Genomic DNA, 71,228 nt, shown 5'->3' on the forward strand with positions numbered 1-71,228 from the left:
TCCTGTTAAGTACAGTTATAATATTATTTGCTAGTGTAACTCCAACTTCAGCTTCATTTCTTTGAATATTTTCTCAAGTAATTCAATCAGAACTAGTCCATTAGTCATTGACAATAACTGTCCCATTTCCTGCTAAATACTTCAGGCTAACCAAGTAAAAAGCATTGCTTTTTCATTCCCTTTAGGAAATAAATTGTAAAAGACTCATTTCAAATGCAGAGTTCACAGTGGTTAGTTTTATCGATGAAGTAATGAAAATAGTCTTGCTGACCTAGTACTGAAACTATGCAGCTCTGGTGTGCTGTTGTGTAATTACAAGAACTAGTTTGGGGTGTCAGCATAGTGAGCTCTCTGTCCCAGGTTTTACATAGCCTTAACACAAAATGAATTTCTTTCCATATTTAGCTCTTACTCAGAAGTAATGAACTGACCTTTGCTGGTTTTCACAGTTTCCTCTTATCCAGATAACTATTATGAACTTGTATATTAATTTAAAGAACAGAAATCAAAGCTGTAATGCCATGTATGGCCGTAGAAGTATAGAACGGAGTAGGTTGGAAGGGACCTTAAAGATCACCTAGTTCCAGCCCCTTTGCCATGGGCAGGGACGTCACCCACTAGATCAGGTTGCTCAGTGCCTCGTCCAACCTGATCTTGAACAGCTCCAGGGATGGGGTAAGTCAGTGGATGACTTACCAGAGCTATTCTGGTTAAACTGCAAGTAGATTAAATTGCCACAAATAATACATCAATGAAATTAAGCTGAGTGCTCATACAGATGCAACTTTAAAGAAGAGAGCCTTTAGGAATGATGTGTCCCACTGTACAGTGAATTATATAACCCCACATAATTTAGAAATTCTGAGGGAAAATGAATATGAGAAGCTCAAAAAAAAAAAAATTACATGTAAGGATTCGTTGCATCAGTTTTCCATGGGACAGCTGTTCATTAACACTTGCCTATTTATTTTTGTCAATTCTTAGGGTTTTATTTTAGTTGTAAAATAAACACACACAGAGATGTAAACTCATTTTGTTCTGTTGCTTCATGTTCTGCGCTTGGATAGAGGCAGATGCATTGACTGTTCATTTTGTAGCAACAGAGAAAATGTCACTTATATCATCTATCTGGGACCCTGGATTCCAAAATAAATATTTAAAGAGACAAAAAAAAAAAAAAAAAAAAAAAAAAAAAAAAGTAACAGGCTTCATAATTGTCAGTCTCATCTAGCTAGCCAGTAAGACAAAAAGCAAAGTGCTATGGAAATTCTCCAGACATTTTTGGAATTGAAATAACTATAACAATTATGCTCTTATTCTATAATTTGGGAGATCAGAAAAACTACATTAAAACAAAGCAATCCCACTTGTAAATTAACCACGATGTAATGTGTGTGTGTTCTAATTCTGTCCTTTAACCTTTGCCACTGTGTAACTGAAGGCAGCTTTTCTCCTTAGCAGATTGGGATCTAGACCAACAAGCTGTGTTCACCTTACCAACTAAACAGACATTCATGTATTACATTGGAACACTTTTACAAAAATCAGTCCTTTATTGTGGCCTTTGTGGATCCTGTTCCAGGTGCAGCGAATCTCCTTAACACAGGCCTTAAAAGCATCCACAGACCTACAATGTGCTTGAAAATATCTTTTAGTAGTACAACAAAATACATTTGATATCACCAATGATCCCTGAATATTAAAACCAAAGTTAGGATCAACAAGCATGGTAAACATAAATGAATCTTTCCTACACTGTTTAATGCAGTGGAAATCTGTCCAGCACTTTGTCTTTGAATTTTAGTTGCATTTCTTTCCCACCCCGTGTGCCAAACTTTTATTGCTGAAATGATTTGGCTTTCTAAGGCAGAAAACTATTTTCTCTTTTATATAGCAGCACTTTTCTCCATAACAAACAAGATGTGACTACTTCCAATAGAAATGTATTTAATGTAATGTATTGAGCTCATTGAGTATTTTTAGTGCATTCCTATCAAAAGGAAGATGAAGTACATTTCGTAAATCTATCCATTTCTTCAGAAGCCAACTTTTCATTTTCCTTCTTCCAGTTCTGGCTTGGCTTTTTTTTTTCTGGCTGCTTTCATGCAGGTCATGAGTCAGGATTCTTTTTCCCTGGAGAAATCAGAACTTCTCCTGTTTTCAGAAAAAAAAAAAAAAAAAAAAAAAAAAAAAAGTGGATGAATTAGATGGGAAATGTCCTGGAGCAACTAAAAGTCCTGATCCAGACGCCACTGAATGGAAACATAAATGGAAACATTTCTTAAGAGAAAACTGGCTAACGAGGTAATTCTCAGAGGTCCAGTAAAAAGGAGGAAGCTAGGGGAAAGTGGAGGATTTGGGTGTTTTTTCAGTCCTTTGTAATCCTCTTGTTTTGGGTTGCTGTGAGAACTGAGGAAGTTCCTATTTTACACAGTTTGGTGGCAGAAACCCCAAGTGTCTGCTGCAACAGCATCAGAAAACACAGCTCTTTTCCCTGTGAACCCCTCACCTGATCCAGCCTCCCAGCCCCTGGTTGCAGCACAGACCTGCGTGGTGTCACTGCTTGTGGACACCTCACAGGCCAGAGAAAAAGAAAGGAGCCAGAGCAGTAATGAAGATTTCTTCCCCAGTTTCATAAAATCATCTATAGACAAGCAGTTACTGCAAAAACTTTGCACAGAATATTCTGCTTAGCTGTCATGCTACTGTTTTTTTTCCTCCTTATAACACTGTTCGGTCTGCAATTAGGGCCAATTCCTGCCTCTCATCTCACATTTGGTGAGGGGAAGAGCCAATCCCCATATATTGAAAAGGCTGAAATTCTGTAACAAGCATTTGTAAGATTACAAGATTTTGGGGGCACCCTAACACAGTTTTGTCTGTCCTTAGTGTAGAGCATTTGTCTTGTTATAGTCTCCCTGTTGAAATCATTGGATTATTCACATCAGCAAATGTATTGGGAATAGGCATTTTACAGACAAGCCTGCCCTTTCACTCATTATCTTATTACATGAATACACATCATGGAAAAAAAGTATCCAAATTAAAGGGAGGCAGGTAGGCAGGTAGGGACTTCTGAGAACTAACCAGGTAATTATTTCCAATTTTAACACTAGTCATATAGGACTAAAAAGTCTAAGGACTTTTTGAAACATTAAATTTAGCTAGTTTTAGGTGTTTTTAAAATCCAAAATAAAATTCTGGACTTTAATGACATGTTCTAAGGCAAATTATGTGGCTTTTTATTTTCTGTTCATGTACCATGTTCATTGGATGAATACATTTGAAGAAAATGCAAGGAGCAGATAGGCTCTCTGCATGTTGGCAACCAAATATCCAAAAGGTTTCAAGCTGTCTATGCTTGTTTGGTTCTCATGTTACCCTTTAATTATCTCTGTTATGGAGATAATATTTATATTATAAATAAATATAAACATTTATAAATATTTGGACTTCTTTAATGTGTTATCTTGGAGAAGTTATTTGTACCTAGAATATGGAAGGTGTATATTCTATCTAGATATGTAATAGTATAATCCTTACAGCAAACCCGTGCTAACATAAAATTGTTTTACTAGATTGCAAAACTGCTGCAACTTGCACCAGCATTCCTTTGTGACAGTCTCCAGTAATTAAATGTGCAAGGAAATCAGTCGCTACAACTTTGAGTAAGTAGCTCTTACTCAGTTTGGAAACACTTACCATTAAGATACGCATTTCTGTGTTTCTATAAAGCAGCTGTAACATTTTGTCATTATGCTGTTTAAGTGTTACAATCACCAAAATATCACTGCTGTTTTTTACTGATTAGCTGGGGCCTGTTTTGCTTTAGCAACTATTGTCATGAAGTAGATGTTCACTTAATAGGCCTGTTTTTTTCTTTTCCTTGCAACCATCTTCAGGACAGTAGATTTGTCTGATGAATCTCTGCCATTATATCAGAGACCTGCAGAAGCCTTGGTTAGATCAGCCAAAGATGCAAAATTTTCTGAAACATAAGTGATTTTATCCAATTCAATTCTGCTATATTTTTCCATGCTTTAAAACATAGATTCTCCAGAAGGGCTGAATGAGGATACTACAGTGTCCTTCTCTTCTCTTGTAGAAAGTAAAAAAAAAAAAAAAAAAAAAAAAAAAAGCATAATGTAAACACAATTTTCTGGAACTAACAAGACCACACAACTACTAAATTAATGAAATATTGTTGGTTTTGAGTGAGTAGATAGAAAACTACACAAAAAATATTTATTCAGTCTGGTATGTTGGTTTATGAAAGTGCATTGGTCTCTCACTTCTGAAAACATTGATACATCTGCAAGCACTTTTTTTGCTGAACTAACTTGTCTAACTCTATGTGAAAGTTCACAAATAACAGAAACAATCATTTTAATCAGTGAAGTCACAAAGCCTACAAATCATCAAAATATTATCCCTTCCAGGAACTACATATGAATAGCTCAAAGAAATCACAGTATCTCACTGCGTTGTGGGTTTTGGTTGCTTGGTTTGGTTTGGTTTTTTGATCTGCAGCAAGGAAAAATTAACAGCAAAGTTAACTTAGCTGGAAATCATAAACATACTTCAGTGTTCAGTGAGTAAAAGCTATTCTGCCCTATTGCAAATGTTGCAGCATGAGAACGGGTTTTGGCAGTGCAGCAGGGCAGCTGAAGGGGTGCCAGAATAGTGAGTGCGGAGGATGACAGGCTTATTTGGCAAAATCTTTAAAAAGCAGGTATAGAAAACGGTATTAACTCACTTCAAGTTCATGCCAAGCCCACTCTTTAGTGGCAATAACTACTTAAGAGATTAAAATCAGTAAAGATGGATATAAATTTGTATTACTTGCACATTGCAAGGATTGTTCTTTTAGTGCAGTGTTTCTTAGGCTATATCTGTGTGTGTGTTGTTGTGTTATTATTATTTTTTTAATATGCTTGAGTCCTCCACTGCAGTGGGGTCAGTTTGTTTGCTTGAAGAAAAATATGTTCTCTTCCCTCCTATCATCTTAATTTTTTTAAATAGGGGGGTGAGTGTCTTCTCTTCTGGGACACTAATCATTTTGCATATTAAGACTATTCCCACGTCTCTGAATCTCTCCCTTCTCTCTCCCTGTGAAACATTGTTTTTAAATGACAACAAATTCCTCAGCAAGCCCTGAAGAAGATTTGACAGTACGTTGATCTTGCGTGTTTTCTGAAAATGTTATACTTTGAGTAGCTTCTCCTGAACGACAATAAAGATTATACGGAACCTAAGTTGGTAGCTAGAGGAAAGCAATGTGGCATTGCTTCAAAACACCTTCCAGTTCTGTGCCTACAGCATCACAGCCAGTGATCCCCAAACTTACCTCACTGCTGCTCTCCCAGAGATGCTGTGCTGACCCCAGTGTCTGGAGCCAGGGCTGCCAGGAAATCCATTTCCCTGGGGGTGGGGGTGGGGGGAGTGAATGGACTCTGCAATATTTACAATATTGATTTGATAAATAATTCCTTTTTTGTCTCACTGTAGAAGATTTATTTCACCATTTAACATCTTTCTGCAGGTGGTGCAAGCTAGTAAAACATCTGAACAGACTGAAAAAAACATGTTTTTCTTTTCATGAAACTGCAGTGTGAAGCAGTAGGCATAAATTAACGAGATATTATTGTGAATTCACAATTTTTATGACTCTGGTTTTTCTGTTTTTACACAGTAAGACTCTGACTAAACAGAGGAGTTATGAGATCAGTGCCAGTACTGTGCCACAGTGTTAAACCTACGTGTAGGTATGCAGTGGGAGCTGGGAGAAAATGTTAGGAATGAGTCTTCTACCCCAGACAGTCTCCCTCAAAAGAGAAGTACCAAGTGACCAAGGGCAGTATAGTTCGTATTGGCACCACAATAAATCCTTGAGTTTTATTTGAAATAGGAGGAAAAATACCCCAGGGAATACTATAATATGCTTTTACTGTGTGGATCCCCTGCAGATTATCTGCTGCTCCTAAAGGAGTGAGTGCTTTGCAGGGGATTTGCTGTAACTTGACAAAGGCAGCTCTCAGCTGGAATGGCCATAAAGAAATGCGGTCACACTTAGGAACCTCTGAGAAGAGTTAGTGATTTGACACTAGCCAAGTAACTCAATGGAAAGGAACAGGGATAGAGGTGGGCAGGGAAGGTTGAAAAACAAGGCAAACCCTTCACAGAACTGTTATATCAAATTCTGTGCAAAGGAACTTTTCTGTGCAAAAGAACTTTTCAGTCCAAGTCTGTTCATCTAAAGCCCTTACTGTAAGATGCTTTGTGCCCTGTTTATTGAGGAAAAATGGCATAAATATAGTGCATCTGAGCAGGATGTGACTAGAAGGGTGCAATGGGCTTCTGGTAAAGAACCACCAAGGCGTTGGCTGCCATCCTGCTGGTGTGAGGCCAGTGTGGAAAGGCTATGTCAGGTGAAGGAGGCACTTCCAGGATCCCCTCACCTGGGAGCCATTGAGAACCAATGCGACCTTTATGGATAAATTCTAGACTGGCTATTGCTGGGCAAGAGTTATCTTCTTATGCCCCTCTGGCTTTTAATTTTTATGTTTATTTTTAGGCCAGCATGTTTATATTCAGTAAAATGTGTTTGCAGTACTGAAAACTAGGCTCAGGGAGGGATCTCTAGCACAGCTGTGTCTCAAATCCCTTTTAGGGAACTGGCTCACTCAATGGCTGCACTTGAGGATTTTCACATACCACCGTATTGTTGAACAAAGGAGGCATACAAAGCAAAGAAGCTCTGACTGACATCTCCCTGTGTCGATGTCTGGATACTTCTGCAGCAATTGAAGATTTTGGGCTGTAGCTGAGGAGCGTGCCTGATCCTGAGTGGACACTTGTGCTGTTTGAAGAGGTGAGGTAGGTGCTTTCTGGCATCAGCTGCACAGTAGCAGTGCTGTCTGCCTCCTGATTTATTCAGGTCCTAGTACAGGCTTTGGTGATTACTCTGAAATTGCTGCTTGAGCAGTAGCCGGTATCATCTTGTTTCTCCCAGTGTTCAGGCATGGTATAGCTGAGTGGTCATTCCTGGAGCTAGTACAGCTGGCCACATTTCCCCAGAAATATCATCCAGAGAGCTCCCAAATGAAAAAAAAGCCCTAACCTAATAGTGTGTTGTGGGGACTTCTTCCCTGCTTCAACAAGGAGGGGTAAATTCCTACTCGAGAGCTATGCAGTAAGTAAAAAGGCAAAGCAGCCTCCTGAGACCATGGAAAACAGACACAAGTATGATGTGAGAATGAAATAGGAACAACTCTTTCAAAAATTTGTCAGTCTAGTAAACAGAAGCAAAACTCGATGTCTTCTTGCCACCATCACCATCCAGAAATCACATAGTAGTGGGTAGAAATCAATTTTGGAACTACTGGCCAGTAGAAAGATGGTCTGGGACATAGAGCAATATGACTAAGCTTTCTAATCAGAAATGATGAATGTGGGTACTATAACTAATAACAAATGCTGCACTGAGTTTCCTCAGACAGAAAATCCAGCTGGGGCAAGGCCAGTTCTGCACTATAGCTAATAGGCAAACCCATTCTCTACAATAGCTTTTTCCAGGCTTTCTTGTTTCCCTGACTCTGCTGTCCTGTGCACCTGTGGACCAGCTTGAACCTTTCCTGTTGAGCAGTACACAAAGTGACAGAAAACCTTCATAGAAAACCTGAGGCTGTGCAATATTTCAAGTCTTTCAAGCTCTGTAGTTAACACGGGATTTCTCACATCTCGGGCTGCAGCTTAAGGATGGGACAGATGAAATTTTCCATTACTCCCAGGTGTAGGGTTATAGAGTTAGTTGTCACAGTTGTCCACATTCTTCTCTGACTACAGTTTATAGAGTTGGACAATATGCGCTATCTCTTAAAAGTAATTTTTGGCTTAGATTTCCTTGCTTTTACTTTGGAACAGATGTTACCTAAAGTTGTGATTCACTTCATGATGGTATTAAAAACAAACGGGCAAAACCTAGTAAAACACTTTTCTAACTCCAGAGCGACACTGAGCTTAAGGGCCCGGATTCCCTTTAAGTGGTGTGGTTAAAACATTCTTCTCACTGGGTTTGTAAAATCATTTTTTATGTTTGTGTCCTTATCCTCAAAGTCAGATTAACAGCATATTGTCTAATTAAAGAAAATACTAGTTGGGTATTTTGCTGCAGTTCCATTTATTTATTTATTCACTTTAAAGTAAAATGACTTGTTCTTGACCCCAAGCAATTATTTCTTTATGCTCCTCATTTGAGTCTCCTTCAGTTACAATTCTGTCTAGAAGCTTTCTTCTTTTCCATGTTACCCACGTGCTTGGGAAATACATTGTTGTAATATTCTCAACTTTTTTACTTTTTTCGCTGAATACTTTTTCTTTCTAAACACACCCACAGATGAAAGACGGCTGTTTATTTCTAAAAACTTCAAGGACTGACATAGCCCAAAACGATTCTCGATCTTTCCCAGGATCTTGTTACCTGAAACAGATGGTAGAGGAGAAGAGGTGTCCTGCAGGACACTTTCCCTGAGGAAAGCAATTGCCTTTAGTAACAGTTGAGCAAATGTCAATTTTTGACTCCTAAAGACACTTCTATATTTCAGGGAAAAAAAAAAAAATCTTATTTGGAGCAACTACAACTTCTCAGACTTTCCCACAGAATAATAACAGCTGAAATTTATGCTCAGAATTCTTAAATCAGCCTCAGATTTTTAAAATTCCACTCAAAATCTTCACAGATACTTTTGTTTCTATATTCTACAAAATATCTAAATATCTCATATAGGAGAAGAAAATTACAGAAAACAAGTGAAAACTTCTCACTCATGGTAGGAATTAAAAAACAACAACAAATGCTTCTCTGATAGGTAACAGTCAGAAATATCCATAATTTCATGCTGAATATGGAAAATACGCTTGAATTAACACAATCCCCACTCTCCACTACAAAGGTTGCAGACATTCTTAGTCAAAATCTCTTTGTCCACTTTTAAATATTGCAGAAGGAACTGAAATCAGAATGTTTCAAAATAATTTGAAACATTTTTTACAAAAACTTTCTGATCCTGGGATATAGCATATATTTTACTGTTAGAAAACTGTTACGCTTTTCTAAAAATGAGGCCAAAATATACCTTGACTCGATATATCCTGGTGTATAAATCCATCTAAAATGGCTTAAGCTTATTTCGGTGTGCACAGCTCAGCGTGTCGATCCAGGTCTTATTTATTTTGTAACCTCTACTTACAAGCTCGAGTGTTTGCAGCAATCTCTGCATGCTTTGAACAAGACTCTGGCACAAATTTCTCACTGCTAAAATTAATTCAATGATGTAAATCCAGACTAAGTCATTTTGGCTTAAAGAGACACTTGAAAAAGTGGGGACATAAGGTAACCTAAATGTGATTTGCTGCTGAGGTGTTTTGATAGTGAGCATTGTCTCCTCTGCAATGCCCAGATGTCTGAAAACCCAGCTTCTGAAAAATACACCCTGTGCTTCCTCTGCAACCCGGCAGGCAGTGCCATCTCTGTGTCCATAGGAAACATCTTGTTTTATATGTTATTATAAGCTTATTATTATCTTACTATGTTAATATATCACATAATTAGCACATTTATATTAATATATTGCTATAGTGCGTAAAAATAATTAATGAATTTGTTATTGTTGATATATAAAAATATCATCATAATATTTGATCGTGTTCCACTGAGGCAAGAGCTTTGTTACCAATATCAGGAGAAGTAGAATCACACACTTGGAAGAGCTGCAGTGGTGGAGGGAAATAACAAGAACTAAAAATCATAAATGTTCTTGGTTCTTTACACAAGGCAAGGTTTTATATCATTTTAAGCAGAAGTGATGACCAAAATCAGTTTGTAAAAATTAAGTCCAGATGTCTCTGAATGTCATCGTCTTACTGACTTCAGAAAGGAAAGAAATCCCAAGAAGCTAGAAGAGCTTCCAAATAAGCATAAAATTAACTACTCTATTGGAACAATGACTAGCCATTTATCAACAGAAACCAAGCCTTGAGTGTAGGCAGTCTCCATTTAGATTAGAGAAAGGCTCAACTGCTAAAGCCTAGAGAATTTAAGGAAGAAAAGATGGACAAAGACCAGACAGCTCCTGAAACAAATGGTTATCAGACATTTGTTCTATTAGCAATATAGGGCAAGATCTTTACCTGGTATAATTACCATAGAAGCAATGCAACTAATTGTGCTGCATGGCAGCAGTAGCTGTAGTCCATGTGAATTTACTCAAACTTATATTCACATTCAAAGTGTAATGTATTTTTTCCATGGCATAGTTGCTGTGCAAAGGCAACAAATGGTCTTCGTGAAGTACTTTCTTCCCAGGCAATCCAGTAAATTAACACCTTATGGACATGTGTTTTTCACAACAAAGAGAATTTCTAAGCATTATAACTTCTCTGATCCAGCTTCATCTTGGATGGTTTATTTTTATGATAACAAAGAGGAAAGAAATGAGTTATACTTAACTTTTCGCCATTCATGGGTCTTTATTACAACAAAATTCTCTAGGATACAAGCTGCATCCAATATTCAGAGCTACTAAAAGTTTTCTGGGGCCAAGAGGCAAAGGAATGGGTTGGTTTGAGCAACTTTGCTCTTTCCTCACTAGCAGCTCAAAAATCTTGCACTACATTTTACCCTCCTCTTTCTGATATCTAGCACTTCAGTTCTTTTCCCCGTGACCAAATTATTTAGATTGTCATCTTGTTTCTCTGAGCTAGCTAGGACTAGGGGGTTGTACAGGAATTAACTTTGCAACCCTCCAGTGTCTTGGTGACCATTAGCAGTGCTCAAGAAACCTGTTTCTTCCCATAGCTCTTTCAAATCAAAGCTAATGTGACAAAACAATAAATTGCCATAGTAAAGGATAAGTGACCTTACAGAACAAATTCTGGCTTTTCTGCAAGCTTCAGAGCCTCATGCATCCCTGCAGCTGATAGTTTCCGGTTGATATTTCTATATCTGCATTGCAGGAGGTTGCGATAAGTTGTCCTCAGGTCCCGATTGAAGAAGGCATATATAAAAGGGTTAATGAGGGAGTTTGCATAACCCAACCATAGAAATGTTCTCTCAACCCACAGTGGGATACAGCTGCACGCTGTACCACAGATAAAGGGCCTGGCAGTTGAGAGGAGAAAAAAGGGCAGCCAGCACACGGTGAAAGCCCCAACAATAATTCCAAGTGTAGTGGCAGCTTTCTGTTCTCTCTTAAAGATGGAAATGTTTTTCTTGTCGTTCTTCAGGAGTCGTGAAAAGTTAGTACATTCTTCAGATTCCTTGTGCAGTTTTACAGCTCCATTCATAGAAATCCCTTCCATTTCTTCTGCCCGGGGAAAACCAGCAAACTTGTGTTTGGCAGCACTCCTCTTAGCAGCTTTGTAAATCTGATAGTACATGAAAAGCATCACTGACATTGGGATATAAAACGCAACTGCTGTGGAGTAAATTGTGTAGCCAAAGTCTTGACTGATCAAACAAACCTTTTCATCGTTTACATTTTTGGCCCAGCCAAAGAGCGGGGGTATGGTGATGGAGGCAGATAAGAGCCATACACACAGGATCATTTTAGCCATACACTTCCCGTTCTGCCTTACAGGATACGTGAGAGGCCTTGTTATTCCCAGGTACCTAGAACAACAATGTAGAGTTATTATATAATGCAGTGGTTAAACAATAAAAATAATTTCTCATAGTCTGCTATTAAATATTATAACTTTAGCTAAGGATTCTGTTTTTACATTTTTCAATGCACGTGTTTCAAACTCGTTAATCCATGTGTAGGTTTTTCACTTTAAGATTTATGGTGCTGGTATTCTGTATAAAAGCTCTTTCCTAGAGGGAAATCTCTAGCCACAGAGGACTGGGATTTTAATGCAGTTGTGCAATCTTCATGCAGATAATTAATTTTTTGGTTATTAAGGAAATTCTGAAACCAAGTTTTATTTGGCTAACTTATGCAATGGTGTGTAGACAAGTGTGTGCTCCACAAACATATAGTATATTTTTGAGTGGATGTTTAAGTACAAAGAAGCATGCATTCATCTTCATTCCTCTTACATATTCAACACTTTTGAAGATCCCTGCCACTAATCTGAGATGATGAGTTGTCTTTCTTAGTTTCACGCTTCAGACAGGCACTACAAACTGTAAACTTCTGTCAAGAGTAGATTATTCCAATACTACAATAATTCTTTTTATCATCTAATTAGAAATGACATTTATTCAATATCCTAACTTCTACCGAACAAAATAACAATCTATCACAGTGTCAGTTCAGGAAGACCTGTGAAAAAACATGGTTTTACCAGAAGCTAAGTTTAGAATGGTAAATAATCGCAAACAGACAAGAAACACGTTTACGTGTCAAGTTTTCGTAGAAAAAAATTAAGTCTGCTGACAAATTTCACATTTCCAAAGCTATGAGAGCTTAAACCACTTTTTGTTTGTTTGTTTGTTTTTTACATTTATCACTATTGTCTCATATAGCTGGACAGCAAGATCCTAAGCTTGTCTGCTCTCAACTACAGATGATCTCTTTATCTCCTCTCTAATGACGGGAGCTTTCTCTTAGATGGAATTAGATGTTTGGTGGCTTTTCTTGTTTGTTTGTTTCCACCTAACATTTATACTTGAAATTTGGTCTCTGCTCAGCTGGAACTGAACTTCCTGTTAACTTCTCAAATTGTTCCTTTGTACCCACCCACCCCCCCAAAGGAAGAATTTTCATAAAAAGCAATGTGATTCACATCACTACGTACTCATAAAAGACACGGTTTCACAACAGGTTTCAGAACATGGTTTGGGTTTCAAGAGGTACCAGCATACAGTGAAGGTTTTGGAAGGTTATAAACAAGAAATATAGTAATATGAGTATACTCTTTTTTTATCTGAGCATTTTTTCCTCTCCCTATTCACCCAGCAAGTCAAAATACAAGTATTTTCCTAGCTCTGCAGAATGCTGCATTGTTGATTTTACTGCAATGCAGTAAATTATGGCCAGCGCTGCTGCTTTAAACAAGAACCCAGGTATGCTACAGTATTAGAAAAAAAGGGATGCATCATTTCATGATCTGTTCTGATGAGTAACAACAACCACTGTCAACAACGTCACTGACATTTATATTACTGATATGGCAAGTTTTATACCACGGACAAACCGGTTTATTGTGTCCTTTTCTTGACAGCAAACACAAGCAAATGACAGCAGTCCTCTACTGTGCCAAAGAAGTCGTGCCTGGTGGTGCTGTGAGCTAGGAGTATTAAAATTGGCTGGAATTAAGGCACTAGGATGTATGAACATGGATCACAGTGTTAGAAAAGGTTGTTTCTTGTCCATCTCATCATCATCTTTAGAACATAACCATCACCCCAGTGCCAGAGGCCTTGGGCATACTGTAGATGCCACGGAGATTTCTATTTTACACAGCAGTAGCCAAAACTGGTTGCACTGCTAAGGAGGGAGACTTCTCCAAAGTGAGGAAGGAGGAAAGTTGCTCAAACCAACCCATTCTTTCTGGGACAGCAGTGGCACACCCTTAAAATTTGTCTGAGCATAGCCTGACTCAGCTACAAAAGAGCTAAAGGCACCCTTTGTGCAGAAAACTTATATGTCACTCACAGTATATTGCTTAAAAAAAAAAATCTTTAAAAAGTTGGTCCACCTTCCCGAGGTATGTATTTTTCTAGCTATTACTCAATTGCTCATTAAAAATAATATGATTATGAGGTGAGCTTCATTATGGAGCCAAAACAGTTAAATTAGATTTATGTGAAAATCAGATCTGTGGGCTACACAGGCTGAATGCCTAGTGAGGTATCAGAATATAACAAAAAGAATTCATGAAAGCAAAAGTATACTGAAAATAATTAAAATTCATTGGTTTTGCCCTGGCACCACTTTTTTTTGGGAAGCTATCTGAGCTTTAAAAATGCTATTTGAAATTAAAATACATTAATTAACATAAAAATACACCAGCATCCTTTCTGCCTTATCCATCTCGGTAAATGTAGTATGATAGGAAAAAAAGTCAGCAGGCATAAATGAAGGAACTTTATCTTTTTATCTCTATATGAAATCTATTACCCTTGAAAACTTACTTGCAACTTCAAAATAATGTAAATCATCACTGTTGTCTAATACACTAGAGAGCGTCCAAGACTTAATACATTCATGCGTTTCAAAAATGTTGTGTCAAATTCATTGCAAAAATATACTTTGTAATGCTTAATCTTTAATTACTACCTTCCAAAATGACTAGAGGTAAATCAGCTGAACTTACTGTATCGTTCCAAAAATATGTAACATCTTGAGACATTAATGCTGGGAAAGATTGAAGTCAAATTCCCCAAAAAGCCCACTTCATGTATCTCAGACATCCACACAAGAAAGAAGTGTCTTGGACTTGCTATTCTGAGATTTGTTCCTTTTCCATGCCACAGATGTTCGTTTTGATCTTGGCATGAAAGAAATCATGCCTTAGTTCTCAGTGGTAAGAAAAGGGCAATGCAATTTGCTATTCTTCTTCCTCTGTTGACTTTCCTGAATACACAGTTGTGTCAGACAGGGCTTCTTTACCACCTGTTCGTATTACACAGTAGGGACTAAATCTAGGTTTCTCCCCAGAAGCTCACTATTGCAGGCACCTGGCCATTACTTCTCATTCTGCATTGCCTGATACTGTGTGCAGCACACCCAAGTGCAGGATCCTGCCCCAAACCACTATGGGATCACTGCTACAAGCATGACCCATGGTCTGGTCACAGCCCTGCTGCCACTCCAGAAAGAAAGGCTGCTGAGTGAATGGAGGGAAAAGAGCAGAGACGACCTGTTGCAAGTATCTAGTGCATATAATGACAGAAAGATTATGGGAACTTTTCTTGTACTACGTCACTGAAATCTCTAAGACAATCCCTTGCTCAAATAGCTCAAAGTAAGAGCAGAGAATGTAGACCAAACAGAGGGAAATAGTGAGGGGGCAGAGTAAAATTGTTTTTAAATTTATGTGTAAACCCATGAGCACATCCCCAGTTCTGGGCTAATTTCTTTTGCTTTCTTCTCTTTCCTGTTGGAGGATTATAAACTGCCCCCTGTGCTGCAGTCTTATTCAGGTGTGAGGCACAAGGGGTGCCCATCCCTAGGGAGGAATAATCATCACTTGCCATCCCATTTCTGTAGTTCTGCTCATACATAGGTGCGAAGAGCTTCTTCCTTCCTGGGGTGCTATCATCAACTATTGTGAACAGCCACCATTTGCCACGTTTGCAATAAGAACAATGCAAAAGGTAAATGAATTAGTCATTTTTTCCCTTTCTCTTAATAAAAATCTGTCTCCCCATCATTTTGAATTTTTTCCCAGAACCTCTAAATTGTTATAGACAATAGTAAAACCAGTACAACTGTATAGGAGAACATTCAGGGCTTTTTGTTTAGTTTTGTTTTCGTTCTGTCTTTTTGATGTTGATGTATTACAATGATCCATTAGGACAGTTTTTGTCCCACAGGGCTAACACAGTCTCCATTGTCACTTGAACTGCAGATCACACAGGCATTTGTTATGAGTGTGCTCAGTGTACTAAATACTACAGAAAGCGTTGGGCTGTAGCTTACATGGATGGTAGGCAGTGTGTCACAGACAGAACAGGAATCCACAGACCCTGGTTTCCATTTCTGGCACATCATTTTATCTTACTGTGACTCTTTGTATTCCTTCCTCCCATCTGTGCTTTTCTTAGCTATTTGCTTGTTGTGATGGCTGTCATATTCTACCGCTGGCACAATGATTAGCAGGCCGAAAACTGGACTGCTACTGTGTGCCACTTGATGTTACTATATATTGAAAAAAAAAAACAAAAAGGAAAAAAAAAATCCGAACACCCTACAGGCTCAATACAATTTCTTTTATTGTAAATATGTTTACTTTATTGTCTAACCTAGAAAACTGTAAAAAATAGTTTGCTTTTTCTCCACTACTGTGAAGTGAGTTCACACAGGCATCTCCTCATCATCAAAAAAAAAAAAATCATGAAAATATTTCTCATTATCCGCATGTGAATAACTCTCCATTTGTGACTGAAACAATTCCATAGATACGGAAGAAGATACCAATTCTTTCTCCAAAAATAAAAAAGCAGCAGTGCCAGGCATGGTAGCATTTCAGGTTAACCTGAAATAGTGGCTTGAATCTTTTTTTTTTTTTTTTTTTTTTCTTTTCCCAGCAGAAAATTAATTCCCTTTTCTTTGTTCCCACCTGAGAAAGCTAAATATTTGCTATATTTAGGCTGTAAAATGGTAAATTGTTCATAGCTAGATTGGAAATTTTGTGATAGGTCTATTCCCTCAACCTTCTGAATTACGAATAAAGCAAACTGAGACAAACTGAAACTTAACAGCTACATCAACTTCAACAATAGAAAGAAAATAGTATTAGGATGGTCCAATTCATCTCTGTTATTTGTCTGTGATGATAGTCAGAGTAACAGAAAAATAAACAGCTAAGAGCATCAAAACTGTTTGAAAGCCTCCTGCATAACCCAATAGTAAATTGAATGCACCGTGACATGGGGATTGCTTATGCTTTCTTTTGAAGCACACACACATAATTCCTTTGCCTCTGGTCTCCATGTACTTTATAAGTAGATGGAATTCTATTTTAATTAGTGCACATTTGTTTCTAAGACTTTATCTGGCTGGTTACTCCCTATCACTGACCTTATCTATCAGTTGGTTATTCCTGAATCAGTTTAGCATCTGCCACGCTCTGACCTTGCTTTTATGAAGCAGATCAGAATACTGTGGAAAAGAACTGGAAAAGCTGTAGTGAAAATTACACAGATGTGTATTACAGCTATTTCTATCAGGAATCTGATACTCTTCTATTTCTGTCACTTTACTATTTGAGTTGGAGTTGAGCTTAAGCTGAGGTTTTCTGTTCTTCCTATTTTTGATTTTTATAGAAGTGTTTTCCTTAAAAAGTACAAAAATGCTTACTAGTTTGCTTTTGTGCTCTTTTTCTAGTACAGCAGCTTTTCAGCTTCAATACATAGTTCCTTGTATTTGCTTATTTGCCAACCCACAGCTATACAATCCTGTCTAATGATTCACCTGCCATAATAACTTATCCTGAATAATGATGCAAATCTTTTGCTCTTCCGTTGGTGGCCGTGGTTCTCTCATGATCTTCCACATTTTTCTGTTCAATTCAGTGCAACATTAAGAGATACTTAGCAAGAATAGAAGGACGATGCTATTCCTAAAGCTATCCAGCATTCAGAACCATCCCTAGTATGCCAATCTATCTAGAATTATTGTTTTTGCTTTGATTTGTTTTGATATATTAAAAGGGAAATTAAATATAACATGCTGAAACAATGGTCAAATCTATTATTTCTGTTATGGCTACATTGAACACCCTAACTGAAATTGTCTTCTTTTCAGAGGTACTGTGTACACACTAAATAGGAGATGCTTTGTCCCACAGAACTGCATTTAGACAAATAAGCTATATAAACTGATCAGGGAAGTATTATTCTTATCACGTACTTAAGCAATTGAGCAAAGGGTTAAAAATACAAAAAGACTTAAGTGGTGAGATATAGGTATTAAAGTGCATGACTATGGTGTTATAATGTGAAAACTGACCTTGTTAATTATTGTATGATGGCCTTGATACCTGTCTTTCTGCAATAGAGACTGGCCTCATAATCACTTCATGATAACTCACAGTTTATTGTCACAGAAGAGGAATATATTTCAGAGGCAGTAACAGAAATACTCTTCTTCACAGAAGTGAACTGTTACTGATTTTATTGCATATGTGACAGCTTTCAGAGTATGTATTAGATCACTTCAAAATGTAAACACTAAGTATTGTGCAATTTCAGAGTGAGACAACAGAACTAAGAAAATCAAACCATTAGTGAGGGAAAAAAAAAAAAGACTGTTCAACTTCTTCTGTGCTCCATCTGGCTAAACATCGCATCTTTTCTATGCAGTGAATTAGCACACACTCTAAAAAAAAGTCTCAGCACAGTTGCCAGATTCCACTTCTTAATTGCATTTGCTAGAAGTGGTTGAGGCCCTAATTTCTCCTTTGTCGTCAATCTTGAATGCTGTAACATGAAAGACCTTAAATGGTATGGTATGGTAAGACCTTAAATGTAGTGGTATCTATTATGTTAGATGCTTACTCTTCATGTTTCAAGTAAGTTCAACATTACTGATATTATTGAAATAGTGATACTTAAATTGTGATGCTTGGAAGAATTGTCATGAAATATTTGCTATGCCTTCAGCAAGGTTAACGTTTTCTATTATTTGTCCTCTTGCTCTCAATTAAATATATTTCCTATAAATAACTTATCTTTACAAAAGGAAGACATTCCTACTGTTAGAGTGGGTATATGTTAAGTACAGTATTGTACTTTTATTGTTCATAGTAAATGTTCTGACATGATCTTTCTTTTCCTCAAAAATCATTATTTTTGATGGAACTCAAGAAGCATATGTTTTTCTGGCAGTGGGAGAAGATTAAGTCAATCAAAATTAAATATCTCTTCATTCTAAAGGAATATAACTTCCCTGGTAGAAGACTGCGTTCTCCTCTTTTAACTTTCTCTCCCTTTTCCTGTACTTTCATGGACTCCCTCCTGTATCATGCATTTTAATATTTATTTTAGTTCATTCTTTTATTCCACTGATTCTATTTTTATTTCACTTTCTTGCCCAGCTTTATTTCTATTTCTCTCTTAGTTCTGTATATTTCCTTCTTAATTTTTGCCTACTCATCTCAGACTTCTGTTCCACAGATGGGGGGGATGTAGTCTGCTGTCATTCTAACAAATATGTAACAGCCATATTTCCAGAAAGATATTTGCGATGTCTTTCCATTCAATCTTTCTCATCTTAGTCATAATTTCTGTAACCATATTCCTCTTTCATTTCAGACCTCAGAAAATTTCTTTTAGCTGTCCTAACCCTTTGCCTCTAATTTTCCCACTGCATGATTGTCAAAGTATTTGTCACCAGCTACTGCCTTGTTCTTAGCTACCTGACAAAACATTTTGGTACCTTTTGGTTTTCCTCTGCAAATGATATGCTGGATGAAAGAAAAGGTCCCAACAAACAGTTGCTGATGTATATATATATATATATATATATATATATATAAATATTTCTTTGTGCAACACAGCCTAAATGTTAGATAACACATACTTCCTGGCCAATATTACATAATTACACAGATAAATAAATTATAGACTAAACCTTAAGGGATAACCTGTTTTCAGCAAATATTCTTGTTTAACATAGCATGTGCGTATTTTCCTTTCTTGTATTTTCACCAATGATGTAAAGATAGGAGACATAAGAAGGGAAATGGATTTCAGCTTATTTCATCCCTCACCAGCCTCCTAGAATCTAGATGTATTTAAAAACTGAAGAGGATTGGCAAAGAAATTCTTTGAATGAAGTTACACAATGTAATGGAAGATTTCCTATTTTAAAATGTTTACAAAGTGTCTAAACTCTATCTTTGTGGGTTTCTTCATCTCTGGTCTTCTGCATTATGTGTGGCTTGCTTACCGATCGCAATAGGATTAATTGTAATTATATAGCTCAAAAGTGCTTCCCAACCCACTCCTTGATAGATAATCTGTAACACTTCAAAAGTACTCTAAATATGGGCACATTACACATGGGTAGAATCAATTTTTCCTTATATTGTTCAACTATTTGCAAAGTTGAGGGAAAATAAATATTTTCATGCTTTTCTAGAAGAAGCAGCATAACTGTGTCATGGGTGACACTTTGCCCGCTTCTGCCCTTTCTTCCCTGCCAGAGATTCAAAGTTCCCTTAGTTTATTTATTTTTTACATTCACTATTTTCCTCCAGTAACAACAAGCAAGTAATAGTGGAAGAAGAAGTGAGAAGCGGGTCAAAAGGCTCTTCCTAATTTTTAATTCCTTACCAAAAGTGAAAAATTGTATAATCAAAATACACAGTGAAGTACAATTTACAACATACTAAGATTTCAACATACAACATTCCTAAGATTTCAGAAATATTCCCTGCTTCTCAGGTTTTTTAAGCAACGATGTGGTATCTTGTTTTATTAATTTATCACAAGATGCCAGGCCCCTTTTTGAGAGGGCAAAGAAGATATATTTTAGCTCTCCAATACTATCTGAGAAGACTAGACCAGGGAAGCTTTGTCCTAGGAAAGAATTAAACGGAAAATACACTCTCATTTTTTCCTGTCTGGTTGTGTTGCAATGTTAGTGTCAGATTGGGTGTACAGTAAAATATAAGTTCAGGCTGGAATAAAACTGGGGAAAGGGATTGTATCTCATATAGCCTTATGTATGAAAAGAGCTAGCTAAATCTGGAAATGTAAAATAGGTCTGAGGATGACAAGTAACTGATTTTCTGTGACTGGAGAGGGTAGCTCTGACAGTGAGCTTGAGGAGTAGCAGAAGAAACCTTGAGCACAAATACATATGATTCTAAAGCTGAGGCTTGATTTGAAATGTTGCTTAATAGTGTTACACGGGACTCAAGAAGGGGGAAAAGCCAGAGATGTGCTGGGATTTACTTATGTTTGTTCTCGTATCAGTTTAGAAAATCTGAATTAGCAAGTGAATGGATGGGATGAAGGACTGGACCACTGGTTACTGGTAAGATACTGGCAGAGAAATGATATGGCTCTATTCTTTTTTCATTGCAATAAAGAAATTGAGGAGGAATGCTTTAGGACGGGAAGTTATCTTTATAATGGCCTTTAGTTTCTGAGAAGTTAATTTCATATCCTGATCCTTATTACCAACCATTTCTATCTCCTGCACAATAAACTTCACTGTGTTCTTGCAGTTAGACACAGTCTGTCAGAAGATGGGCATTAGCCATAATCTTTTGCTGAATGCTTACATGATTTGAGGATCTAAATCTTTACATGATCTATCTGCTCATTGGCCTAAGCCACTTATATAACTGAAGGTAAGGTTCAAGTTCCTGAACTTCATTTGATCCTATAGGCTAGCCAGTATAGGAAAAACATGAAATTTGGATGTCATCAGGATAACCCAAGTTGCCCAGCTGATAGGCAGAAACACTCCAGACAGTTGATACTGGCATAGCTGTTGTTAGCAAAAGTTTTATTTGCTGCTTTGCCCTTGCTGTGTGGGAGAATTACTTTAAGCAAAGATGTGGTTTCTTGAGGCACCAGTTGAGACGTAATGCGTACTCTGCTAAACAGAGACAGTTCCTGAGCAAAAGAAAATAGAGGAATGGAAAAGAATAAATTCTACAGATAGAAACTGAAAAAAGATACCAAATCCATACTTTCCTCTTCTGGGTTACTGCCGTCCTACCTCTCCCATCCCTCACGCCTAGGGCCTTCATCAAAGCTAATGAAGATTACAGGTTCTTGCCAGAGTTTATCCTACTTCTAACATAATTTCCCTCCTCCCCCTTACTGACTTCAGAGGATTTGGTTCTCTAACTCACAACATATTAACAGAGCACACATCTCTTTCCCTTTCATATGCTGGCTGTTGTTGTCCTGTGGCAGACAAGCGCTCATGATTCCAGGCCAGCCTGCTGGCTTCAGCCAGGCCATAGGAGATGTGCCAGGAGACAACCACCAAACCTGCCTCAGTCTTGGGACTACCCTGTTCTGTGCAAACATTCAAGTAGACTGTAATAAAAATACCAATGTGTTTTCTCTCAGTTCTGTACTCTGACAGTCAGACACCAACACAAACATGCCCTAGGTGAGCAATGAAGCAGTCTGAGGCCTAGTGTCTGCAACATGTTTTGGCCAACATGTCAGTCTAACCTAATCTCCTCCCACAGCTATGCAGGAACATACACAAACACACACACCAGATGAACCCTTTGCGTATGGCAGCAAGTGGGTCTCAAAACGTATGTGCTACACAAAAAGTTGAAAGCCTAGTAAGCTCTAGGAGGGCCTTCAGAGAAGGTACTGAAGTGCCTCTGGTCAGCACATGGCATGCTGCCTGTGTGGATACGGCTGGGGCAGCCTGGAAACATTCTCAGGGCAAGTGGTGGAGACATAATCGGGGATGGGACACCAGGCCTTTAAATTGTTCTCGGGGAAAGATGTCCAGTTCAACACCACAAAAATGACAAACATGGAATCCCCAATTCCTGCATCCAGCTGGGTGCTCTGGCTGTTGTTCCCTGAGCACCATAGTGACACAAGATGCAGTCGTCCTACATACATTGCTTTTTGCAGGAGAAAACCTAAGCACACAGGAAGGGAGATACAGAGAGCTCTGTTCTGAGTGATCAGGGAACCTGAATATCAGGGTTTGCCCTGAGCATACCAGGCTTTCAGTCTACATACAGTTTAAGTGACCTGCCCAGAACCACAAATAAGCCTAGATCCTTATGACAGGGTCATTGCAAGCCTTGGTCAGCACTCTAATTGCATAACCATTTTTTATTATCTTTTTGCTTGAGGTAAGCTAACAGGTATCTTGCACTAGAGTATGGGGGGGCTTGATTTCAGACCGATGGAAGCTGTATTTTTTAAAAAAAGAAAATGCTTGTCAGACTCCCATAATGTAAAAATGGCTAAGGTGATTTTCTCCAACTTCACTACATGAGTCACGCTTGGGTTGACACTAAACATCAGCTTAAAAGGAATTATTTTGAAAGTTATAATGGTGTTTCAAAATGAAATCCTCCTACAACTTTAACTAGAAAATCATGACTGATCTCTTTAGTACAATTAAATGAAGCGTTTCAGAAACTTTCATAGTATAAGTAAGTGATGAATGAAATGAAAAATCACAGCCCATTGAACTGACAATACCACTATATTAAACCAAAGTATCTTCAGGGAATAGCTTTATTTAAATGTGATGATATTTATGTCCTCTCTCTTCCTTCCTTGAATACAAACAATTTAAACATAATATCTCCAGACAAAGCACTTAAGGAACAACCCCTTCTTTCCTCCTCCCCCTTCTCTCTCTTCCTGTCTCAGTAGAGACAGGAAAAATTCTGGAGGGACATGGTCCAAATACTCCTCTTTCCTTCTCCATGACAGTGATTTTGCAACAGCCCTCCTGAACCGTGATATAGTCATTACGGGTGAATCGAAACACAGAATTGATCTACTTGGACATTTTTGGCTTTGGCCATTGTAGTATTTGCCTGAAGACAAGTTTGCCTGAAGACAGTGTGTCAAAAATTACAGCAAGATGTTGCTATATTCATTTGGGCCAGGTATTTAAAATTTGAAATGTTCACCTCAAGTTTAAATTTTTCCAAAACTCAGCAGGGAAGAAAAACACAGAATATCAATACACCATGTTACACAGGAAAATCTAAGTTGAAAGCACAAAGCATCTTGTATAGAGTCTGTATAGTGTATGGATGTAATATCAGCTGTGGAAATGTCAGCCAGAGGTACCTACTTTTCCTAGAAAGTGGGCACCAAGGGTTTTAATTTCAGCCCTTTCTTGAAAAATACTTTTAAAATATTGTTGTTACAGTTCAGTGTAAAACATACTCTTCATTAATGTAACCATCTCACAAAGGAACTCTCAAGGCACATAGGTCTGAAAGCAAGAAGAAAACCCTCCAAGAGAATAAAAGTAGGAAATGGCAGCTCTGGGATTCTGACTGAGGTACTAAAGCAGCAAAAGTTTCTAAATAATTGGGGTGGTTTTACCATGCTAGGCAGCTGAACACCACAACCGCTCTCTCACTCCCCCTCCTCAGATGAGGAGGGGAAGAAGTAAAGGAAAGAACAACTCACAGGTTGAGATAAGGATAATTTAATTAAAGAGAAAAAATATTATTAAGGAAATATTATTATTAATTAAACAATTCAACTAAAGGGAAAAAAGGGAAAGGGGAAGAGGGAGGGGGAAAGGGAATAACAAAACAAAACAAGTAAAGGCTATGTGGAAGTGCAGAGGAAAGAAATTACTCTCTACTTCCCACAAATGAGCGATGCTTGACCACGTCCTTGAAGCAGGGCCTCAATGCACATAGCACATTTGGGAGGAGGAGAGACGTTTTCGCAATGAGAGCCCACCCCTCCTCTCTTCTACCTTTTTCCACCTTTTATTGCTGAGTGTGACATCATATGGTATGGAATATCCCTTTGGTTGGGTTAGGTCAGCTGCCCTGGGGATGTTTCTTTCTCTTTTTTTTTTTGCCCACCCCCTAGGAGGCTTAGAGAAAGTCCTGATGCTGTGCCAGCACTTATCAGCAGCAGACACAACACCAGTGTGATACCACTGCTGTTCTAGCTACAAGTGCAGAGCGCAGCACCGTAGGGGCTGCTGCAGGGAAAGTTAACATCCCAGCCAGACCCAGTACAGTAATTCAGTTTAATGAAAAAAAAATCCAAGATCAAAAAGTCACTGTATCTCCTCAAACACAAGTATGTTCTGGCTAACTTGGATCAGTGATTCTCTACTTGTGAATAGCAGCAAGAAAAGCTTGCTTATAAGGCTCAGTTAATTAAAAGAAAGGAAGAAAAGAAAAAAAAAAAAAAAGGAAAAAGGAAAGAAAAGAAAGGAGGAAGAAAGAAAGACCAATGACCCAACCCCGCCCCCCCCCCCCAAAAAAAAAAAAAAAATGAGATAGGGTGTTTGTGATAAATTTCCAAATTCTTAGCAATTCAATCATCCCAGGTACCACTCTAATCAACACTAGAAAAATAAGCTACTTCTGCTCAAAGTCACATCCTTACACGCATCTAGCAGTGCTGTGTGAAGAATGAAAAGAGCCATACTGTGTTTTATGAAAGCTTTAAAATTAGCCTTCTTTCTGACTTTTATGAAGGATAATCCAAAGTTTATTTTTATTATTATTTGTTTGTTTTTAATCCTGAGTGCACTGGTTAGTTACACACTGGTGGCTGACTCTTGCTTTTCACATTCAAGCAAACGAACGGAACCAGTGTGTTCTGAAACATCAGAAGAAAACTTCAGAGACAATTCCACTTGGGTTAGTTTCAAATAAATAAATAAATGTAACAAAATCATCCCAACTGCATAAAATATTTTGATAATAGAATGTATTGTGTTTACATGGCACGATTTTGGTAGCAGGGGGCTGCAGGGGTGACTTCTGTGAACAGAGCCCAGCAGCTGTCCCATGTCAAATCAGAGCCAGCTCCAGCTTGCTCCAAAAGGGACCCATCGCTAGCCAGAGCTGAGCCACTGAGCAATGCTGGTTGGGCATCTGGGAGGGAAGACTGAAGAAAGGGAAAAACTGCTGTGCTACAACAGCTGGGAGAGAGGAGTGAGAAATGAGAGAGAACCAGCCCTGCAGCCCCCAGGGTCAGTGCAGCAGGAGGGCAGGAGGTGCTCCAGGCAGGCAGCAGCAGTTCCCCTGTGGCCTGTGGAGAGGCCCCTGGTGGGTCTCTCCACAGGGGGACAGCCCTGTTGGCTTTCCCCCTGCAGCCCATGGGTCCCACATGGAGCAGATCTCCACGCTGCAGCCCGTGGAGGAGCCCCCGGTGGAGCAGGTGGATGTGGCCTGGAGGAGGCTGCGGCCCATGGAGAGCCCCTGCAGGAGCAGGCCCCGGGCCGGAGCTGCAGCCCGTGGAGAGGAGCCCACGCAGGAGCAGGGGGCCTGGGGGGAGCTGCCGCCCATGGGGGACCTGTGCTGGAGCAGTTTGCTCCTGGGGGATGGACCCCATGGTACGGAGCCGTGTGGGAGCAGTTCTTGAAGAGCTGCAGCCTGCGGGCAGCCCCCGCAGGATCAGTTCAGGAAGGACGGCATCCCCTGGGAGGGACCCCACAGGGAGCAGGGACAGAGAGGGGCCGTGAAGGAGCAGCGGAGGCAAAGCGTTAGGGACTGACCACAGCCCCCATTCCTCATTCCCCTGTGCTGCTCGAACACAGGAGGTAGAAGATAGTTAATAGGGAAGCAGTGGGAAGAAGGTGTTTTTTTTTTTTAGTTTGCTTTTAGTTTCTCAGTGTTCTAGTCCACTAGTGATAGGTAATAAATTACATTTATCTCCCTATGCTGAGTCTGTTTTGCCCATGACAATAACTGGTGAGTGATCTCCCTGTCCCTAACTTGAGCCCTTCCCATTGTATTTTCTTCCTGTTCTTCTTTGAGGAGGAAGAGGGAGAGAGCCATTGTGAGCCCTTCCCATCGTATATTTGTCCCATTTTTCTTTGAGGAGGAGGAGATAGAAAGCCATTGTGGTGGAGCTCAGCTGCCCAGCAGGGTAAAAACACCACACAGAACAATCCATTCTGATATACTACAACTTAGTTTTGTTTTGTTTTGTTTTGTTTTTTAAGATGCAGACTCTGGAGTTACTTCTTTTCTACAGCAATAAAAATATGTCTCATTTCCTGATGTGAATAGGGTCCTATCATAAAAAGAAATCGTACATGGTTTTGTTAGGGGAAGCAGTGGGATGGAGAGAGCACAGCATGAGGGGAAGGTATTAAGGAAGGACAGTAAAAGGTTAGAGCAAGTTGTTTATCTGCAGCTTGAGAACCTTTTTGAAAACAGTCCTTTCCAACAGAAACTTGTGCAGTGGGGACTTATCGGAAGATTATAAGGTGATTCCTTCACTCTAAGTCAGTCAAACAGCTATTTGTTTGCCTTTTCTTGATATGTTAGCAGTATATTGCCTGCTAAGTTTGTGGTACAGAATGAGGTTATCATATCATCTTTCATGTCAGTGAGTGTGAGGTCTAGTGTATCTACCACATCTCCCAGTCATACCTATTCATTTCCTTAGCACTTGTTTAAACAAATTTATTTACAACATTATTATACACCAGATCCCAAGTTCTTCCTTCACTGCAACACTAAACACTCCTGCTTGTTGTCATTTCCTTTGAAAATACCTCATTCTATGATATTTTGGAACTTCATTCCAATAAATAAATCGATCAGATCAAGCTCTCCTTTATAAACTGGAAGAAGATTTTTGTAGGAATTTAACATAATCTTGTAAGCATTTATTCCTCTTACAATCACTGAGCATTCTCAAGTCTACACCCCCAGAAGCCATTCAATTGAAGGAAAAGGTTGAAGGGAAGAAACATCTAGTGATGAAAGCTAACTGCAGCAAGACCTGAACTGTAGTGGTAAAAGTGTATGTTTAGCCCTTCTCAGCCACAGAATTTAATAGTTTATTTCCTATAATATTTATTCATTTCCACCAACAGGTTTGAGAATGAAGGAAGTAGCTAACTTGTACTCCACTCCAACAAACTTTAAGCCTCCTGGGTCTTGCTCAGACCTGCCAGACTGCAGATTCATGTAGCCAGCATTTTCCAGCTTGCTGCTTCAGTAGAATTTCATCTAGATCCAGAAGTTTCTACTTCCCATTTCAGATATCACTAGTTCTACTTTTGTAAAGACAGTTCCAAACAGGCGTAGACTTCTCTAAGTAGGAAACCTAAGAAAAATTTAAGTCAGATTTAAGTGTCCTTTTTGTCTCATTGAATAAGGGTCTGCCTACAAGAGGCCTCCAGTACAGCATATCATTTTCCTTCAGCAACATCATTCAAATTTTTTCTCCTTTTTAATATCATGAAAAATCTGCAACACTAAATATTTTAATATATAGAACAAATTCTAACACAACAGGAACTGCTCCCACCAACTTCACAGGCATACATAGTACTTTCAATCTACAGAATAAATCTTTTGCTTTTCTCCTGTTTAGAAAGGGACTTCTGGCCCTCTTCTCTTGGGCCTTTTGTACAGAATGACAAAATTTGAGGCCAGATACAACTACTGGTTATTCACAAATAAACATTTATGCAGCTCAGGGTGTGTGTGGGGAGTCACAATTCTTTTAAAATGCCCTTTCATTTTCCCCAGAATTTAGAGCTATACCTTTATGCCAAAACACAAATAGGTACAGTTGATGATAGGCCACGTCCCCCTCCCAAGTCCTTAAAGCTAGTGAGATTTACAGATCATCAAGGAAACCATTCATTTTTACAGATGCTGCAACATACATGAAAACAGTGAAAGACGCAGAATCAGCAGAAGGAAGCCCTTCTTCTCCCTACTCAGTGAGTACATCTTACCTTTGCATTTCTCAGAAACAGGTTGGTAACCCTAAGTTTCTTCTGAGATGTGGTGGTATCAGCTGTGTGTAGATAAAGACTAAAATACCCAAGATTTATTGCTGTGCCTACAGTTTCCAGTAGTCTCAGTTCTCATTGCTAGACTAACATCTTCAAACGTGTCTTTGAATTTAGGAAATTAACTTTGTTATCAGTGTGGGATGGTTCACCACAGCTGAGCCTATGCATTTCTCAGGTAGCTCACCAAGAACTACAGGTTTTCCCTTCATTTCAGTACCTAGCCAGCAGTGCAGAGACCTAACATTAAGTAACAGGTTTTAGAAATGTTAAGCTTCCTTTTATTCCTTTTATGTTTAGTTCACAGACAAATGGTCCACCATGCCGTTTTAGTTTGGATTATTTTGGGGAAAAAAAAAAAAAAAAAGGAACTTGTGTTCTGCTAATGACCAAACTCGTGTAGCAAAAATAGCTTTTTAATATGGGACAATAGACTCTTGAGAGACTACAATTAGCATTGTTGATAAAACTGCTTGTGCTAAGAAGTGGGTCTCCAAATGCATATTCTTAAGGTAAAAGGGAAACTAAAGTACACAACAAGCAAAAATAAAGTCTTTAGAGCTGGAGCTCTATTATTTTTAGATCAAAACATCTTATTAGACTACTAAAGAAAAGCTTGCATCTTAGCAGCTGCTTTGGGCCACGTGTTGTTTCCAAGTAATTTGTGGCCAGACAACAGACACTGACTTTGTTCAGTGATTTAGTATTTCAAATATTTGTTAAATGTCTACTTCTACAGCAAATAAACAAAATTTAGCAACCCACATGAAGAACATGTTTACAGAAAGTTACTCTGGCAAATGGTCTGTGTATATGAAATATTTCATGACAATCACAACATGTTTTTATGGTTTGTATTCACAATGACAGTTATGTTGCAAATTGTACAATAAGTTTAGATAATAGCATGTACTTCTGCTAACTGTGCTCATTCCTTCCATTCCCACCTTCTAATTTTTATGTCTATCACCAATTTCTAAATACTGGTTACTGGAGTAAATCTCTTAGGCCAGTATTCTTTATTTTGATTCACGAATCCCTACATTTCCTAGTGAGCTCTACATTTCCTAGTCCTCTTAAGTAGGAAAAACACACTACAGACAGGCTTTTCTTTCTTTCTTTCTTTCTTTCTTTTTTTTTCTTTTCAGTCACGTTGTGTGTTGGTCTCCAGAGATCTGCAAACCATATGTTGAAATACATTGTCCCTAGTTTCTAATGCATCTCTAATGAAAAGCAATTAAATTTTAAATAAAGTACGTAAGAAAGCTCTGTATCTGGAGTTCAACTTCTCCTGCAGTGGCAAGAGGCCATATTTCTGACTGAAGGTACTTAAAACACAGCTCATGAGAAACGATGATTCTAAGCTAGCAAGGTTACTGATTGGTGTTCTTCTGTGGGAATAAAAGGAGCAGAACTGCATCTAAGGTTATTGGGTGGAGACCTCATGATGGCCTAATAATAATTTCTCCCCAAAAGACTGAAGAGTTTTCAACTCAAAAAGGTCAAAATTAATGTAAATTCAAACTAGCAATTTAATGTCTTTCAATACAGAAAACTCATCACACGGTGAGTTAGAAGTAAGAAAGTTTGTGCACAATTATCCCACAAGAACTGTCCCCTTGCAGGCAAGCCTTTGCTTCTAGTTCTGTTTTTACCCGTCAGTGAACTTTCCCTTTGGTCCCTGAGTGGTTTCCCACCACCTTTAAGACATGGCTAACTGCTGCTTGCTCCTTTCTTTAGACTCCCCAGCTTGCCACCTCCTGCTCTCAGTATGAGAAAAAGTGTTATCCTTCCACATGTCTCCACCTCCACTCCCCGTGGTCTCCTTACAGGAACATAAAAAAATGTAACAGAAATGGACAACTAACTTTCCTTGTGGTTATATTTTTAATCTACACTTCCACAAGCTACAAAACTTGATTTCAAGTTATTGACAGTACCTAAAAACACCCATTTCCTTGATATATCTCAGGAAAAAAAAATGTTGCCAGCTTTTTCATCAAGAAACAATGTACCTCTAAGAATAGATTTTGCCCTGGTTTCTCATTACTTTAAAAAAAAAAAAAAAAAAGTTATTTTTGTAATGTCCCTCCTTGCTTTTGTCTTCTATACAAATCATGACCATTTTGCTGTATATACAGGAAATAATTGTAAACAATACTACAATACTATTAACCCCCTCTGTGATCTCTTGTGCTAGCTCACAATTTGATAGCTTAGGCCAGCATAAGGACTGAGAGAACATCTGTAGAAGAACTCAGGTCTGTATGGATTTCCTTGCACATCTGTGTTTGGCATGATACTAGAACAGCTGGCACTAGTAGAATTTTCATTCTTGTCGCCATATTGCCCAAAAAAACTGCGTTTACTGTTAGATGTGAATCATTACCTGATTTGCATACATGCTAATACTTATGGAACCACCCTTATGTATCAGATAATCAAGATGTTCTACATAAAGCCTCCTGATTGAATGGCAAGGTAGAAAAGGAAAATCAAGGCTGCTGCATTCATTCTTTAAATTTGTTAAGTTACTTCAAACAAAATAAGAACAAGTTTCACTCAGATGCATATTCATCTTGTAGTGAAGTCAACAAAAGTGAACAGCATGTGAGCAGCGGCAAAGAGCTATGAAAGTACTTGTAGCTTTAGCTTTATAACTGAAAATTTTTACTCTTATCTTTGCAAAAGTTTCAGTTCTGTGCATCCACACTCAGTATTTGCAAATGATTTCAGTATCTCGCATCATTTTCATCTTCCATTGTTACTTATGACCAAGACAAGCAAATTTTGAATTTGGGATAACATATGGGATTACATATGGGATGCATTAATATTCTTAGGCTTATTTCATAGGAGTCTTTATGATCACAAGGACTGAAAGATAACTTCTACCTGTTTTTAGGTAATAAAGTTGTCAACTTTTTGCCAAGTCTAGCTTTTTATATATTTAGAAGAGCTGTAACAAGTGATACCTATTATGACAGCAAATATTTGCCGCAAGTTTGTGATCTAACTCTAATTTGAACTCAAGCTTCAAATTAAGCAGGCAGAACCAATGTGTGTTATTAGCATTTCTAGCTGACTTGATGCTCAGACTCATTTAGAAGCAGCTTGCTGACTCTCTTCTCTTCTCTGCACAATCTCTCCTCCTGTCTCCCTAGAAATACAGTTTAGATTTGCAGCATTCCCACTGCATTGTCAGCAGCAACCTCTTAATGAAATTCTGCAATGATACTATGAGGAGTCAAGCATCTCAGTGTGACTGAGTAGACCTGGAACAAGAGAACTTGCCAGCCTGTGTGTGTCAAGTTTGGCAAGAGTAGAACAATCATTTAGAAGCAGGTGGCTATCCAATGCGATGTGAAAAATTGACATTTGTGAGCTTTCCAGACATAAGCTACCTTCACCTAACTCTGGTGACCATTTGAAGAATTGCACTGAGCTTTGCTTTATGATGCTTGTACTTTGTAAAATCCGGTATCAGAATCGGTAATTTCACACCCCAATCATTATTGTATGACAACTGCATCTTGGCAGACTCAGCTATTTCTCCAGCTCTTTTATGTTCATACCAAAAACTGCAATGGGCACATCTTCCTTAAGATTTCCTATCCTACACAGAAAGGACCGGATCTTTATGTGAAATGCTGAGAGGAAAAAAAAAAAAAAAAGAAAAATAAAAGGGTTTAGTAGTGGAAAGACAGAGACATGTCATAGACATAAGTACAATACCAACTGCAGATTAAATGGGACGTTCTGATTCTGAAGTTACCACAATTTTTTTTGATAAAACATTTCAAAATAATAATAAAAGTATTAAAAATAATACTGGATCTCTTTTAAAGAAGTAAGATATTTCCTTTATGTAATTTATATGGCTTTTTATAAATAAAAATATTTTTTCAGAGAAAATTTTTCCAGAAAAAAATCAAAGAATACTCCTTGACTAATTTCTGCTCCTTTAGAAGGTTGTGAAAGCATGTTACCAGCAGTGCAGTAGTAGAATATCTTCAAACACAGTGCAATAACCACAAATGCCTGATTGTTTCATTCTATAGTATTTATTCAGTTTGAGGAAAAAACACTGTAGGCAAATATAGATTGATATCAGTGTACAGAGGTTTTACTTTGCTATAATGCCAGTCTGATATATATTTGTGTTTTTGTGATTTATATTTCTGAAAGCCCCCTTCAAAAACTGAAGGGAGTGCTTCTAGCATTTTATTATTCCTGTCAATCTTGAAGTGAATCTAATCTCACTCATGGAAACTCCTTTTGTGACCTTGACAGGAAAAATCTCTTTTCAAATGTCTCCCGAATGCCCTGCTTGGCAAAAATGTGAATTAATATTCCCTTACCTCGGACTATCAGGCTCCTATGAAATGTCTGGATGAAACCACAAGAATTAGAAACCCCCAAATCACTTCTGAAAACTCAGCCAGTGTTAAGCCCTGGTAGGAGCAAGCAGAAGATAGTTTCATATGTGGGGGTAGAACATTTTTTACTACCACTCGTTTTGGTAGTAAACAGACCTCCATTGTATTCCTGAGTTGTTAAGTCTTTACAAAATGGCCCATCTCTTTGTTAGAATGCCTTTTATTTGCTACCTCCTATTCTTACAGTGCATAACTAATCCAAGTTATGAAGCCTAATGTCTGTGCAAAGATGTAACAAAACAATTCCTATGGCCAAGAACAGATGACAGCGTAAGTAACTGCATCTCTTGCAGGCTGCCTGCACAACATGGGAAAAGGTACCTGAAGGTGCACAAAAAGGTACCTAAAGCAGTTTGATTATGTTAGCACAGCACAACATCACAGTTTTGTTTACTCTCTTGGAACTGGCTGTCAGTGAGAGGTGCACACTGTACTGCCTTAAATTTCTTAAAAACGCATTCAACTTCCAATTCTATTTCTTCATCTCAGGATTTGTGAGCAAGCATTAACGTTGTACCTCTTTTCACAGTAAATAATAAAACTGAGATTACAAAATTGTTTAGTAACAAATTCTCTGCAAAAAGGAACTAGAACAACTTGAGGAACATTCAGGCTGACTAAATTAGAAAAAGTACATGGAAAGGAATAAAAAAAACTGCCTTTTTTTCCCATGTTAGTGTATGGAAATACTGCCTGTATCTTTTGTGAGCTAGACAAGTTATTTACGGAATCAGAAAGAGTACAGTTGCTTACTGAGTTGAGCAATGGAAGGAATGGCTCTTGTGATGGTGATAGTATTTATGAATTCGCTGCCATATTTACTGATCCCAAAGGTTTATTCTGCAATATAGACCTCAATTGTACTAACTCTATCACATACTTTTCCTACAATTCCTTTTTTTTTTTTTCCTCAATCTCTCAGTTATTTATTTGTGAACAGAAGCTTTCTGCTTTTCTCAAGCTTTCAGTGACATCAGACCTCTACTGCTTGCAAGGTGTGAGGATCTAAACTTTGCAGAGATATAAAGGAACACACTTCACATTAAAGTTAGTGAAAGTTAGAAGATTCACTACCTACAGACTGTGTTTGAAGAAAAAACATCTCAGGATTTTTATATGCTATATACATCCCATACCAAGATTCCCTAAATGTAAAGTAGGGTGCCTCAGAATGGGAATCAACCAGAGCCAAACTGCAAGCAAGGAACACAGGCAGCCAGTGCTAGCCCGTAGGGTCTACCAGGACAGGCATCACCTACAGCAATGATAAAAGTTCTTAGGCTATACTTTGTTCAAGACTGTACACTGAACAAATTCTCTTGGACCTGAGGGCACTGCATGTGGGTGTTAATATCTATTTTAGATCCAAAATAAATTATGGATTGTTTGATATCTAGCTGTGCATACGTAGTCTACATATATTTTCTAAAGAAACCAAGCAGAGATAGCAGCACAGGCTGCAGCCTTTTCCACCCTTGGCCTTAGGGCAAAAGAGTTTCATTCTGAACAGGAAACCACACAGGGCTCTTAGGGGCCATTAGACTTAAGAAATTGCTGACAGGGTTTTCAGGTCACATTATCAGTTTTGGATGTGGTCAGTATGTAGACACCTGGATGCTATTTTAAGTGCTGAAGTCTGTATTTGAATTTAATCCCGAGTTCTTCCTCTGAGGCACTGGGCCTCTTCAGTTCCCAGGCATGCACTAAGGAACCGTGAAATGGGTGAGCATCCAGGGAGGGACATCTTCTAAGGTGAAGCATAAGTATTCATAACTATTTAGAGCATTGCGAAAGATATCACACAGGGAGGGGAGAGAGAACTGCTCCTTGTGTATAAAAACCTCAGGAACAATAAAAAGCCCCGCTATTGGGCCATTTGCATAAGAATTGAAAATCCTCATCAATTTAATGGAAGTCTGGAATAGTCATGAATTGCTGGCTGAGATGCAGACTGGAAAAGTTCCCCCAAAAGTGTTTCATTACTTATGTGGGTGTGGGGAAAGTGTTATAATTCTTCAGCTATAGTTGTGTTATTTTATTACTTTCTAAGCCAAAGAGTTATTTTTAAATTGAATTAAAAATTGCTACTTATGCAATTATTCAGTGGATACTCTCCAAAACAGGATTTCTGTAGCTATCTTGGGTCAGAAGAACGTGATGAATCAGCAGGCAAACAACACCAGTTTAAATTCAATTAATTCCCTTTCCATGTTCATTCATCCACTAAAATAGAGTTTGCACCTTTCCCTTGTAATTCACTTGCAATGTTCAGTCACTCTTAAATGTAAAGGAATCTAAATGTGGTATATTTTATTTATTTCAGAGCCAGAAAAGTGGAGCTTCAGGAGAAAAAAAAAATACTAATAAGAAATGTTTAAAGTAGGTTACTGAGGCACAATTCATTGAGGCACAATTATCTTACCTAAGTCTCTCAAACTGCTACCTTTCTCCAGAGCTACCTCTCATATCATGAATAGAGGATATAGTGAGGGTAATATTGATTATCCAGGTATCAAGCTGTCATGCCTGTTTAATCCTTATAAAATTTGGAAAGGTAGAAATATGCTGGTCTCCCTGTCATGTCTGTTTTTACTTCTGAGAGACCTGCCCACAAGCAGGTAACCTCCTCCCAAAGCGAGGGCTTAAATAAGGTAGTGATAACTCAAAAATAACATGTTCATCTCGGGTCATCCTAATAAAGAAGGTGTTTGTGTTGTGAAATAGAAGGAAAGATATGAACTGAAAAAAGCATAATGGTCCAAAATTTGTGTCGTTACGGACATTATCTCACGATGGTCACAAAACTTACTTCTTTGTAGATAACAAAAACAACTTGTTCAGACTAGCTTCTTCCATGCGCACGCTGTACAAAGCTACAGATCCGTGTATTAGCATACTAACATATACTTTACAGTCTTAATATTTGTATAACTTAGAGCAGAAGCAACTTGAAAAGTACAAGCAGTTCTATTCAGATCCTTAAAAAAGATAAATATATATATTTTTTTAATTTTTGAGTTTTTGTTTGAATCTCACATCCTTGTCCTCAAGAGCACTGTTCTTGAATTAAGCCAGCCCTTAGACATTCGGTGTTTATAAGCAAATTTCAAATGTCAATTCAAAAATGTAATATGTATGTATCCTATTTGGGAACCTGTGTTTAGACATAGAGTAGAGAGGATGAAAAACTTAATTTTGATGCCTATCCCTAGAGTCAGACATCTGATGTTTTGGGTCACTCTATTATTGCTTTCAAAGAACATGTCTCCCATTCACTGTCCTGGAGGCCAGGATCAGCCAACTGTCTATAAACCTGAGTGAAGCATTTTGCTGACACTTCTAGAGCCATGCTGCTTTCTCTAACTAATCTTATACATAGAAATAAATAAAGGGAAACAATAGGGAAAGGAAAAGAAAAAAAGCATAATTTGAGATATTTCTGGATTAATTCTGGCAGTAACACACTCCTTTGGAACAGACTACCCAGGATGTGTGTGGCCAGGAAAAATATGTGTTTTTTCCAACAGAATCAAACTAGTCCACTGGCAGACTCCAAGATAATCCACATCTCTAAGAGCTTTCCAACTGATAGAGAAATTCAGCTGAAAAATGCATCCACCATTGAGGGCTGTGTGGCAAAATTTCTCACACTCTGTGCAGTAGGCCTGCCAGCTGCTGGCATTCAGTGACATGAGCCAAATAGCATATATCTGTGCAAGGAAAACAAATCAAAAAGCCTCTTGAATTTACTCACTTCATCCTGTTTGGAAGGGCTTCAAGCTTTTTTTTTTTTTTTTTTAACAAGCTGTATTTGTTTGTCTTACAAACCACACTACCTCTCCCTAAAAACCTTGCCTAACAGTTTGCAGTGAGCCCCCCCACCCACTTTTTTTTTTTTTTAAAAAAAAAAAAAAAAAGATTAATTCAATAATAACATTCTTTCAGCTATTTACCTTGATTGAGGTATATCTGATATCCACTTCAGGAAGAACCTAGAGGTTTAACAATGACACTCTGAGAACATCTAACTTATCTGCTGTCTCTGCCTTGCCTGCAACAGCTTCAGCTTTCCCTTCAGGAGAGATTTTACTAGATGACAAAGGCTTCCTGAACTATCCTAAAGAGCCAGGTGGCAGTCCAGTTCATAATTATTCTCAAAAAATGTTCAGTTTTACCCTATCTTAATCATTCTCCCTAAGCAAACATGACAACAGGACCACTTAATTGTGCTACACAAAGTGTATCTGATGGCACCCAGGACAGTGGCCAAGTTGAAGGATGGTGATGTCATTCACTCCTGACCTGCTTCTGGATTTTCTGGTTCGTGTCATATTTGTATTCTTTGCACTGGAATTATAAGGGCTCTATCACCAGAGATCTTCTCCTCCTAGAAAATATAAAACATGCAGGTGTTTCCATCAAACCCATGGACAATGGTCCTTGTGAAAACAGTCCTTGTGAAAATGGCCTGAACATCTAATGCGCTATATACATGTATATATACAGGACATTTGCAAACTCCTGTACCACATACAATACGTTACCTAGAAGCACTCATTTTTTTCAGAGGTATGTTTCCATCACTGAATAATTAAAGCTTTCCTAACTACACAAATGTAAGAATGACTGCATGTAAGCTAGAACCATTAAACCAATCCTACAGTGGTGACATTTCATCGTTCACGTTTAATTTTAATCATCTCATTGGTCGGCACATTTTCAACATACTCACTATTCAAAGATTAGTTAACGTCTCAAGTTAATCGTTGGTCTGTCTGAGCAGTGTTACAACACTGTGAGATTATTTATTTTTAAATAGCACTGCAAATCATGGAGTTTTAAAATTCTTTCTTGTAGAGACATTTTGCTAATGAATTGCTAGCTTGCCTCCTCTTCTTTACAACATCACCTATCTTAACTACATAATGGATTTGGGTAACAGAGGTTAAAGCTTCATGATTGACAGAATTTTGACTTCAAATAGGGAGTTGATAACAGTATAATGAATTATGAAGAGACTGTGCTTAATAAACATTCAGTAACAGAAGCAGGAATATGCAAACACGAGAAGAGAATAATGCTGTTTTAAAACAGTACTTGTTAATGAAAAGCAGTACTACATAATGGGTTATATTCTGTTCTAAATATATAGCTCTATCTCTTGTAATCATTTGTTTGGGGGAAAGTGAGATACCTGATCATCACTGTGACCAGCCCAAGCTCAGCATACAGCAGTGGTCTCAGATATTAAGCTAGGCAATGAAAAAGCACAAAATGGAATTGTTCCAATGCTACTATAGCACACATCCTTAATTGGATAAGAAAGCTTAATTATGTTAACCCGTCTTAAAAAGGTTATAAGAAATAGAGATGGAGAGCTCAGACATGAATCTCAAGAATGATCAAAAAATGAAAATATTTTATGTTGAGAGTGTGGAAAAATGAAATGACCTATCTTAAAAGTTACTGGGATACAAAAACAATAATGTTGGGAAGGAAGATAAGCTTACTTGTATTTTCTTAGAATACTAGAATTAAGTTAAAAGATGTCAACAAAAGATTTCAAGGCAACAACAAAATCCTTTGATACTCAAAGTTAGTATGTAGATTTCATTGCTACAAGGTGCTTCACAGCATTTAGGTAACTGCTAGCCATTACAGAATTCACGAAACAGAGCATTCGGGGCAGGGAATGCTTATAAAGAAATGAAGTTTTGAAATGAATATAAACTGTGATGCTCCTTGGCAGGAAATGACCTCTGGTTATTGTGAGAAAGTCTTCTGAAAGACTGCTTCTTTACAGAAACCTAATGCAGAGTTCTATCCAAAAACTTTCTGCAGTTGTCAGCTGAGGCTGGATATTGGGCTCTGATAAACTCTTACAGCCTAGTCTGAAAGTTCTATTTCTGCTAGTTGTGTTGAGTTGTAAGGAAAACAGTTGCTCTCGAGATGCTAAAATGCCTATGATTTAGGCTGAGGAAAAGGAAAGTTACAGGCTGCATCTGATTTTAGAATGGGACCTGCATGGAATAAAGAAACCTGTTAGCCTTCCTCAGCAGAGGAGAGCAAAATGTGAGATTTGACGTATGGCTATCAGAAATGCTTAACTTCTTCCTGCAGTCTGTATACCCCTTCTTTTTGCTCCAGTGCCTGCCTGGAGCTGCTTTTGGAAGACGTGAAACATCAGTGAGGACAGCTTCATAGTGATGGCTTCCCCCCCACCCCCCCTTTTTTTTTCTTTTAAGGGGACTGAAGATACATACACAAAATTGCACATAGTTGAGAGCTATTTTTCCTTCAGCCATATGGTTATTTGCCCATAACAGTTCTATTAGTTGAAACTGACCTCTTCTCAGAGAGTACTAAAATAATGGTAAAAAGCTGATAAGCTGCAAGTTCTGAGCCTTCTCTGCTCTGGTGAAACTCCACTGATCTCAGGCTACTTACGCTGGCACTAGCTTCAGAAGCAGCCCAACCCCAGCCATGCCACGAAGCAGTTTAAGAGGTATGCTGCACATTTCCCAGCCTCTGCAAAGACCCACCAAGTTAGGCAGGGGGTACCGTGGCATGTGGGCTGCGCTGGCAGCAGGCAACACCTGCTGCTCAGGCAGAGCCCTGGGGTGCAGGGGACCCAAGGCTTGTGGCCTGCCCCTGGTGTGGCGGCAGGGCCACCGGTGTGGCAGGAGGGCCCCGCGGTGGTCCCGCACCTGCTCACCTGTCAATGCTGATCACGCAGAGGGTCATGATGGAGGCTGTGCAGCACATGACGTCCATGGCGATGAAGACGTTGCAGAAGAGGCGCCCGAAGATCCACTCGCCGCCGATGAGGTCGGTCACGCTGACAAAGGGCATGACGGCCAGGGCCACCGAGAGGTCGGCCAGGGCCAGCGAGACGATGAGATAGTTGGAGGGCTGCCGCAGCTTCTTCACGAAGCAGACGGAGATGACCACCAGGCAGTTGCCGGCGACGGTCAGCAGGGTGATGAGGGAGAGAACGGCCCCGATGACGACCTTCTCCACGTTGCCGTAGCTCAGGATCTGCTCCCCGCACTGCGAGTCGTTGGCGGCCGCGGGGCCGGTCGGGGGCAGCTCCGACGGGGCGCCCGCCGGGCCCAGCTTGGCCAGGCTGCGGGGCGGCCAGGAGCCGGCGATCATCCTACCGCCGCCCAGCGCCCGCGGCTCCTCGCCGCCCAGGGGCCGGAGCTCACCGGAGAGGCGGCCGCTGCCGAGGGCGATGACCATGGCGGCGGGAGCTGCCCATGGAGCCCCCCAGCCCACCCTACCCCACCTCTCCGCACCCCGCCTCGCCGGCTCTCCCCGCCGCCCGGCCGGCTCGGGCTCCTCCTCGGGCGCCGCCCGCTCCCTCGCCCCGGCGGGGCCCGGCCCTCAGCGCCCCCCGGAGCGGCCGCGCTCGCCCACGGCGCCCCCCGGGAGGACGGGCGGCGGGCACGGCTCCATCGCCCCCGGCCCGGGGAGGGGAAGGAGGGAAGCAGCGAGGGGGGCGGCCGCTGCCCGCTGCCTCTCGCGGCGTGCTCTGCTCCGACGGCGGATGGGAGCGGAGCCGGAGCCGCTCCGCCCTCCTCCGCTCCCTCCCCCGCCGCGGGACCCCGGCCCCGGGGGTGGGGAAGCGGCCGCCCCGAGACCGCTTCCACCTGCCGGCGGCGGGAGGGCAGCGGAGAGGCGGCTCCCGGCTCCCCGCAGCCCGGCCGGGGCGCTGAGGTGCCCGGGCGTCCCCCGCCGGCAGGCTTTAAGGGCAGGCTCCCGCGGGCGGCGCCGGCAGGACCCGGGCTGCTGCTCCGAGGGCGCTGCTGCGAGCCGCCCCGCGGCCACACGGGCAGCGCCGACGTGCCTCCGGGTGCCTGTCAGCCTGCGGATCGGCAGGGTTTAGAGCTCTTCCTTCTCACTGTACTACTGTCAGTTCCATTCCCCATGTCCCCCTTTTTATTGGTATTTACAATGCATTGTTTTCAACTGACTCACTGCCCCACGTGTAATCCTTTCTGCAAAGTTAAACAAACAAACACGAGCATTGCTTTGAAGTAGCTGGTTTTGCGGCAGGGGTTCCTGGAACTCACGCCCTGGCCCGCTTCTGGGACTCAGCAGCTTTCTCTGTTCCTTAGGTCACAGCCTTGCCTCCAGCGGAGGGAGGACCAACCGTCCGAAGTGCCAGCTACCCACGGGATGCCAACAGAAGGTTGCACTTCTTGGTAAGGTGACATGCTAGGCAGCAAGTTTTAAAAACAGGAAACATCTGCTCCTGAGTGCCCCCTTGTATTTCTAACGTGAACCAGATGAAATAGAGGAAATGAAAGTGGGAGTGTTGACCCCAGATGGATCAGTAACCACTGACCAATTTCAGTGATATCTAACGAGGGGAGGTCTTGCACCAGGCAGAGGGAAGAACTGTACGTGTAGCCCTGTGCTAAGAGGGACTGCAGTATGAGCTCACGTCATACAGCCATAAAAATCTGCTTTGAAGAAGGACCTAATAATTACTCAACTACATGAACAAAGCTCATTTTACACTCCTAGGCACTGCTGAAGCATAGATCCATGGCAAGTGAGGCCTCCATACTTGGCTCACAGAATGTCTTGTTTCTAATGAAATCTTCCCTTCTGTCAGCATCACTTGACTCCTGGAACCAGGCTCTGCATCATGCATGGCTGTGCATTGGCCCAGCTCCCCTGTGAGCAGAACTTTGGGGCTGGGGTCAGATGTGAGGAGCACAGGCGCGGCCTCCTGAGGCCAGCACATCCAACAGGCAGGGAGCAGCACTCCGGAGTGCAGTTGCTTGCTTTCCCTTCTGCCTCCACATCTTGATATGAGGACGATAATAAAATACGCAACTTTCACATTGCAAGTATGAGAGCTAGTTGGGCAGCTCTTTGACCATTATCAAGCTGAAAGTGTTTCCCTGTTCAGACATTTATTTTGATGCATTTTTGTTTTAGTTGCCTCACTGTGTCCACTCACAATAAAAGCCCTCCTTGTTTAACCACCCAGAAAGTATCGGTGAACTGTGAGCTGCAGATGATTTACCCTACCAGGGAGATAAATCAGTGCCTTTGTGCCTCCTCCCCAGCAAAGCAAATATTAAGAAGAAAAAGAATCTTTACAAATGGTAAGGGTACCTAAAAATAAGTTAAAGCATTGAGGCAAAATGTGGAGAAAGGGGAGTATTTCCTCATTGTGTGAATACATTTTTCTAAAATAGTGTCTGAAGTACAGTTAAGGAGATAAGAATTGAGTAAATTTTGTTCAAAATAGATTCATATCATAAAAGCTGATAACATTGTTCAGTTTAATACTAACTGTAAAGGCAATTTTTCAGTTGCTTAAAATGTCACTAAGGCAGAGCAAATTATAATCTGGTGCTTCCTGCAAATGTGTTGACACAATTCATTAAATCAGTCATTCTTCTTGACAGCTTTTCAATACATTTCTGGAACGTGACTCTGTAAGTGTACCCAGTGGATTATATGCAGGATCATTTACATGTTATGCTTACCCATTTCAACCTACAAGGAGGATTTTAGCCTCATCTTTTGTTCTGTACCTTAAATTCCCATACAATTCATTAGAAGTTAATCACCTGGTTTCTTTCCTTTCTCAAAGGCTATATGTTAACCTTCTTTGTATTTACTCTCTTGATCTTGTCTTTGAAGAGACAAGCCAATTTAAGTCAAAGGGATTTACATGTTATTACAGAAAGTTTTTTTTTTTTTTTTTTTTTTTTTTTCCTACTATTATAGAGAAAATGCAAAAGCTTAGCAAGACAAAGCAGCTGATACATCCCTAAAATCTTTTCCTTGAAAGCATTTCACTGGGACACACCTGGGAAAATGTTCCAGTTTCCAAGGCTGGGCCCAGTCAGGGGAGGAGGTGCTTTCCCTGGGGATTGACATCCCACTTTTGTCTTCAGTGACCCTATTTACAAATTCTGACTGCTGTTCCAGAGAGCATACAGAAATTAAACCTATTATTGGCTGATTGGGTGTCAAGAATCACAAGTTGACATTTTCACCTCACATTAGGCTTCAAAAAATATCATCAAATCAGTTTCATGGCTGTGCTTACTAACATCCTGTCCTTTAAGTAATTTATGCTCTCTATCTATAAAAGCCTCTTCATATTTCTGTATACCTCTGACTGTGCTACGGCCCTTGTCCCTCATTGTTCATGCCCCTGTTGAATTTACATTATTTTGGTCACACCTGCTAATATACTTTATTGCATATCTCATCTTTGATATTTCATTCAATATAGAAATGTTCCAAATTAAAAAAAAAAAAAAAAAAAAAAAAAAAAGGCAAGGAAAGCTTTTTTTTTTTTCCCCACAAAAAATAATTGATTTTTTTTCTCTTGTTCAGAGATATTGTAATCACAGAACATCTTCAGAATTTGTGATTCATGCTAGGTATAAAATATATCAGTGGGTTTTGGTATCAATTCTTTGCCTCTGTGTTAGCAAGGTAAAGTAAGATAGACGTGCTTAGAGGAAAAAAAAAGAAAAAAAAAAAAAAAACATAATGTCACCAGCACATGTTGACTTGGTCTGTCCATTCTGTTTCTATTAAATGTCTGTGTTGAAAAAACTTGCACTAAATCCTGGATGTTTCATCCCTTTCCTGAGGACTTAATTCTTGCAGAATCCATTGAAACAGCAAGTCTTTGCGAACTTGCAGCCCTCTGACTGAAATGGGTCCAGGACTACAGCATGAGGAACTTCACCAGCAGAAGAAAAACCACTGACAGCCCAGCACGGTAACTCTTTCCCCTCCACAGCCATGTCTGGAAAACAAGAGCTGTGCTTATCTTAACACAAAATCGTAAAGATGCAGCTACATTTTCATTCTTAAATGATTTAATTTTGGATACATAGCAAGAAGGTTCCACAACATGAGGATGAAATCTTCCAAGGTCCCTTCCAATTCCTAACGTTCTGTGATTCTGTGATTCTGTGAAATGTAATAAACAGGAAAATTTTCTTGCTATTTTTCCTTTCTTTGTCATCTCCTTTTTTGTCCTTCTTTGCCTGAGCTAGTCTATATTCATAAGCTGTTGTTTTCATTTATCTCTTGTAATTTTTTTTCTTCCGTTTTCATCTTCTTTTCTTGGAAACCAATATAAGTGTGGTGAGGACCTGCTGTTGGGAATAATAAATAAAGTATAGGTATATGTTTCTTCTGCCTTGGGGAAATACGTTGTCAAAATATTTAGAATATTTTATCACAGACTGGGTAGAATTCCATGGACAAATATTATTGAAACCTTGATTTTTATTCCCAGCATGTAGTTTAGCAAATAACACTCTTGTCCAACTTCTAGCAAAGATGTTGCAGCTGCAGTTTCTTTTCTGTCCTTTCTTGCCTTTGTGAAAATAAATCATCACCACTCTGTGGCAGTAAAACAGAGAGGTAACCGTTCACATCTTTGGTGTTTCTTATCATTGTCAAAATAAACACTCACATCTGTGCAAGTTAAATAAATGTGAAATGATGTCTTCCTTTTTTGGAACCAGCAAATACGAACAAAAGCAAGCTGTCATCTGAAAAGAAAACAAACAATTAAGATGAAATTTATACTAGAAATTCTTTATCATGCAGAAAAACAGAGTTCTCATCCCTGAAAATTCATTCTGCAACTTTATGAAGGAAATTGTTAAGGTTATAACAAAAGTGATCCTGACATTTATGTTACTGAGTTGCTGAGGTAGGTGGTACTAAACATCTTCAGCTTCCTAAAGGTGCTAAACGCAGAACTACACAATAAATAGGTAAATAAACAAGCAAAAATCTGTCAGGCACTACCCTGGGATGCTCACTGAAAACACGTTAAAATAATTGTTAGAGGAACTGAATGAAAAAATACCTGAAAGGACTTCACTGAAATATACTGAGAAAAAGTATCTAGAGGGAGAAAATTTGGCTCTGCTAGGAGGACTTCAGGCCACAGATAAAACAAAGCATATTAGAGGCTTGTGACTTAATAGTCAGAATCATAAAGATGTTTTAAGTAGATCACCAGGGCTGGCCTGAACAAAAATAGTAATATCGGAGTAATTAATATAGGAAATAAGGTTGCACACTGGTCTGTGAAAATGATTTGTGATATGTGATGCTGAAAGTGCTTCATACTCAGACTCTTAGGCCATCATAGCTAATAGTGTTCTGCAGGATTCATGAAGATCCATTTAGATGTTCTCCATTTTAAGTGCCTCAAGGAAAGGTTTGTTTAGCTTGTATATTGCCAGACACAAAAGCTGCTTAATTTTGTTCAATGTCTCTTATCACAAGTCCAATAGGGCCATTCAGAAATAATTGATATGTTTATGGATTTCTTCTCACAGACAAATTAAGACAAATTAAATCAAGTTATAGCATACATAGTTAAAGAAAATCTGAAATAATACTTGAAGCTGTTCTATGTTCACACACTTCACAGAAAGGCCATGAGGATACCATTCAGGCTATGCTAATTGTTCAAATGACTGGCAGAGAAGCAGTTCTGGCTGATCTAATAAGCAAACACCTTACAGGCTCAGACAGGCCAAAACAGAGCTCCTTTGCTGAAATATCTTGACCTCTACTATTGTCAGTAACAAAAGGCTGCCATACCTGTGACAACAGCAAAGACTGTCCATCAGTCTGTTTCTTTCCCATTTCACAGAGATGTGACAGGTTGGATACTGTCCCCCAAAGCCACCCCGAGCTCCTAGCCTGATCTATGCAGCCACAGGTGGCTTCTGTTAACACCACCCCAGGTCTTTGTAACTCATTAGACAACAAGGCCAGAAATGTGCCAGTCACATACTGTTGTTTCTTGGTGATCCATTGCAAAACATGTGATCAGTGGTCATGGTCATCCAGAGAGGTCCCGGATGACTGGAGACTTGCTAATGTGACACCCATCTAGAAGAAGGGTCGTAAGGAGGACCTGGGGAACTACAGGCCTGTCAGCCTGACCTCGGTGCCAGGAAAGGTGATGAAACAGGTCATCCTGAAGGCAATCACGCAGCATATGTGGGACAATCAGGGGATCAGGCCCAGTCAGCATGGGTTTATGAAAGGCAAGTCCTGCCTGGCCAACCTCATCTCCTTCTATGACCGGGTGACCCGCCTGGTGGATGAGGGAAAGGCCACTGCTGTAGTCTACCTAGACTTCAGCAAGGCCTTTGACACAGTCTCCCATAGTATTCTCCTGGAGAAGCTGGCAGTCCATGGCTTGGACAGGTACACTCCTGGCTGCGTTAAAAACTGGCTGGACAGCCGGGCCCAGAGCATGGTGGTGAACAGAGTAAAATTCAGCTGGTGACCGGTCACCAGTGGTGTTCCCCAAGGGTCAGTGTTGAGGCCCATTCTCTTTAATATCTTTATTGATGATTTTGATGAGGGAATTGATTGCACCCTCAGTAAGTTTGTGGGCAACACCAAGCTGGGGAGAAGGGTCGATCTGCCAGAGGGTAGGAAGACCCTGCAGAGGGACCTGGACAGGTTGGATCTATGGGCAGAGGCCAATGGCATGATGTTCAACATGGCTAAGTGCCGGGTCCCGAACTTTGGCCACAACAACCCTATGCAGCACTACAGGCCTAAGGGAGAGTGGATCGAAAACTGTGCAGAGGAGAAGGATCTGGGGGTGCTGATTGATGCTTGCCTGAACATGAGCTGGCAGTGTGCCCAGGTGGCCAAGAAGGCCAACAGCATCCTGGCTAGTATCAGGAATAGTGTAGCCAGCAGGACCAAGGTAATCCCCCTGTACTGAGCTCTGGTGAGGCCGCGCCTCAAGTACTGTGTCCAGTTTTGGGCCCCTCACTACAAGAAGGACATTGAGGCCCTAGAATGTGCCCAGAGAAGGGCTACAAAGTTGGTGAAGGGCCTGGAACACAAGTCCTGTGAGAAGTGGCTGAGGGAACTGGGGTTGTTTAGTCTGTGGAAGAGGAGGCTCAGGGGAGACCTTAGTGCTCTCTACAACTACCTGAAAGGAAGTTGTGGAGACCCGGGGGTCAGCCTCTTCTCATGGGTAACTAGTGATAGAACTAAAGGGAATGGCCTCAAGTTGCGCCAGGGGAGGTTTAGGTTGGAAATTAGGAGACATTTCTTCTCAGAAAGAGCAGTCAGGCATTGGAACAGGTTGCCCAGGGAGGTGGTAGCATCACCGTCCCTGGGGGTGTTCAAGGAAAGGTTGGACCTGGTGCTTAGGGGCATGGCTTAATGGGTGACATTGGTAGTAGGGTGATGGTTGGACCAGATGATCTTGAAGGTCTTTTCCAACCTTAATGATTCTATGATTACCACTTTGGCACAGACGAGCCACAAGTCTCAGGGCATAATGGGCCCAAGCTGCACCAAGCTGCCGCTGGTCCAATAAGTGGCAACATACCAGCACTGCCACCTCGGCCCTGGTGACGAGCAGCTTTGCCTCGTTAAGGGTTCAGAGTTCCAGATACCCCACAGACTTTTCTTCAAGAACTAGCCCAGTCTGAAGAAACAAGAAGCAATGGATTTGCAAGGCCCTGCAATACTACCTCAAAACTGGGAACAAATTGCAGACCTGCTGTCTTCAGCAGCTGCTCTAAGTCCCTCACACAAACCAAAAAAAATGGTAGTTACCACCCATATTTCACATACATTGTGCTGATTACCAGCAGCAAAATGAGATTTGTGGGTATTGCAACAGCGCTACGTAGTCAATGTGTGTATGTTCTGTGGTTTATTGTAATTCCTCAGTGCTTTGGCATTTTGGGGAAGGAATATTTCTTGCATGGCACCTGGGTCGTTATTTCACATTTTTTTTTAGCTAACGTGGGAAAAAGAAGGCCTTTAAATAACTAGAAAGGATTCTTTTCCTCATACAAATTGGCAGTGCTCTGCTGAGGCCCCATGAATTTGGGTCGGTGACGCTTCAGTCGAGCAGGACCGCGGCTCCACCTGGTGGGCACGACGCCGGCCCCTGAGGGCGCTGGGCCCGAGCGCGCTCGGCTGCTCCTGCTCCCAGGCCCGGTACGTTGCAGATGGATCCACAGCGCCATGCCTCGTCCCCTTCACAGGCCTGTCTGTGGGGCTGGAGCCTGCCCCATCCACCAGGGTGCCTCCTCCACAGCTCCCTGCCCGGCCACGAGGGCGGGACTACAAGCCCCAGGGTGCCCCGGGCCGGGCGGGGCGGCGCTTCGCGCAGCATGGCCGGGTTCGCCGACCTGAACGTGCCGCAGGGCCCGGACAAGAAGGGGCTGCAGAGCCTGCTGGAGGCTGCGGCTCGCCGTGAGTCCGGGAGCGGGGCAGCGGCCGGCCCTGCGCCGGGCCGAGCTGGGCTGGAGGAGCCGGGGCAGGCGGCGGTTCGGGCCGGCCGGGGGTGGAGGATGCCGGCCTCTCCCGGCTGCGCTGGGTTGGTGTTAGCAGCAGAAGTGTGAATCCTGGCAGAGCTGGGCTGGAGGGGAGCTGAAGGCACCGCGCACAGGGCTTTCCCTGCCCTTGAGAGGCCAAGCAGTGTCTGCTGTGCCTGACGCATCACTGTCCAGCAAGGATTTTAGGGCCTTCGGTTGCTCCGCAGCCTCTGTGGGCAGCTTGTTCCAGAGTTACTGGTCTTGCTCAGCATGATTTTTATAGTTTCTTCTTGTCTTTGCCCCTTAAAGGTAGTCTTTCCCTTTATGTCATCCTTGTATTTGTTCAAACGTGAGTATGTTTCTGCTCACAATGCATCTTCCAGTCTGCTGCTGCTGAAAGGTGCAGTCTTCCTCCTTCTGCCAGCCTGTGTCCACAGCTGTGCTTCCTCTGCCTCACAGCTGGTGGTTCCTAGGTCAGCCCTGTGATGGAACAGGAGAAAAGCTGGCTGAGGCATCAGTGCCCCAGCATGGCTTGGGCTCCTGGTGCACAGCCTGGGTGTCTGCCCTAAGGGGGGGCTGGTCCTGGCCAGGAGAGCAGCAGCTAGGTTTATGTTAGCACAGTAGGAATCTCTGTCCTTAGTTTTCCCATCTTTTGGCCTAAAGCTTCAGTCAGTTTCCTTACAGGTTTGTATTTTCATATTCCATTCATTCTTATTGCTCCTCTCCCTACTCTGTTTGCAGTTTTCTGCAAGTGAAGTGACTGAGACTGAGGTCTTCTCAGTGCTGAGCACCATGGAAAGATGGTGTTGTGTCCTGCAGTCTGTATCTCTGCCTGTTTATCCAAGTGTATTATTTATTTATTTATTTTTAACCTGGGGACTCATTTTCCACCTGTAATTTCTTAAAACTGTAGGCGTTAAGCAGTGATTTGTCTTTGTCAACTGTGCGATCATTCTCTAATCCCTGTTGAATGAGAACTTTTTGTTAGTTTGTCAACGTTGTTTTGAACTCTAACTTTGCCTTCTAATATAACTGTACCTTTCATGTACCTTTGTGTTGTCTGTGGTTTTAACAAGTATCCTGAATGTTGTTCACCATTTTTCCTAAAGAAAGTCATTAATAGGACCAAGCTAGGGCAAAATGACAAGGAGTCATTCATACCTGCTCTTAATTTTCAACCAGTTTTCTCCTGACTTTACAGGAGCTTCATCTTGAATGTATTTTCCTAATGACTTAGCCTGTCCAATTCACTTGTAAGCCCAGCGTAACACTTAGCTTTCCTTCTCCTGTATGTGCTCCAGTGCTGGCCATGCTCAAGTAATCATTTGTGTTCATAAAGCTCTGCCATTAAGTGAGTATAGTCATGAGTGGGGTCTGTTAAAATAGATTTTTGTACTTTAAGATGCTTCTTTGGTGAATTAATCTGCAGAGGAGAAAAAAAAAATCCATATGAAAGGTAAACTATTATTAATTTTGAGATATTTAAGTAATGAGCTTTTGACAGGTTTCTGTTTGGCTTTGTTTCCGTTAGTTTACCAGAGAAAATAGTCTTATGATGTGTTTGGGTTGTTGTTTTTTTTAGTGGGATATTCTGCAGTTGCTCTTAATCATGTCGTCGATTTTAAAGAAAAGAAACAGGTAATTTCTGTTCGGTTTATTTGTTCTTACTGTTAAATCTACGTGCCCCTAAATACCTTTGTCTTTAAAATGCCAATTTAGATGTAAATACACGTTTTCATTGGTAACAGAAATTCCATTTTATAATTCAGTATTGTTGCCCTGGAGTTAATTTTTAATATGATCCACGAACTGTCCCTATGAAATAGTTTTGTTATCATGGTAAACTTATTTTTAGAATTGGGACACAACTTTTGTTTACATTCTAAACAACCCATTATATTGTGAATAACTTTATTTTATCCTCTCTTAAGGAAATTGCCAAGCCAGTATCTCCGTCAGAGTTGTTTCCATCTTTACCTGTTGTACAAGTATGTTTAGTTACATCCCATTTATGCATTATTATTGAGTTATAATCTTTTTCTTGTGTTTATCTGTGAGATTCTGTGTATTACATGTTAACTAAAAATGAGAAATTTGTCCATTGCTTGATTCTTAAAACTCCCAACATTGGAAGAATGATATGCTCACATTAGAGGAGGGTCTATTCTTTATTTTAGAAATGATTAAAAAAAATGTGTTGTGTGAATTTTGAATCATCTTCTAGTTGAATATTCACAATGAATACTCTTGAAACTTAAGCCTGAGTTTTGGAAATTTCTTTCTCATTTTGATGCAACAAGATTTGGATAAAACAAACCAAGTCTGTATTTTGAATCACTGATGTACGTTAATTCAGGAAATGCTTTTGCTTGCAGTTGCAGCTTGATTGGGGAACCATAGCGGTGGTAATAAAACATGCTCAGTTTTCTGCATGATATTCATTTTTTCTGTTGATCCCTTCCTCAGAGAAATACACTAAGTCATTTTTTCAGCAGGCCAGATAGAATATCCAGCATGTCAATATGAAACAACAAAGTTAGGGAATTTTAACTACAGGCTTCTAGAAACTTCAGTGTAGGCAACAAATTGAGCAAGGCACCATTTTCTTTTTATAGTGGACAGAGTGAAAATCAGCACAAATTCTTGCTTTGGAACTTTTTAAGTCTTGAATTATTTTTCCTTCATAGGGGACATCTAAACAACTCAAAGTCTTAACCCGTCTGACCCTTGTTGTTTCTGATCCTTCCCACTGTAATCTCTTGGTAAGTATATTCAATATATCAATTTTCCGAGTTTTATTTTCTTCTCAATGAAAGAATGATACTGTGGAAATCGTGTAGGGGAAAGCTTCGTGGATTTCATAGGGTACTCAGTACTGATATCTCAGGTTACCTCTTTAGATACTAAAGCAATTGTGAAGGGATGCAGACTTAAAAAACTGGATATGGTTCTGCTGATCATTTGTCAATATGGGATAGCAGTTCTGTTCTTGGTCCTTTTCTTTGGTATCTGGATTTCTGTGTGTATACTAGAATGCTGTGAGCAAGTCCTGTGTCTGTTTGTAACACTACGTTATTGAGGGAAAAGCTGTAAGTGCCTAGCTAGGTGGATGGGACTAGCCCCAAAATGACTTCAGAGAATTGCTTGCAGCAGAGACCTATTATACGGTTAGATGATTACTGGCTTTGTTTTAGTACTTGAAAACGGGAAGAGGTTTTTCTTATTATTACTTTGGTCATAATCATTGTGCTTTGTCATCTGCCAGAAGTCAAAGCAGTAATTGCTTCCTCCTTTTGCAGAGATCAACGTCTTCAAATATAAGGTTATATGACATCATAGCGGTATTTCCAAAGACTGAGAAACTGTTCCACGTAAGTACAATCTGATCGTTAATGCCAGTCCTATAACAACTTATGGTGCCTTGGACTGTTTTGAATGCATGCATGGGGCTAATTAAACAATGTAGGCTCCCTGGTCAGAGGACAGACTGAAAGGTTGGGAGAAGTTGCAGGAGGGTAAAAGGCCTTGGCATGACTTGTTGGAGTCTGAAACGTCTGCCTGGTCAGGGGACTTCAATGCCCTTGCTCTGCAGTTTCATGTATCTGTTTTTGTACTGAGAGTGAGGAGAGAAAACATCATTTACTTATTTATTTGAATATTGTCAGCATGTAGTAACATTCTTTCTTGAACTGTTTAACTTCCCAGACTCTTGACAGATTCCCCCCAAAGCATTTGCTGTCTTCTGTTAGCACTAATTGTTTCTGGTCTCTGAAATGCCAGGAAATGTGGGAGAATTTGAAAGGAGCACTCAAGTGGTGTTCTGAGAGTTACCTTCTTTCTTCTAGTCTTTCGTCTTGGAGGTTTTTCCAAACAAGTAGTTTATCTTTTTTTTTTCTTTATCTTTTCTTTTTATTACTTTGTCTCATTATCTTTTGCTTTTCTTTTGCTTTAAAACGCAACTAGTTCTGGTTGTCATAGCATCTCAAGAACAGATAAAATAAATTTTCCCAAAGTATGGCTGATTAAGCGCACCAACCCTTGTTTCATTGCCAGACTGGGATTTTTGGTTTTGTTTTGAATGTTCAAGTTGAGTGAGAGAAGCTTCACTTCTTTGACTTCATGATATGTTTGTTACTTTGCCTGCCAAAAAGAGCACTGAAGCTGTACAGAAGTAGAACAGCCTTGGGGGAATACACAAAGGGCAGACTGTCATTTTCTCACCCAGATTTTCTCCTGGCAGTTCAGAGAAAACTTCATACTGAAAACAGCCTCCACAACATTTGGGAGTTTTTAAAGGTGTTGCTATATCAGTGTTACTAAACAGATGCTGGGGTTTGTAGTTGTGGAAGTGCTCAGAGTGTGCTAGCGAGAGGAATGTGAGCCACTTTCAAAACCTTTGTTAGGACTTATGTGATATTAGCCCAAGACTGCTATTTTTTCACACTGGTTTACATTACTAGAAATGCAAATATTTTGCACCAAAAAAAAATCACTCTGTGACTTCTGTGATCTTAGAAAAGCAAGGTGTTGCAAGTGTGTTAGACTACGAATTGATTTGGTCCAGTTCTGGTGTACTACTGCAGGAGATACTCACTGTTGCAAGGTGATACCTAAATACCATTAGGTGCAGTAATTCTTCAGCTGTTACTAATGGCACCAAACATCATATCGTTCTATTTTTCCCATCCTGAATAGACTCTTCCTGTCAGAACAATTACTAGTTTTTAAACACTGTCCAAAGCAGACTGATAATCAGCTCAGCCTGTGGGGTGATAGGTTAAAGCTGCATCCTAGTCCTGATGAGTACCTATTTTATCACATTAATATGTTATTCTTCTGTTTTTTTTCTAAATTTTTTTTTTTTTGAAAACTTGTTAATGAAAGTATGAAGCAACAGGCTATATAAGAAGGTGGACTTTGAAGAATCTTTCAGCAGAAGAACTCAAACATTAATTGTAACAGTGACAAGTTAATTAAACTCATTTCCAACTGTTTGTTTTTTTTTTTCCCTTGCAAGACATTGGGTCTCTTGGAATGTGCAGGAGTCAAATAACTTAAAAGACTTTTGGTCTCTACCCTCCATCTTTTTTCTTCTGGGCTATGGCAACAGGGTAGAATCAGGGTTCACACCTGATGACATGCATGAGCTGGAATGGTAAAGAAGGGCAAGGAGGAGCTTCATAGGAAGGAAGCAGGATTGTCCATGAGCCCCTCTTAATTTCTATCATGATCGCAGTGCAATCCTGGGGAGGAAACCCAAGTTACTGGGGAGGAAACCCAAGCATGTTTCTTTGAAACTGCGTAAGGTAAAGACCTTCATCCTTACATGTTCAAACTCAGAACAGGTTTGTATGTTTGTTTTTTGCTTAAAGCTTCAAGGTTTCTAAGTGTGAGTGGAGAGCTCTGTCAATTTTGTAGAGGTGTCAGCAGGGAGCGTCTGGCACATGGAGTCTCGATATATACCTCTGGCTCTGATGACTAAGATCTTTCACTGTTAAAGATAAAACCTTGTAGGGTGGATCTTGCTCCATAAATTATGTTTTTAAATTGGCTGTTGATAACTTTGCATTACCTCAATAGCATCATTTTTCTCACCAACAATTTGGCACTTAGTTTCTTCTCCACAGAACAGGATTGTTCATGTGTTTGTAAGACATATGTGACCATTGGAGATGTGCTTTAATTTTAGCATGGCCTAAAATAGTCTGTGCCTTGTCACAAGCAAAGGAAGCTTTCCAGAGACTGAGAGGGGCAGTGATGTGTACTGAAAGATGTGATCAAATTCTATGAGTAATTTGTATCCTCAGGGGTGTGAGGAAGCTCTGTTTGCCAAGATAATTGTAGAAAGTGCTTCTTTAAGGCTCTCGAGGAGGATTGTTTTGGGCTGTAACTGGAATGCTTACTCTGTGCCAGTGTTAAGGTCTGGCCTGTTGCTTTTCAAAAATGTTCTAATATTCCTGTTTTATTCCTGTTAGTTCTGCCTGCTGTTTGCAGGTAACTAGCAAATAGCCACTATCTACAAAACCTTGCTTATGTAAGTCTGAGGGTGTACTGCAAACCCAGGTTTCAAAGTTTATTTGTAAAAATGTTTGCCAAAGCAAACCTGACTGTCTTCAGACTGAGCACTGACAAATTTATTTTTTTGGCTGTCTGCAGTTTCCCAGCAGATGGGGCTCTTGCCCACGGTGTGGCCAGGGAGGCACTGGGCTGTGCAATCGCTCCATGGTGTTTTCTGCATGAAGTTTGTGCACTTCACATCCCTTTAGCAGACTGGCTAACCTTAACCTGCCTATGTGTGTGACTTGTCCAGCAGCCAAAGCTGGGCTGAACATTGGATCGTTTGGAGAAATCTTCTTGCCAACTTTCCGTGCATTTGGGTATTCCTCTTTATGGGGAAGTATGACTCTTAATTTTGTTTTTCCTCAGTGGTGCTTTCTGATGTGTTCTTGTCACTGGAATCCTGTAGTTATCCTGGCATTTGGGTCACTCCCTTTCCCACTGTGCTTAATTTGCAAAATGGAAAAGAGTTTTACAGTGTTTCTGGAGCTAATTAGGAAGGCTTGTTTTCTCATTGCACAGGGCGACTCGCCTGCTTCTGGTGTGTATTCTTGCTTTCCTTCATTTTTTGGCTTTCTCTCTTTCCTGAATTTCCTGTGGCCTCACTGACATCTTCTCTAGGACATGAGTTCCTGTAAATCACTTCTGTCTGGATGGTAGTTTGTACCCCACATAGGAAAAGGATTAAATATGGCTACAGAAAGGCTAAACTTGCATTTTCGACTTGTGTTTGTAGTAGATTTCAACCAGTGTCATGCTTAACAGAGTTGGTAAAGGTAGGGCATGCAGATAAAGGTTAGCTTGAATGGCCTAGTACAGACAGTTTAACATCAAAAACCTTGTGCTTGACAGGATCCTTGAATCGTCTGGTTGTGTGGTGTGGGTCTCTTTTTCAGGAGAGGAGTGCTATCAACAGCTAAGAAACATTCCTGAAGCTGGGCCTCTGCTCTCATCTCTGTCCAAACTTCATGTGAACAAACTGGTAAAAGGTGAGGTTGCAGAGCTGTAACCAGCCCTGCATTAGAGCAGAGTGCAGCCACCCTGCAGCCCCGCTGCTTTCATGCTGCTGCAAAGAGGGATGAATGGCTGGCACCTGGCCTAGGGGTATTTGCAGCAGTTGCTGGCAGGTTTCTGAATGCAAAGTGTTCCCCTATACATAGAAAATTCTTTTTGAACATCTTCAGCAAACTATCTTCTTTGTTACAACGCCACTGACAGACATTAATCTGGTTCTGTGTAATAACCTTTACAGGGTAGGCATTATAATTCCTACAAGTCTTGTGTGCATGAGATTATATGTAAACGAAGGGCTCCCTTTTATGTCCACTTAATTTTCTCTGCGTGTCAGTGTGGACTTCCTCCACGCTTTGTTCATTCTTTCCCACTATTGATACAGAGTATAAATTATGGTGCGATTTCAAAGCTAAGCTTTTAAACCTCAGGTTTAAACCTCAGGTGCCACCCTGAGCCTTCTCCAGAGACAGGGTTTTCAGAAAGGGTTGTATCTTTCCCGCCCAGCCGGGGAGGTGAGGCACCGTGGATTGGACCCAGTACAGGTTATGTGGCAGCACCCATCACTTTCTAAAATTGTGCTTCTGTTTTAGTCTCTTCTTGGTTGTTGCTGGTAGAATCATAGAAGCATCTAGATTGTAAAAGACCTCTAAGATTAAGTCCAACCATTATCCTAGCACTGCTAAGTCTACAACTAAACCATGCCTCAAAGCACCACATCTACAGGTCTTCTAAATACCTCCAGGGATGGGGACTCAACTACTCCCCTGGGCAGTCTGTTCCAGTACTTCACAACCCTTTCAGTGAAGACATTTTTCCTAATATCCAACCTAAACCTCCTTTGGTGCAACTTGAGGGTATTTCTTCTTGTCCTATCACTTCTTGCCTGGGAGAAGAGACCGATCCCCACCTTGCTACAACATCCCATTTGCCTCCTTTTCTCTAAGCTAAATAACCCCAGTTCCCTCAGCTGTTCCTCATTGTCCTCTAGTCCCTTCACTGGCTTCGCTGCCTCTCCCTGGACATGCTCCAGCACCTGGATGTCTTTCTTGTAGTGAGGGGCCCAAAACTGAGCACAGTACTCGAGGTACGGCCTCACCAGAGCCAGGCACAGGGGAACAATCATTTCCATGTCCTACTGTCCATGATATTCCTGATCCAAGCCAGGATGCTGTTGGTCTTCTTGGCCACCTGAGCACACTGCTGGCTCATATTCAGCCAGCAATAATAAATAACTGGTAATAACACATTGTAAAAATACGTAATTGCTACACTACAGTTAGAGAACGAAGGGTAAGGCGCTGTTCCTGGGCTGATCGCTTTGTAAGCAGGGATTGTCCTTCATCAGCTACGAGTTCTTCAGCCAAAAGCCAGCATTGCTTTTGCATGTCCTGTGTCAGATAAGAACAAAGCGGGAAGTCTTGCCTTTGTGTAGTCATTATTTTATTAGCAAAGTAGTTCTGTAAGTGAGAGAAGGCTTGGGTTTGGGGCCTGAAATGCTCAAGCTTTGCACCAGTAGCCCTGCTGGTTTATTGTCGAATCTACAAGGCACAGCAGTTCTTCACTTTAAAACTAAGCTCCCTATGGAGAGACGTTTGTTGCATTAAGAAATTAAGGAGAGTATCAGTGCACCTAATGTTGATTACTTGTTTTTTGGCGTATCTAATAATCTGTTCTGATTTCTTTGCTATAGATCGCTTGCACAACTCTAGACGTGGATCTAGTATGCATAAATGTAACAGAAAAGCTGCCGTTCTACTTCCGAAGGCCCCCTGTGAATATGGTAAATTTATATCTAAATTGTTTTCTTGTTATTAAGTTCTGTATTTAATGTCAGCCTGAGTTGAATTCTCTGCAGTTTCCCTCCTGCCATTCCCATCCAAGTGGTTCTTTTTATTTTCTCGCATAATCTTTAGTATTGTTTTAGATGTTGTTCACTTCAAGGCCTCCACTGCAGCATTTAATACACAAGAATGTGTTTTTTCAATTCCTCCTTTTTGTCCTCCACTTATGGAGGCAGAAGTGGTGTTTCCGAGAAATAGAAACAACCTTAAGGCTACCGCTATGTGAACAAGGGAGTTGTGGTGGTGTTGCTGACGAACCTACCTCCCAAACCAGAAGTGATACAGCTGCATCAGAATAAGCCTGTGATTTAAATGACAGGAGAATGTGAATGGCAGTATTAATTTGGGAGAAGGATGTTGCCTCAATTAATTTGAGGATTACTGTATTGAATCCATATTTAGAGGAATGTCTTGGCAAATAAACCAAATGTGGGATTGCTAAATACCTGCTGTGGGACACAAGTTAACTGTCAGCATGTATCAAATATTTTGTTAATGCAATTTTGCCTACTGTAAGTGGCTTGCCAGAAAACTTAATCTGAACGTGCAGTTAGGTGAACTAGTTTTTTTTTTCCCTCTGAGTCGGAGTTTGTTCCACATGGGCATTCTTGGCTGGTGTAGTCTTTAGTGGTTTAAAATTTAAAGCTGGAATTGGCCAGAAATCCTACTTCTGTCTTCTAGAGAAGTTTTGACCTAGAATAAAAATAAACAATAAACTAGTTGAAACTGTCTGAAACAGAACAAAAGTAGCAGTTTTGAATTCACCACAGGCTGGGAATTTCAATATTCCACTTGGAACAAAAAATGTTATGTGAGATGTTGTGTGCAAATACCACCTAAAATTCTAGCAGCTGACCCAGATGAAGAGCTGGGAGGCTCTTGAAGCCCTATATATGCTGATATTCCTTACAAGCTAATTCTCAGCATCCATACTCCCTACGGCAAGGCAGTCTGTCAGACTGGTTTTGTGAATCCTGGGGCAGTCAGTTTTGGTTGTTATGATGCCAGACTGGCAGGCAGCTGGAGTGGTGGGGATGAGGTTAAAAGTCTGTTTACCTTGAAACTGGTGAATTGCCATCACCTGTTTTGATTTTGATAAATTCAGGCTTTTCTTCTTGTCTGCAGATGTTGGGCCAGTAAACCATTTGTGTACACAGCTTCTCCTCTGCTTGCATGCAGAGGTTATGCCTGGATTAATTCCATCTGTTTTCAATTGCTGGACTCTCTTACAGTATTAGCATTGCAGCATTTTCTAATAATATGAGTATAAAGCACAGAGCAACGTTTCAGGCAAAGGTATTATAGGCCAGTGAACTAGCTTTGAATGGTGTCTTTATCACTAACTCACTATGTATCCTCCAAGAAGTTGCTTAACCTTTCTCAGTGCTTGCAAAAACAGCAATACAAGGGTTTTGGTGCAGTACTTTGACAGACAGCAAAGGATTTTAAAGCAACTGAAAATGCATTAAGTATCACTGTTTGGAAACTCCTGTGAGCCATTGTTTTTTAAAATTGTCACAAATACCGCAGTATCCTGTGAGACAGAGACAGAACCTCATTGCTGCTTTTATGCAAGGACAAATTCCTCATTTGCAAGACGTGGTTACTCTGGGAAGCAGCGTTCTTCCTTATTGCAGGCAGTGAAGCTGGAGCAGGATGGTCCTGAAAGTTTCCAGACTCATTTCTAATCAGCAGGGGTTACCTGCCTCCTCTACTCTGTGACAGTGGAAAGCCAACTACAACTAATAAGTAAATGGTATTTGATTGTTAAACCTCATTTTTCTGTCTTCCCAAGATTGAAGTACACGTACCTGGTGTACAGTGAAACCTCTCCGCCTCCCCTCCCTCCACATTTCATGCAAGGCTGTGTTCCTGCTGGAACAATTCCTTCTTCATTTTTTCATAACACAGTTAAAACTGAGAATAAGCTGCATCAATAATAGACAGCAGTTGTTAGATTGTTTTGCTTCTCTCCTTTTGATTTTTGATCACTTTCTTTCATGTGAAGGCAATAGATCGAGGCATTTACTTTGAACTTCTTTACACGCCTGCCATCAAAGACTCCACAATGAGAAGATACACAATTTCAAATGCGATCAGCCTGATGCAGATCTGCAAAGGAAAGGTAAGCTCTCAAAGTGAAAGCAAGCTAATTAATCCAGTTCAAATTCTTCTGGAGTTGTACAGACCGAGCCATTTTAAATTAGTTTGATGCTGGGGTTTCTGAAGCTCCAACTGAATCTTTGCCTGCTAATACAAGGACACAACTATTCTGGCTCCAGATACTTCCAGCTGTGCACTGCTGCACGCTTTCTTCTTAACTTGTCAGACTGCTGTGTTCTTTTTTCAGAACAACCTATCTGTTAGTAGGGTATGCAATACCCAGAACAAAAGGGAAAAAGTGGATCTAAGGTTTGCACTAGAGCTGAAATCCATGCATCTTTTTGAAATTCCCCACTTCAGATTTCTGACTGACCAAAAGCTCTGTTTGAGAGGGTAACTCGAATATGGGGGGAAAAGAATAAGAAGGGAGAAATCTTGTTTTGTTTAACTGTTAGGAAATCCCCAGTGTACAAAACAGAACCAACAGCTTGCTGGCTGTAAGCCAGGGCTTTGCTACAGTCAGATCAACTACATTCTTCCCTGCTACTGAAACCAAGGGAAGAAGTAATCCTTGCAGCTGAGATGCCTGTACTCCATTGCTTTCATACCTCACCTCCTCCCAGGCCACCAGACTAAGCTGCTTGCCGTGTGGGTCCTCTTAGGCTAAATGCTTTTAACAGAGAAGCATATCATGATACATACACAAGTCAAAAGAGATTGTAGCACCCAGCACCATTACTGGAAAAGGCTCTTGCTGCACTTAGCTGGTCCAGAGAAGCCCTGCAAATCTAGTCTGAAAGGGGATGTAGAGCTTGGAAGGCCAATTAACAGCAGATTGATCATTACTGCGGTTCCCCTTGGTGGCCTATTTTGTAGAACAGTGGGGTGAGTCAAACGCATGAATTCCCTCGGTGCTACAGAACATAGCAAGTACTCACATGGCCTTCCCTGAGAAGCCCAGCTCTGGGAGTTAGCCGTACAGAATACTCGTTTGGATATAAGGTTCATACACACACACAAAAACCTTTCTTGTAGGATTCCTTTTTGCCAGTGCTCCTCTTTCCTCTGTGCAGTTGAAGATGTTTCTCATGTGGCTGTTGATTTGTATAGCACCAGTTGAGTTAGCATCACAGACAAGCGAGTGAGGCATCCGGACCGTGTACCTTTTCCCCCTTTTTTTTTTTCTGCAGCTGTCAATCTCATACATCATTTGTGCCTGGAAGGTAAATAGGCTGGAGCTGGACACAACAATTTGTTGTTAGCCACTGGAAGAGTTAGGAACGGACTGCTGGTTTGTCTTCATTTTTTGCCTCTGGGCTCAGTACGTTGCAGGCCAGCGGAGGTGGTTATTAGCCCTTGCTGGCAGTTTGTCAGTTATGTAAAGGCCCTCTTCTACCGAGATGTGGTGAGGCTGCTCCATAGCCTGCTTGCACTGATGTCTGGCACATCACTGTCACAGGCTGTAACCTACAGTTGCTGAGCTTATAGCAGCTTTTGGAACCTTTTATTCCCCTTCTGTTGCATTAGGGCAGAGAAATTTCCAGAAACTTACTGGTCAGAAAGGTGGCCTTGAGCAGAATACCTAAAACATGATAAAATGTGCAGGGAACAAGGGAGGGACTCACAGTGCTCCTTCACCTCCCATGTTTTGGTAACTGAGTGTGGGTGCTGCACCCAGAGCAGTGTGCTGGATAGCTGCTGTCTCTTTACGCGAGGAGGTAATGTTTCACATTTGAGTTCTTCCCTGTAGCTTTTCTTGTGGATTTGATTTTGCCTGCTTCTCTTTCATTCGCTACCAGTGCTTTCCTTGTCTGCTCTTGTTTCTTACCCATCCCTTAACTGGAAGCCAGCTGCCTTGAATGGGCCAGAGCAGCAATGCAGCAGTGAGCCGCAGTCCTGCGTGGTTGGGTTCAGGATGGCACAGCTGCTCTGGGAGCTCTTCCGAGTCTGGAAGATGGGAATTGGTTGTTACAGCTCAGAGCAGCAGACTTAAATTTTCTCAGTGAACTCTTGCAGTCAGCACCGCTGAAGCTCAAAAGCACCCTTGGGATCTGTAGTACAGTCATTTTAAAGGTGAACTATGCAGAAAGAAGTGTCCAAGGCTGAGTGCTGTTAAGTCGCTTTGATGTACATATTACTTCTGCTTCTGGCTTTCCGTATGCTCAGGCAGAGTTGTCTGTCCCATCCTTTCCTCCTTGGCACACGAGGAAACCTTGGGCATAGTGTAAGCAGTGCAATCATTTCCATGCTAACAGCTCTTCTACGGTTGGAGTTCCAGCTGTGCACAGAGCATTTCCTTCCAGTGCCTGCCCTGCTCTTTTTGCTGGGGAGGCAGCAGGACAAGCAGAGCAGTGCGGGGAAGGGATCAAAAGCTCCACCTTGTAACCGAAGGTGGTGTGATGTGTTGGTGGTACTGACGTCAGAGAGGGAAATCTTTTGCTGCCTCAGTACCAATTCTCATTCCCTCCCACTCAAGCAGGAATTCCCAAAGCTTTTTATTTGATATAAGAAAAGGTGCAAGGAATTTTTTTGCTGCTGCAGAGTTTCCACCTGCGCAAAACAGTCTTCCCCAGGGTGAGCATCCGTGGAGGTTTAGCATTAGAAGAGCGCTGGCAGCTGAGCTGTGTATCTGCCAGCCCCTGAGCGTCACACGCCTGTTCTGAGGAAGACCTGAGTGAGAGAAGGGAGGAGGGCATCTTTTTGCCTGGTGGTTTTCATGGGGGTGCAAGTGTTGAGGAAAGTCAGCATATGGTGTGAATGGGCTACCATTGCCTGGCTGCAGACTGGTTTCCACCACCCGTGTGAATTTGATTAAGGGGCTCTTCATAACACAGTGTGTTCAACTGTGAGTTTCTTCTTTAACCCTAAAGTCTTCTGGAAGAGGTACAGGTTCACGTGTGCTTGCTCAATACCATCACTAAGTTTTATACTGCTTAGCCTATCCCTATAAAAGGTGCAGTGCTTATTCAGCTCAGATCTCCGCGTGAGAGGTTCATAACTACAAGGGAGAGCTGCTCCCTGTGGCCCAGTGGGGTTGGGAAGATTGCTAGGGTTTATTCATTTCTGCAAAATAATATCCGTACCTGCCTAGAGTTCACTTCATCTGGGGGCATCAGACACTTTGGTAATTAATTGGGCTGTCAGACTGAACTTAGCTAAGGCTACTGAAGTCTTTGCTGCTTGCAGATTTTCCATTTCTTGATGCTGTCTGACAGATGAGCGTTCGTTCTCTTTTGTTTTACAGAACATCATCATATCTAGTGCAGCTGAAAGGGTAAGTCCTGGCTTTTTGTTGAAGTTGAAACAATTTGATGATTTAACTGCATCTGAAAATACAATAATTATATAAAACATAGAAAAAAGTGTAATTTTAAATATGATTCCCGTCTTGTATGCTTTCAATCAATATGTTTTACTAACAAATCACGTTTATTTGTTTTTCCTGCTATGTTTTTTTCCCAGATAGGAACTCTGTTTTCCAGAACAAGTCTTTTCTTGATTTTTGTAGTGCATCTTCAGCAGCTTGCTGTTATGTAGCATTTAATCTCACCTTCTTGACCTGACTGCTTCCCCATATAGCCCTCTCCTGCATACTCACGCTCTCTCAGCCTGTATGAGAGAGCATGCACATATCCAAACTTCTTTGTTTTATTCTAGCCTCTGGAACTACGAGGTCCTTACGACGTGGCAAATCTGTATCCTTTTTCCAATTCGAAGACAGCCATTAATATTAACAAGTGAAAGTTCAAATTGGTTTTGAAATTTTCCATCCTTTACACTCCTTGAACTTTACACAGTGATGCTTGTTGGTGACTAATTCAATGAATCAGGGCTCTGAGTGGGTGTGGAAGGAGCAACAGATCTTGGTCACAGAGTGGCATGAATAGTCACTGTACATAGTAATGTCTGAGTACAGCTATAGGTACGTTTTGTGTTGTGTTATGCATTGATATTTGTGTTGGGTGTAATTGGAGAAACGAATAAAAAACAATCATAGTTTGGGGAATAAAAATCAATGGACATTGTAGACCAACCCAGAAATCACTACTTCCGATCTCTAAGGTGCCAAATCTTTGACAGAAGAAGCTATGAAGTCATGCTTATGTCAAGAAAGCAAAAGTTCCTATCTGAGTACTGGTTACTTTTGTTCTGAATATTTCAGCCCTTAGTTTCATACATATCCTTAAATAAGGGATTATGTTCTTAATGCAGAGTATCTTTATTCCCTTTCTTTTAGGAATTCGGATGCATTCTTATTCCTCCCTGCCCCCAGGCATGTATCTGGACTGTCCCTCAAAGGGAAGGCGTGTGCTCTGAATCGTGAGAACCGTGTGGGAGGGTGTGCGGGCTGGAAGGATTTTACGCGTAACGTTTCCTTCCCCCTTATAACAAGCAGCGTGGCTCAACCCAAATTAACATACCTAATTTAGTGCCATCCCTGTTCAAGGTGGCTGGGAGTTTTTCAACATAATGCTTTTGAATCAGACAATCCCCTTTCCCACAAAGCTGACTTTTTTCAAGGCAGTTGCTTTTTACTTGTTTAAACATATAAAAATGTTCCTATGTTGACAGACTTTTCATTCCAAAATGACAGCTGCTTGTCCAGCAAAAAGCAACATTGACAGGAGCCTTCCAAGAGGGCTCCTGGGGAATTGCAGGCAAGAGAATTGGGTACCTCAGGTCTCTGCCTCTGGGTAACCGTATGCAAGATGTCACTTTGAGTTGCAGCGTTGCTAATTCCCAGTTATTTGTAGAGTAAGCAAATCTGCCATACAGCCAGGCTTCCTTGTTCTTTGTGTTCGTTTCTGTGCATTTTGATCCTGAACAAAGGTGGCAGAGGTCTGCTGTTTGGCCTGTCAGAAAGCGAAGCCAAGGCAGCTGTGTCTACCAACTGCAGAGCCACCATACTTCATGGAGGTAAGCAAAAAGCATGTGCAAACTTGTTTAGTTAACACTGGATTTGTTAAGCTAAGTTCGTGTCAGTGCATGTTTTCCAAAGAGTCTGAGACCTTACAGAGCAAGTCAGCTTGGGGTTTTACTTCCCCTGTTCAACACATGAAAAGGACCTTGTGCAGTAATGGTGTTTTGTCTTATTTTTGTTGCCACGCTAGCAAATAAGTGGTTAAAATGGTAGTGCTGTCTGTACCAGAGTATGCTCTTAACCACATCAAGACTCATAAGCTGTTTAGCCAAAACACAGGTCTGCCTGTTGTGCTGTGTTGTGAAAATGCCACTTCTTTCAGAAGGGGTTGAATGCTGATCTCCATGATAGCAGCAGAAGCTATGTCACTGTTTTGAAACACATGCATTCTAACTTTCTTGCATTTACCTTCTTGCACCATGACTACAGAAGCAGTCTGTCTGGTGTTCCTTTCTGATGTTTAATTATGTGGTCTGCTTCTGACTCACTTTTCGTTGTGGACCACTTCAAACTTAAGGCCAAATCTAAAGTCCTGAGTGTTTGCTACTTGGAAGGAAATGTTTCATACAGTATACCATGGCTTGAAGTGTTTTGATGAAACAAAACTTCCATATGCTCTCACCAGAAGCTCACAGTAGCTTTCTTCTTGTAAACTTCACCATTTTAGTACTAAGAAAGTAGAAATTTAACTTTTGGCCCCCTGCAGGAATCAAAAAGTTTCCAGTTGTATTATGTGTCTCAGTGTCAGTGCAGCAAAGAAATGTCTCAGTTTGTGTTCCAATCAATGTAGTCCCTCGCTTGGAATGTGACCCTCATTCCTCCTTCTCTACCTTCCCTTTCACATAGTTATTCATCAGTTCTTAGTGTTTCTTGATTTTTTTTTTTTTTTATAGAATCATTAAGGTTGGAAAAGACCTCCCAAGATCATATGGTCCAACCACTCTCCTACCACCAATGTCACCCACTAAACAGTGTCCCTAAGTGCCAGGTCCAACCTTTCCTTAAACACCCCCAGGGACAGTGACTCCACCACCTCCCTGGGCAACCCATTCCAATGCCTGTTGTTTATTCTGATAGCAATTTAACTTTGTGACTGTGTAGCTATTAATATCTGCCTCTGCCAGGATGTGTTGGATAGGTAGGTTCAGTCATCTCAGTAACATGAGTTGCTCTAAATTGGAAGCACACAGCAGAATTTGGCTTGCATCTTGTTTCAGTAGAAGTAGAGCTTGAATGTGCTGTAATTCCCAGCAGATAGCTTTGATTCCCTCTAGAGTGTGTTTCTATGAACAGGATTGTCCAGCTTGCTACTCATCTACATAGTTAGTGACAGTGTGTTAGAAGAATTTTTTTCAAGTTTATGTGGAATTTCTCAAAACCTTCATCTTTCTTTCTTTGAAGTTTTTTTTTTTTTTAAAAAAAAAAAAGTCACTTTGCTGTCCCCTAAAGAATACTAGACCAGAATAATTCAGCATATTTTTGGCAAAGGTCTTGCAGAGCCTCTCTGCTAACAAGAGTATCTGTAAGTAGTCTTGTCTACTTCAAATCTTCAGTTTTTGCAGGGAAGCCTCCCACTAGAAGTTTTGAAATTGGATTGGGCTCGCTAGGTTGTTTAGCAAATATATGAGGAGTTTGATATTATCACATAGTAGCATTTTATGGTAATGCTGAGGGTTCTGTAAATAAAATAATACTGAATACCATGAAGCCGCTTATTGGTGTGTATACAGAAGCCTCTGCCCATATAGCTGTGCTAGCACAGTCTGTTTAAGAATCCTGGGGTATGCGAATATGTTTATTTTTTCTATTTTTAAGAATGGTATGTTTTGCTCAGAAATACAGAAATACTTCTTGACTTGCATTCAGGAATGCATTCTTCTGTGGCTATGGAACTGATGAAGCCTGGCTTGCTGTGGTTTTGCATGTGTACCCCCTCAGCTCCTGCAGACCTCAGTTTTCCCTTAGGGTTGCTGTAATTCTGCACCCACCCTCAGATTTCCCAGTGTATCCCCAGGTCCTGCCCATGCAGGTTGCTTACCTGCTGTGTGTACCGACTGGCTGGCTGTTAAACATGTTGAATTGCACTTTTGGGCACAGACACCTGAAGTGAGTATGTGTTAAATGCAGTAGAGTGATTTTACTTGAGGTGCTACAGCTTCTGCTTGTATATTCCAGAAACTCGGAAGAGTGCCTGTGGGGTGGTGTACACGGTGAAGAAGCTTCGCAAGGTTGAGGAGGAAGAAACCCTGCCAGCCTGCAAAAAGGCTAAGACTCAAGCTTGAGGACTGAGCCAGTTGTCAACAGGAACTTCCATCCCGTCTTTAGCCAGTGCTAAATCTTCCCCCGCCCTCCAGCCAGCTCAGTTCCTCACTTGGTAATTTATTTAGCCCAGAGAGCTATTCTTCTGGTGTAAAGTGAGGAATGGGATTGCCGTGAGTAGTTCACCACATCTCTTGCTGGGCTTCTGGCCAAGGTCAGGAGGGCATCTCTCCAACCTGTTCTAGGTCTTCTGGAGTCAGCGCAAACTTGACAGAACGTTTCAAGCATAGAGAAACTTTCTATTGTACAACTGTGCTCTTTTTTTAATAAAAAATGTTTTAAAGAACGCATGCCTTTAAAGTTTGGCTCCTACAGTTTTCAGATTTTGAAACATGTCTCTGTATTAATTTTTACAACTACAAGTCAGTAAAGTTTAACGGCTGGCCTGAGAGGATAATTGTGCAGTAAAAAATGATCTGCTTTCCTTTCTGTTTTGTGACCTACAACTCTAAAGAAGATGCTAGCATCTCTCACTTGGTAGGAGATATGTTAAGTTGGAATTACAATAGCACTGACTGACCTGACCTGTTGGACACAGCTCCTACAGGCCATTCCTGTCCCAAAGCACACGAAACTGAACACGTCAGACAGTTGCTGCAGATGGGAAGGAAGAGCCCAAGGTTATGCTGAACGTGTGCTCAGTGTGGTACGCTGCAGTTGCAGTGTTACAGCTACTCACCTAGGCCTGAGCAGTCTCCACATTACATAAATGTTACTGCATCATGTCCCTTTTTCCATGTCCTGGTCTGGCAGTGTTGCCTCAGTGTTCATTTTGCTGCCTTTCTGTTTTCCTTCCTGTTACTGCTTCAGTAAATCTAATCTGGCTGCCAAAAAAGCAGTCATAACAGATTTGTAATCCATGGAGCCTTTTCAGATTTCTCCCAAAGTTTTTTCTTTTGACTAAATCAATATTAAAAAAAAAATGTAAGGTACTGTACTTAAGATACCCTTGAGCCAGCTTTACTCCAAATATTCCAGTTCTCCATTTGTATCTGACAACTAGCTGAGAAGTGCAAGCTGTAGCATGTAAAATACTGCAGAAATCTTGCAGTGGATTATCTCTGAGCTCTCGGTAACTGCACTAAGCAGAATGAGAACAAAGTTCTCAGTAGGCTAACAGTTCCATCAAATGCTGACGGGAGTCACAACAGCTTTTGCTTCATTGAACAAATAATTACATATTTTTTCCTTTGTTTTTATTTTGCTTGTTGACTTTGTGATATGAGTGCTTCATTACTGGAATTGAGATGTAATATATATAGTGGTTTGTCATTTATGCTCTTGCCTCCAAAATGAAGCTCTAACCAAACAATCAGTGGAAATGTGCCTGTTAGTGCAACTTTCTGTGTTATATGTTATTGTGCCTTGGTGAGGGAATAACAAACCTTGAGCATGATGAGAGAAGTTGTTTGGTGACTAGCATATGGAAGGAGGCTTTTGAACGATGAAGATATCCTACTTGTTACTTGTTTGACCTCCTAAAAAAAAAAAAAAATAATAATTACTCCCTGCATCTTTGCATGCATCATTTTAAGTAGGTACAGTGCTTCAGGAACTGTTTTGTTTTTTTTTTTTTCTTCTCTTTCCTGGAGTATTGTTCTGTCCCCTCTGGTGCCTGAACAATTGATCTGCTTATGAAGTTATGAAGATAAACAAAAAGAGTAGCCAGCACTGATGTCACTTCTGTTTCCTGCAAGGTATGTTCCCAATGTCCGGGTAATTGTGCAGAAACAAGAAGTGAAGCTGCTTGCGGAGAGGGACAGCAAGTGCAGACATGCTGTGGTTCTTACAGAAAAAATCATCTTCACAAATAAAGCCTACAGCTGGCAAGGTGACACTGACAAGTTACAGTGCTTGTGTGAGAGAAGTCTTGTCTGTTTAAAACTGCAGCTTCTGTCTAAGATAGCTGGTTGCAGATAGAATAAGCATTTCTTCTCCTTGTTCCTCTGTGGGGTTTCTGTAAATTCATTTCATGTCTGAAATTGATGCTCCAGTAATAAATACTTATTGCTGCCCACTGCTGACCATGCTTCATTGCCCAGGACTTTGTTTTGATCAGACTGTAAAGTCTAATGGCTAGAAGCCAACTTCACCAGCTGGTGAATGTTCATGGGAGCCTGTGGCATATTTCACTGGGAGGCTGCTCCATGAGGTGTTTGGACTTGAACTGAATGCAGCATATAATGTCCCAGTGAAGTCGGGCATCGATGTCTCTGCTGGTGGTACTGTTAAGATTGTTCTGCCTCTACTGAAGCACAGGGAGAGACGCCTTTCTTTCCTAGCAGGACTCCACGTCTTCCTTGGCTGGGACAATTGAAGCTGTCTTGTGTGCTCCACGCAGTAAGTACTGACTTGCTGAGGAACTGGGATTTTTAAATAATAGTAATAAAGCTGTAGGTATGTATCTTACTAGCTACTGAAGTATTGGCTTTATGTTTTTGTATGTATGTTTGTATATAAGGGAAAAAAGTTAGAAGCCACATTTTTCTAACAGTGGCAGGGAGGTAGATAAAGGGCTGGCTGCTCTGTGCAGCTGAGACATTATTTTTTTTTTGAGTTCATGAATTTTGCAGAAGCTAAGATGGGAACTTCAGTGAGAGACAGAGAAGTGCCCAGTGCATGTTCACTGCTCCATAATACACTCCAGCAAGTACAAAGAACCACTCTGTTTATTCTGAAATAAATCAGTACAAAATGTACAGAAAAAGCAGTACAAATTTACAAATATACATCATCTGTTTTTTTTTGCATTCTTCAATCATCAGGCTTTGTAGTCATCTAGTTTTAAAGTTCCTGTTCGCAATACTGTCTCCTCTCACCTTCATAACATTGCATCTGAATCCCGCAGTCCGTATGGTTACGTGATGGTTGGAGCTCTGTCCTTGAGTTCCATCAACTAGGATCGCCAAACGATGTGTATGGCCCGTTACTCAACTGTTCCTCTAAATCCACCTGGCATCTCAGCAGACCTTCTTCCCTGGCTCTCTGTCTCTTCCACGTACCACCACACACTTAACATATTTTTCTAATAGTGAGAATTTGGCAGGTACAAGGCAACAGTTGCAAGTATTAGCTGTTTAGCGCTATGGGAAGGCTTGAGGTAAGTTGCTAATGTAAGTAGTTGGTAATACTGCCATCTAAGTCAAAAGTGTTCATGTTACTGACAAAGATTGCATTAGAATTTAAAACAATTAAAAAAAATACATTAAAAATTACTTTTAAAATAAATAAATAATAAATAGGAATAAATAAAGCTGTTTTAAAACCAGTGGATTCTTAACACTCAATCTGCCATTTAAAATAATTTCTCTGCATGTTTGTGTCAGCAGTGTTCAGTGAAGGCATTTCAATTATTCCAGTACAATAAATATCTTCAATAAATATACTATGTTCAGAGCTATTTTCCTCCAGTTTCATACAAAGCATTTAAAAGCAGCAAAAAGAGAGTAGTCTGGTTTTCGTCTCTTCAAAACTTATTGAGGTGGACGCTCTTGTAGGAATTGTCTTTCAGGCTGTTGAATAGCTCTTTGGTGCCGTTCTGCCACTGAAGAACAAGATCCATAGGGGTTTTCCCTTCCTGGTTAAAATAAGCAGAGGAAGCAAGACTTAATTTCAGCCAGTGAATACTAAGTCCTTTATTCCTCCTGAAATATTTGTACAGCGCATCTGTCTGATGTGAGACCTTTCTGCACACGCGGGCTCAGCTGTACTCTCATCTCAGATCTGGGTCCTTTGGCTCTCCAGATCTAGTCCTGGTTGGTTCAACCTCATGGTGAGCTTTCCTTGTGTTTCAGTGGCAGTAAGCCACGATAGCAAATACTGTGGCTAGCACAGCATGCTGGTGTTTCTTTTGATCTAGTCTAAACTGATTAGAAGTACATTTAGGTGGAAACCTCAGTAAGCTACTCTTCTGTTTAATTGAGAATTCAGATAAGAGTTCGTGTTGGTTTAATTAGATAGGTTATGAACCACATCTGAATAAAACAAGAGCACCTTCTGTATGCAGACAAAGCCTGAGAGAGCAAGTCTTTTGCCTTTGGGGCTGTTTTTCCTCATTTTCGTACCCTGGTGAGGGATAATGCCCAGAGTGGCCTTGCTTTGTCTGCTTGAGCAGAGAGAAGGGGCAGTGCAGGTCATTGCAGGGGCAGATTTCTTCCTTGTCCCCTCCAGTTTTGACTGATTGCCAATCAAAAGCATCGATTCTCATTGTCAACTTGCACTGTCCCTGCTGGTGCTATTTTTTTGGATTTAGGGGAGAATGTGGTCTGTCATGTCTAGTATTTTAATGTGGTCACATGTCTGTTGCTGGTGAAGTGGCTATCAGCAAAATCTTGGGTGTTGCTCTTAAATGGAGGCCGATGCTATTGGGTGTAGCAGAACGGAGCTGTTGCAGACCTCCAGGGCTCTTGTCTCTGGTGGCTGGAACCCAGGAGCCGAACAGACAGCGAGGGTCTGTATGCTTAGATCTTTAATATATGATCTGTGGAATTAAATTAAGATGTGGTGGTGTTTTAAGCTGCACCTGATGGGTTCTGGTTTTAGAGTAGGTAATGCTTTTTGTGCTGCTCCCTGACCTCAGCCAAGTTATGCTTTCTCTGTGTCAGCTCTGCTTTAATTAACTCTGCAGTGATCTAATTAAGTCTGTTCACAATAGTCTCTTCTGGCCTGGAAACCTGTGAAACTGCTCTGAATGGGAAGTTTTGCTAAGCAGTTTGAATTACTTACGCAGTTCTTTATGGTCAGGTCCGCCCCATAGAGAATCAGGAGCCGGATCATTTTGTAGCGGTTCAGCCTGACAGCGTCGTGCATCGGTGTGTCACCTTCCTAGGGGTGCGAGACATGGGTCAGAGTCCGTCCTGCCATCGATGCCATGGTCCCGACCCCACAGCACCACCAGGGATTTCTGCAGGGCTGTGGAGCTGTAAATGGGGCCAGCAGCTCGGTGCTGCAGGTAAGGAGTTGGTGGCACTTACTCTGTCTCTGGCGTTGAGGTCTGCTTCGCAGGCGATGAGGTGCTCCCCGCAGTCGTACTGGCCTGTCCTCACAGCGACGTGCAGAGG

General features: G+C 40.8%; 3 protein-coding genes across 3 annotated transcripts in view; 1 reads left to right on the forward strand and 2 right to left on the reverse strand.

Annotated features, from left to right (window-relative positions):
* Positions 1-1,285: 1,285 nt before the first annotated feature.
* HTR7 (5-hydroxytryptamine receptor 7) lies at positions 1,286-40,308 on the reverse strand. Its single transcript, XM_035329796.1, has 3 exons — positions 39,306-40,308; positions 10,922-11,668; positions 1,286-2,154 (listed from the first exon to the last, which is right to left on the reverse strand). Exons 1-3 carry the CDS (start codon positions 39,830-39,832, stop codon positions 2,118-2,120), a joined length of 1,311 nt encoding a protein of 436 aa, XP_035185687.1. The 5' UTR covers positions 39,833-40,308; the 3' UTR covers positions 1,286-2,117.
* A 7,387-nt stretch (positions 40,309-47,695) lies between these two features.
* On the forward strand, positions 47,696-68,185 carry RPP30 (ribonuclease P/MRP subunit p30). Its single transcript, XM_035329797.1, has 11 exons — positions 47,696-47,851; positions 49,496-49,551; positions 49,845-49,901; positions 50,601-50,675; positions 51,213-51,284; positions 56,675-56,764; positions 58,834-58,950; positions 62,173-62,202; positions 62,586-62,623; positions 63,766-63,845; positions 66,025-68,185. Exons 1-11 carry the CDS (start codon positions 47,770-47,772, stop codon positions 66,129-66,131), a joined length of 804 nt encoding a protein of 267 aa, XP_035185688.1. The 5' UTR covers positions 47,696-47,769; the 3' UTR covers positions 66,132-68,185.
* A 630-nt stretch (positions 68,186-68,815) lies between these two features.
* The window catches only part of ANKRD1 (ankyrin repeat domain 1), an 8,206-nt gene continuing 5,793 nt past the window's right edge, over positions 68,816-71,228 (reverse strand). The window contains exons 7-9 of the mRNA XM_035329798.1: positions 71,142-71,228; positions 70,894-70,992; positions 68,816-69,745 (exon numbers count right to left, since the gene is read on the reverse strand). The exon at positions 71,142-71,228 is cut by the window's right edge and continues 12 nt beyond it. Of these exons, the coding sequence (XP_035185689.1) occupies positions 69,635-69,745; positions 70,894-70,992; positions 71,142-71,228 (297 nt within the window). The 3' untranslated portion in view covers positions 68,816-69,634. The remainder of the gene's footprint in view (positions 69,746-70,893; positions 70,993-71,141) is intronic.

This window comes from Oxyura jamaicensis, chromosome 6, assembly GCF_011077185.1.
Source record: "Oxyura jamaicensis isolate SHBP4307 breed ruddy duck chromosome 6, BPBGC_Ojam_1.0, whole genome shotgun sequence".
Classification (NCBI taxonomy): domain Eukaryota; kingdom Metazoa; phylum Chordata; class Aves; order Anseriformes; family Anatidae; genus Oxyura; species Oxyura jamaicensis.

What these genes read in the sequence shown, in the direction of transcription:
- HTR7 (XM_035329796.1), bottom strand. Translation starts at nt 39,832, where the DNA reads ATGGTCATCGCCCTCGGCAGCGGCCGCCTCTCCGGTGAGCTCCGGCCC. An exon ending in TGCGTGATCAGCATTGACAG is followed by an intron (nt 11,669 to 39,305) that starts GTGAGCAGGTGC and finishes TTGTTGTTCTAG; the next exon opens with GTACCTGGGAATAACAAGGC. An exon ending in GAAAAGCCAGAATTTGTTCT is followed by an intron (nt 2,155 to 10,921) that starts GTAAGGTCACTT and finishes TTCTGAAAACAG; the next exon opens with GAGAAGTTCTGATTTCTCCA.
- RPP30 (XM_035329797.1), top strand. Translation starts at nt 47,770, where the DNA reads ATGGCCGGGTTCGCCGACCTGAACGTGCCGCAGGGCCCGGACAAGAAG. An exon ending in GCTGGAGGCTGCGGCTCGCC is followed by an intron (nt 47,852 to 49,495) that starts GTGAGTCCGGGA and finishes TGTTTTTTTTAG; the next exon opens with TGGGATATTCTGCAGTTGCT. An exon ending in GAAGGCCCCCTGTGAATATG is followed by an intron (nt 56,765 to 58,833) that starts GTAAATTTATAT and finishes TTTCATGTGAAG; the next exon opens with GCAATAGATCGAGGCATTTA.